General features: G+C 45.5%; 3 protein-coding genes and 1 non-coding gene across 8 annotated transcripts in view; 3 read left to right on the plus strand and 1 right to left on the minus strand.

Annotated features, from left to right (window-relative positions):
* Positions 1-6,887: 6,887 nt before the first annotated feature.
* Positions 6,888-15,774, plus strand: GRHPR (glyoxylate and hydroxypyruvate reductase). The gene is made up of 9 exons (XM_043890825.1): positions 6,888-7,018; positions 8,907-9,037; positions 9,398-9,470; positions 10,022-10,138; positions 11,167-11,255; positions 12,300-12,404; positions 13,185-13,320; positions 13,843-13,973; positions 15,436-15,774. Exons 1-9 carry the CDS (start codon positions 6,936-6,938, stop codon positions 15,555-15,557), a joined length of 987 nt encoding a protein of 328 aa, XP_043746760.1. The 5' UTR covers positions 6,888-6,935; the 3' UTR covers positions 15,558-15,774.
* An 815-nt stretch (positions 15,775-16,589) lies between these two features.
* On the minus strand, positions 16,590-49,900 carry ZBTB5 (zinc finger and BTB domain containing 5). 5 transcript variants are annotated; one of them, XM_043890820.1, is made up of 3 exons: positions 49,681-49,895; positions 43,690-43,914; positions 16,590-20,989 (listed from the first exon to the last, which is right to left on the minus strand). In XM_043890820.1, the coding sequence occupies exon 3, from the start codon at positions 20,983-20,985 to the stop codon at positions 18,955-18,957; it is 2,031 nt and encodes a 676-aa protein (XP_043746755.1). In that variant the 5' UTR covers positions 20,986-20,989; positions 43,690-43,914; positions 49,681-49,895; the 3' UTR covers positions 16,590-18,954. The 5 variants fall into 5 exon arrangements, with proteins under 5 accessions (XP_043746755.1, XP_043746757.1, XP_043746754.1 ...); XM_043890822.1 differs by lacking the exon at positions 49,681-49,895 and adding an exon at positions 48,291-49,288; XM_043890819.1 differs by lacking the exon at positions 43,690-43,914 and having other exon boundaries at positions 49,681-49,900.
* On the plus strand, positions 36,251-36,355 carry LOC122686340. Its single transcript, XR_006338712.1, has one exon. It is a non-coding gene; the product is annotated as a U6 spliceosomal RNA (small nuclear RNA).
* A 14,317-nt stretch (positions 49,901-64,217) lies between the features above and the next one.
* Positions 64,218-70,823, plus strand: part of POLR1E (RNA polymerase I subunit E) — a 15,390-nt gene continuing 8,784 nt past the window's right edge. Inside the window, exons 1-5 of the mRNA XM_043890826.1 lie at positions 64,218-64,398; positions 64,999-65,102; positions 66,497-66,573; positions 67,869-67,954; positions 70,175-70,233. Of these exons, the coding sequence (XP_043746761.1) occupies positions 64,323-64,398; positions 64,999-65,102; positions 66,497-66,573; positions 67,869-67,954; positions 70,175-70,233 (402 nt within the window). The 5' untranslated portion in view covers positions 64,218-64,322. The remainder of the gene's footprint in view (positions 64,399-64,998; positions 65,103-66,496; positions 66,574-67,868; positions 67,955-70,174; positions 70,234-70,823) is intronic.

Here is a 70,823-nt window from a genome sequence, read left to right on the forward strand (position 1 = left end):
TTGGGCAGTTGAATTGCCTTTGTCTTTTCTGGATTTGGAGTGATAACCTCACTGGAAAAGGTTCATGATTGATTTATGATATAATAAAGACATTTCAATGAAATTTCCGTTTCAGAGGAAGCTGGTTTGGAGCCCAGAATGAGATGCGGGTACGCATGGAAAGTGGGTTCTTTTTAGTAGAGTGTGCATGGCTGATATGAGCCTTTTGTTGAGAAGGGCGGGAACCCTGGGCTCTTGAGAAAAGGAGAGGGCTTCAGAGGCCAGCACGGGGAGCTGGAGGGAGACTTTCCTGGCCATAACCCACCTGCAGAGTGAGGGGTCCTGACCCTGTGGGGTGCTCTCAGGCTTTGGGACGGGCCAGCAGTTGAGACTTATCTCACGTCACCAAGTACTTGCCTGCTGCGTCTCCAGTAGGAGTTTAGGGGTCTTGCAAGGGTGTGGGTACCAATAGGGCACAGCAGAGAGGACCGTGGTCCAGGTCTGGACTCTGGGAAAGGAAGCAGCTCTCCCCGACTCTGCTGCATCCATGATCCCACTGTCCTTGTGCTTGAGGGCAAAGCTCAGCCTGCCACAGCCCCCACCTAGTTGACCAGCTGCCCAGAGCAGCTCGCAGCCCCGCTTTGGGGCCTGTGCTTTCCCTGTCAGGACCTTTGCTCCTGCTAGAGCCGGCCAATGACCGCAGTGGCCTCCCTCTGTCCCCAGCTGCCTCTCCAAATCCTCCCCGTGATTCAGGGCCCTGCTCAACGTCTGCTCCTAAAAAAGACTTTCTGGTTTCTCCCCAGTTAGTTTCTCTGCCCCCTTCAGCACCTTGAACCTTTCTCAAAATTAGGAACACCATTGCTCTATCTCTTCTCAGCTGCTGGTTGGGGAACAGAGGGAATAAGAGCACAAAGTCATCCATACTTAGATTTAAACATCATCTCATCCACTTATTAGTTGTGAATGCTTGGGCAAGTTTCTTAACATTTCTGAAACTGTTTCCTCATCTGCAAAATGTGAATTTTGCACCACAGAGGGTTGCTGTGAAGGTGAAATGAGATAACACATGTAAAGGACAGCGTGGACACATAGCTGGCACTCAGTAAATGTCAGCTCTCATAGCATGTTGGAATAATATTACTACTAGTTGTTTGTTGAATAAACAGCTGAGTGGCATCAATTCTGAATCAGAGATCTGATCAGCACCCATGGACACCTGTACTGGTGGGCACTTTTCTACACGGCGCCTCTTGCAGCCCTTCGCTGTGGCCTCCGAGGCAGCCGCACTCTCCCTGCCTCCCAGCCTGCAGCTGTCCCCGCGCTGTTTGATATTCAGGTGTCTCTGGGATGCATGCTGGGCTGTGTTACTCTGTGCCTGGAGTGGGTGTGGGGAGGGCTAGGTCACAAGGTCAGCCCTGGGGAGCCACAATGGGACTCCATCCCAGAGGACCAAGGCTGGACTCTAACCATGGCTGGGGGGAACAGTGGAGGACAAAGGGAGGCATGCCCCCAGGTCAGCTGGGCAGGGCTCAGGAGGGCTACTGGGTTGGCTCAGGCCCTTAAAGTTCCAGGTTTCAGAAGGCAGGAATAGGGAGCAGCCTCAGAAACTGGGCAGAAGCCAGATGACCAGAACAGAGTCCCAAGGGCCAAGTAGACCCCTCAGCCAGGCTGACCTGAGCTCTCTGCATCCCCTGACCAAGGGTAGGAGGGGTCCAGGGCTGGAGCAGGAGAAGGGGCTGCAGGGGGCACGTGCCCTAGCTGTGGGGAGTGGAGCCCCTGAGGACAGGCAGGCAGACAGTGGACATAAACGTGGCTGGGGCCCGTTTTCTTCCGCTGGCCAAGGAGTGAGGATGAACTTTGGTCCAATTTATCAGCATTTCCTGCGCACCTCCGAGGCCCTGGCCCTGGATTCAGCACATACCAGCCACCATGACAGGGAATGACTGACCCATTCTGTGGGTTGGGAACCAAGGATCAGACAGAAGCGCTTTGCCTGATGCCACCCGGCCAGTATGCGGCCAAGGCAGATCTTATGAGCCAGCCTTGTTCTCACAGCGCCTCACACACAGGCCTGACTCTCAGCTTCGAGGCCCTCAGGGGTGTCCTCACCCACCCTTGGGTACGAGGCTGCATAACATGACCACAAACCTAGTGGTTTCCAGAACAACACCCCTTGACTGTCTCACAGATGACCAGTCACATACAACTAGATAGAAAGTTCCAGAGCAGGAGATCCAATTTAGGAATAGATCCTAAAAGACCCACATTTAGTATATGATAGAAAAGATGGTTTATTTCATAAAAGGTGTTGAACAATTCGCTAGCTATCTGAAAAAAAAAATCAAAATTTCAGTAAAAAATTAAACTGCAAAGGTACCAAGCCTAGAAAGTGTGTGTATATGTGTGTGTATATATATATATATAACCCCATGTGAAAAAGATTTTTTTGTGAAAAGGTAACTTTAAAACATAGCCCCCGAGTCTTCCATACTCTTCCCATCAAGAGATGGGGTCTCTGTCACCCCCTGATTCTGGGCTCAGCGACCGTGCGGCCAAGAGAACGTGGCAGAAGCGAGGCAGTGCCGTTTCCGGGCTCGGGCCCTAAGTGCCTGAGAGCTCCCTGTTCTGTCTCCTGGACTGGCCCAGGCTCCAGGCTGTGAGAACGTGCAGGCCACAGGCCGGGCGCCCTGCAGAGGCCCAGCTGATGGCCAGCCTCGGCAGCCAGACACTTCAGCTGCCTGCGGCCCAGCCACCATCTGACTTCTCAGCAAAAAGAAGCCTGAGCCAGACTCTCTTACTGAGACCAGCCAACCTCCAAAACAATCAGAGATAATAAGAGAATGACTGTTGTTGCTTTAAGCCACTATGTTTTGAGATAATTTATCTCAAATAGATACAATAGATACACTGTGGTACACAGTATGTGACAAAACCTAAAAGCCACAAGAATAAAAATGTCTTCATTAAAAATAATGAACAAAATCATATGACAAAAAAAAAAAAAAAAAAAAAAAACCTGGGGGAAAGACCATATTTGCAACTCATTATAGACAAAGGGCTAATTTCCTAATGTACAAATAGTACCTACACATCACTAAGGCAAAGATGCCCAGCTCACCTGAGTAGGCAGAGACTATCCATAGATAGTTTATGGAAAAGGAAATGGCTCTTAAATGTATGAAAAGTGCTTAACTTGGCTCAAAAGAGAACTGTAAATTAAAATTACAATAAGATATCATTAAAAATAATAATACGCTGAAGAAATAGGTGCTTTCATATGTTACCGATAGGAGCGTAAACTGAACAACTCTGAAAAGCATGTTATCAGTATCTATCAGAATTTACAGCGCACATGTTTTTGGACCCAGCACTTCTCCTTCTAGCAATTTATCTTACAGATGTATTTACCCATCCGCAAAATGACATTTGTGAAAGGCTTGTTGTGGTGGCACTGTAACAGTAAAGATGGAAGCGCCCTAAATGTCCATTAGGGGAGGACTGTTCATGGCGGTTCACTCCTACAGTGAAACAGTCCACATCCATAAAAAGAACGAAGTGCCTCTGTGTGTCCGGATCCGCAACACTCTCTAGGATAGGCTGCTCAGTGAAAACAAATGGGGTGAGGCAGAGGGTATTTGCTACCATTTACCTGAAAACTATATGCATATTCCTGTATGCATTAAACATCTCTGGAAAGGTGTGACTGCCTCTCTGGGGATGATCTGAGTGGTGGGGGCAGGCCAGGAATAGGCAGTTTTCACATTATACCCTGTATACCTTTGGGGATGTGTATCTTGCATTTATTGGGTTGGCCAAAATGTTTGTTTGGGTTTTCCTGTAAGATGTTATGGAAAAACCCCAACGAAATTTTTGGTCAACCCAGTATTCTCTATTCCAAAACTAAAGAAAAATACTCATTTAAAAATAGTACTTGAATAATTGGCTGATCCTTTGGAAAAACATTAAGGAGAACCCCCCTCAAACTGTAAACACAAAATACTCCAAATGTATTCAAGATGCAAATGCAAAAGTGAATTTATAAAAGCTCTGCAAAAACTTCCTTTCTGTCATTTTGAAGTTTTGCATGTCCCAAACTTCCATCCCCCTGCTGGAGTTGTGGCCCTGACCCCCAGACCCTCAGGCCCTGAAACCCCACCCAGGTATCTCCCAGGCTGCTGGAACTTACTAAGGGCTCCATGAATCTTAGCTGCCTGTTAGTTTGTTTCACCCTTGAAGCCTGGGAGAGACAGAGCAGTGCAGAGTGAGCTCAGTCAGTGAAGGCTCTGCTTGCCAGAATGCCTTCCTGAACCCTGAAGGATGGAGGAGGGGTTAACAGCTGAAGTTGGTACACTAGGTGAAGAGGACAGACAGGGGTGCAGGGAAACTTGACTCTGAGGAGTGAGTTCACCACCTCCATGGTCCCCAGGGGCTTCCCCAGTGGCTCAATGTAAAGAATCCATCTGCCAATGCAGGAGACCTGGGTTCGATCCTGGGCGGAGAAGATCCCCTGGAGAAGGAAATGGCATCCCACTCCAGTGTTCCTGCCTGGGAGACCCCATGGACAGGGGAGCCTGATGAGCTGTGGTCCACGGGGTCAGAAAAGAGTGGGACACGACTGAGCGACTAAACAAGAACAGCAACCCATGAAGCTCAGGTCAGGTAACCCCGGATCCCCCTCCAGTTCGGATCCGTCCTCTCCCAATTGCTTCATCTCCTGGGCCCTCAGTTGGCCCCATTCCCTGGCTCCCTAGCCACCATCCGGTAACCCGTACCGAGCACCTGCTGGGTGCTTTGCCTTGGAGGAGGGGCCCACTGACATGTCACAGCCCCTCCTGCCTCTGGTGGCCAGACTTGCCCAGTGTCCTTGCCTGTCCCAGTGTGAGGGAGGAGCTGGACCCGGGTATCACCACTGATTAACGGATGCTAGAGCCACAAGGCCAGAAGCCCTGGCCTGAGGAAAGAAAAACACCATGTTTCAGTGTTTGAGGTATTTCACAAATTGTCCTCGAGGTGGCCTAGCACCGCAGATCGCAGTCTGCGGGTAAGACATTGATATGTTACGTACAGGGGGAGATGGCAGGACAGAGCACGGTCCAGGGACCCAGGTGACCCCAGGATCCAGCTCTGGCCCCTTCAGCGGCTTCTGTGTGAACTCAGGCTGGAGATGTCACCTCTCTGGGCCTGTCTCTCCTTCCTATGTGGGCCTTGAGGAGGCAGATTGGATTCAGATTAACATCCACAGAGAAGAGACCAACAGGTAGGGCTTTTGCCTTCTAGAAGCTCCCAAGCCTGGGAGCAAGTACGTGAACAGCCTGTGGTAGAGATGAAGCCGGCAGAGCTGAGGGACAGGTCTGGGCCCCGCTCACTTGTTTACTCAGCATTTGCACCTCTGGCCAGCAGCTATCGCTGGGGTACGGGGTTCCTTGAATGTGTTGCTATTTATTAAGCACCCGTGACATGTGTTACCTTGTATGGTTAGGCCATTCACGGTGGCTATTCTCTTGTTCTTTGTATAGCTGCTGCTTGACTGGTCCCTGCTTCACTCACATGACTATCCAGTCTCTTAATTAGAGGGCTTAATTAGCCCTCGGTAACCGATGAGCCCACCTGATGCCAATTCCCTCCTGTAAATGTAGCCTTCTCCCTCGGGTAGTAAAGACTGTTGCAATATCCTGCCAGCATCTGTTTGGCAAGGTGTGGCTCCAGGACCCTCTGTGTATGATCCCCTGTCAATAAGCCACTGATATCTCTGTCTCCAGGCTCTTTCTTCAGTTTCAAAGCTGGACAACTACAAGGCTTGTAGGCCTGAGGGGTGCAGCCCAACAGACCTGCTGCTTGTGAGGACTGTACATAGTTAGCCTCTCAACAAGCCATGAGGGAGGTAAGTACTATTACACCTATTTTACAGATGAGGAAACTGAGGCACGTAGAAGGTGAAGACTTGTCCTTAGTGGGTCACAGAGCTGCGATTTAAACCCAGGCGATCTGGCTCCGGAGCCTGAACTCCTCACCTCTCTCGTGGCCTCGGTGCTTGGTGACTATCAAACATGGCCCAGGGCCCACGCAAGTGCTGCCTGCTTAATGATCACGGTAACACTCAGGTAAGTGCTCATCCCCCCATCTTGAAGCTGAAGAAGCAGCCTTAGGAGGAGGCTGTGAACCGACCAAGACTACAGTGCTGGTAACTGACGGAGCTGGGAGTCAGACCCTGTCCACCTGACTGGGACCCCAGGCTCTGCCCATGACCCCATGACCCCGCAAGGCTCCAGCATTCTTGGCCCTGGCCCTATGCCTGACCTGCTTCCGGCCAGTCAGCAGGTGTCCACCAAACTAGGTGGCTTTCAACTGCGGGCTTCCTATGGGAAATTGCACCAAGTATTAAGGAGGTCACTCTGGGATTCAGACTGCCCTGGTCCAGGCGCCTGTGTTTGCACAACAGGCCGGGCTCAGAGTCCAGTCTGTGTGACCAAAGACCGCTGCCTGGAACACTGTGACCATGATGGAACAGACCTAGAGAAGATGGTCAAGGCGCAGCAGACCCTGGGAACGGGGATGACCCCTGACCACACCCTTCTCCCCCAGCGCAGGCAGCATCCTCACGGCTGTCGGCACCTTTACGGGCACCCACGCACATTCACACAGGACTCTCCCGTGGCTGCCGCTTTACCCATCCCAACCCCCTAAGACCGACCGGAGGCTCTGGGGCAGTGAGCACTCAGAGGTAGGCCCTGGGAGCCAAGGGCACGAGCCTGCCATCAGCTCCAGAGCCAGTCTGTTTCATTAAGGTTTGATCACACGAACAGAAATGCACAAGGCGCACACTCGGAGCCGGAGTCCCCCCGGCTCCGGAGCCAATCCACACCCTCGCCCCGCCTGCTCCGGCTCCGCCCCTCCCGGGGCCCGCCCCCTTTCCGGCCCGCCCCGTCCGGGCCCAATATCCGGCGGCTGCGGGGTCAATGAGGCCAGTGAGAGTCATGAAGGTGTTCATCACGCGCAGGATTCCCCCCGAGGGCAGCGCCGCGCTCGCCCGGGCCGCAGAGTAAGAGCCCGGCGCCCCCGGACCGCTCCGCGCGCCGTCCCCTCCCTCCGGGCGCGCGTTCCGCGGGTGGCGTCGCGGGAAGGGGTTGCGGAGCCCGGGGCACCGCTCCGAGACCTCGGGCAGCCTGCACGCGGGGTGACTCAGCGTCTCCGGGCGGGCCGGGGGGCGGCCTCCCGCCACCCACTTCTTTTTGGTGGGGAGGACACAGCGGTCCGGGGGGCCAGAGAGAACCGGCATCCTGCTCTCGGGCCTCCGCCGAACTTTCGAACCCGTGCCTGGCTGGAACGGTCTTGGAGTCTGGGGAACCTTAGAGAAAGTCCTCAGGGGCCAGGCTTTCTCCAGGCCCGTTGCTGTGCCGCTGGGACCCGCAGTTCCCGTGGCACTTGCAGTGGGGGTGGGGTGAAGGCTGGAGGCTTCCCCAGTCATGGGCGTGGGGAGAGGGGAGACTGCCCATGTCTCAAGGCCCAGGCTGTTAATCCTTTACCCTCTGAGGTCACTTGGACGGGTCAGGGGCCTTGCCAGTCACTGAACTGGTCCCTTTGGACGGTTAGCAGTGGGCCTCTGGTAGCACTTCTTAAACTGAACTCTGCACCTTGCCGAGTGCTTCTCATGAGTAAACTCTTAATTCTTCAACACTGTGAAATCAGTGCTGTGATTCCCACTTGACCGAGAAACTGGGAGAGGTCAGGTACCTTCGCCAGCCTCTATTGGTGGCACAGCTGGGGTTAGAAATCTGCCCTGCCGCAGTCTGAGCACTGCAGTATGCAGGTTTTCACGTCCCAGGTCAGGCGAGGAGAAGGTGGACCCAGCCTTAGAAACAAGTGCCAGGGGGAAATGAGATTTGTTTCTTTTGCTCAGTGCAATAAAACTTTCACTGAAGACTTGCCGTGTACTAGGCATCGAGGGGCAGAGGGCAGGGCAAAGACAAGAACTCTAGGAGCAGCGCTCACACTGCCGCAGCGCTGGGCCACTGTCCAGGGAAGGAGGCCGAGAGGAGGCCAGTGCCTGGGCAGGGAGTTTTGGAAAGTGCCAGCAGCTCTGTGTCCTGCGCATGTAGATTTTCCAGACGTTTTGGCTGCACTGAATTAAATGTCAAGGGCCGGAGGCTGGGCAGCACTGCTGGGAAACATGCCTGGGGCCCACCTGCCCCTCCGGAAGCGCCCCCTGAAACTCCTCCATGTTGAACTGCTTTGGTCTTGTCCATGGCTCAGATGGTAAAGAATCCACCTGCAATGCGGGAGACCTGGGTTTGATCCCTGGGTTGGGAAGATCCCCTGGAGGAGGGCATGGCAACCCACTCCAGTATTCTTGTGTGGAGAATCCCCACGGACAGAAAAGCCTGGTGGGCTACAGTCCCTGGGGTCGCAGAGTCGGACACGACTGAGCGACTGAGCAGAGCGCAGCACATGTACAAAGTCAAAAACAGTAGTTGCTCCCTTCATGACTCAGAGGAGAGGATGTACAACTGGACGAGGGATCCGAGCCCGGCGGTGCCAGCACCCCCCCACTTGGCCTTGCCAATAGGCAGCCTGGCCCGGGAGCTCGTTGCCTGTGAGGCCTCCTGTGGGGGAGAAAGAAGAAAGCTCTTCTTGTGTTGAGCTGAGAATGGTCCCCGTGACTTTCTCCTTTCAGCTTAGGCCCTTTTCAGTCCTTGTTGGAGAGCTCTGCTCCGTGACCGCCTTCACCCTTCAGCCACCCTCTGAGGACAGTTCTGAGGCCGCCCACACCTGACCTTGACTCCCCTCAGCCAGCCCCAGGCAGCTTGAGGCCAGGGCAAGCAGAAAACAGTTTCCCACTGACAGGGTCTGTGGTGTGGTCCGAGGGCTTTGGGGGCTGGTGGGCACCTGTGGGCTCCCCCACTTCTGAGCGGTCTCTCGTTTGTCTGCAGCTGTGAGGTGGAGCAGTGGGATTCTGACGAGCCCATCCCCAGAGAGGCCCTGGAGCGGGGGGTGGCCGGGGCCCACGGCCTGCTCTGTCTCCTCTCGGACCGCGTGGACAAGGAGCTCCTGGCCGCTGCGGGTGCGTCCGCTGGGCAGGCGGGGAGGTCCCCGGGTGTCTTGGGCTGCTGCTGCTGGTTCCCAAGCAGGTCTTCAGTGGGCTCTGTGGGCTCTGAGGGCGTTCACTGTGGTCCTAGACCACAGCTCCACGTGGCACACACTTTGCCCCTCTCTGCTGGCTGTGAGTCCCCGGAGGGAGGCCTTAAGAGAGCAAAGACCATGGTGTGGAGGAGAGCCAGGGCCCTGGGCCCTTGTCCAGCTCTGTTCAGGCTTGGTTTACGACCTTTAGCAGGGCCCTCCCTTTTCTGCACCCGTCTGTGTATGTGCGAAGGCCTTGAATCCCATGATGAGAGATATAAATAAGGCTTTTTCTGCCCAACAGGAGCTAATCTCAAAGTCATTAGCACAATGTCTGTGGGTGTCGACCACTTGGCTTTGGATGAAATCAAGAAGCGGTAAGTGCAACCTGGGCTCTGGAGTGAAGGGTGACTACCAGAGAGGGAAAAAGAGGAGCTGAGTATCTATTTGTTTTTTCTTCATATCCCTTGACCATTTGTTGAAAATGTAAGGTAGCCAGTGATAAAATCTGCCCATGTGTGCACAGGTCAGTTAAGAAGCAGTCAGAAACAGTGGGTAACAATGTCCAGGTAATATCCTTTCTCATTCACTCTTTTTTTTTTTTTTTTGATCCTCACATCAACCCCTTCAGGTAGAAAAGGCAAGTATTATTATTTCCCTCTTTAGATGAGGAAATTCAGAAAGATTAGGTAATCATAGTTACTGGAGCGCCACCCATTGGAGCCTGATCTTCCATCTTATATCCTTCTCAAAACGGGAGATGGTCAAGAGGGGACTGAGGGCTGGCTGTTCCTGGGGGCCCACTTACAGCTCTGAGCTTCCCAACAGGCAGCGCAGAAGGCGCAGAGCCGCATCACAGCAGTGTCCCAGCAGTAGAAATTGGGAGGGTGCTTGAAGCCATTGTTACCACCACCTCTTTGGTTCACAGTGGGATCCGTGTGGGCTACACTCCGGGTGTCCTGACTGACGCCACGGCCGAGCTTGCCGTCTCCCTGCTGCTTACCACGTGTCGCCGGCTGCCGGAGGCCATCGAGGAGGTGAAGAAGTGAGTGAACGCCCGGGGCGGGATGTTGGCTCAGCTCGGCACTTGAGCACTCAGAGCCACCCCTGGCCCAGAGCTGATCCAACCCCCAGCCGTGCCCCAGCTAATGAGGGAGACAGATCCAGGCGAGATACTAAAGTGCAGAGCAGAGCTGAGACAGGGCATGAAGGGAAATTGCAGGGGTGCAGTGTGGCTCAGGGAAGGCTTTGCAGAAGAAGTGGCCGGTGGGCATCCTCAGAGGGCCCTGTCTGCCGTCATGTGGACCCAAAAGGCTCTGAAGACTGAAGGTTGTTCATGTTGCTGCAGATACACCGACGGGCTTGATACAGGTGCCTCCCCAGATGTTGTCGAGTGTTTTATGTGGAGTACAGCATATATACTTGACCCCGTTTCTAAAATCTGAAAATTTAAAAAATTTGACCTGGGAGTTTCGGATCGAGATGTGGGCTGTACATCCAGAATCGGGGAAAGCACCCAAGGTGGAGGGGACTGACCCGAGCCGAGGCCAGGAGGCGTGCGGGTGCAGGCGCTCAGAGAGCGTGGACCGGGAGAGGGGCTTCGTGGTGTGGCAGGGCCGAGGCTGCGTGGGGCTGGGTAGACACAGTGCTGAGTGTCCCTCCCACCCTCCTGCCCAGGGAGTTGGCCCCTTCATCGGAGGTGACTCAAGATAGGCTGTGTTTCGTCAGTCCAGGGCAGCGGGGTGGGCCTGTGTTTTCCCTGGAGCACTGAGAACATTGGTTTGGGAATCCCACATTCCAGGTTTGCAACCTGCTGCTCTGCCCTGGCTGTGTGACCTCACACAAGTCGCCCTTTCTGATCTCAGCTTCCCTGTCTGCAGAAAGGGAGGAGAACCCCTAAGCAGCTTTCCAGCCCTCAGATTCTGTGTCCCCAGTGGTGTCCTCCATCCTTAACTGAAGGGTGGGGCCTGCCCTTGGACCATAGCCCCTGCCTGGGAATGTGGGGTCTGTGCAGCAGCCCTCATCTTTGCCCAGAACCAGGGCCTCTCACCCGCCCCCCCTCCCTCCCTGCAGCGGTGGCTGGACCTCATGGAAACCCCTGTGGATGTGTGGCCACGGCCTCTCACAGAGCACCGTCGGCATCGTTGGCCTGGGGCGCATAGGTGAGGCTCCGTCTACCCGTTTGTCTTCCTGGCTCACATGTCTTGGTTAGAATCTCCAGCACCCTGTGTCTGGATGTTGACAATCCTTTGGGAAGGATACCTGTGTGCAGTAGGGATATCTTCAGTGAGAAGAGACAGCATCGTAAAAGATAGGCCAAAAAATAAAATGAGTTCCTTAAGAAGTCACTAGGTGATAGATGCGAGTCATTATTGCCAGGGTCCTTTATGATTATAGCTCCGTACAGAGCAGATGAAGCAGTGATGGCTGAGGGGTTGGGGAGCCCTGCTCCCCAAGGCCTGCTTTCTAGAAGGCATTTGACTCCTGAAGCCTTAACACAGAAACCAGAGGGTCCAGTGGACAGAGCTTACCTGTGATTCTGAGGCAGGGCAGAGCTATTTTTCTTCCAGTGGCCCCAGCACTGGAGAAGTCTGGCATCCTGCCTGGAGCAGAGGCGAGGGTGAGGGTGGGAAGTGGGCATAACTTGTCTGGCTAGCTGCTAGCCCTGCCTCCCACACTAGGGAGTTGCTTAGAGGAACCCAGCAGCTTTGGGGCATGTTCTGAGTCAGAAAATCCAGCTGCCCAAGCCCGTCTTGGCAGCAGCGTATGTGGAAAGGTGTTAGAGGTGGGGCGAGTTGGCAGTGCCATCAAAAAGTCATCTGGGGCCTGTGGCTGCATTAACAGAAGCAGAGGGTCCAGAGGAGGCAGGGGGCCGGGTGGTCAGACCTCTCTTGGGCTGCCAGGTCCGTCCAGTGCTCAGGGAAGGTTAGAAGTGGCCCTCAAGATGGCCAGACCACTGAGGACAGCACAGGCCAGTCACAGCCGCACAGGAGCTGTGGTCGCTGAAGGACGGACCCCTGAGCTGAGGGCAGTGTGGGGTGGTGCGGCTGGGTGCCCTGTGGCAGGATTAGCTAACGGAGGAAAGGACCTTGCCCCCCAGCCCTCCCCCCAGGGGCTCCCCCTCCCTGGAGCCACTGGGCGCTGTTCCCGCCCTCGCCCTCTGAGGGCTTGGGAACAAGCGCTGACTCTTGACTCCTTGCCACCAGGCCAGGCCATAGCTCGGCGTCTGAAACCATTTGGTGTCCAGAGATTTCTCTACACAGGGCGCCAGCCCAGGCCTCAGGAAGCAGCGGAATTCCAGGCAGAGTTTGGTAAGTAAAACCTGGATTTCCGCAGGGCCCTTGTGCTTGGCCAGGCGGTTCTCCGTGTTCGCTGTGATGGCAGCACTTTGGGGCAGAGTGCAGGCGCTCTACAAGGCCTGTGATGTCCCTTAGGCTTTGTCTGACTTCCCTGCCCTGCATGCAGAGGCCTGTTCGGGGAGCGCAGGGACTCAGCCTGGCCACACCGAGTCCCCTCGTGTCAGATACTCCGGGTCTCCCGTCCTGCCAGGTCCCTCCTCACTGTGGTCCACGTACCTAGAGCGGTAGAGATGGTGACACCGTGTAAGGAATTGGTGCATGTAAGGATGATACGTGTAAGGAACTGCTGGGAACCTTCGCTCATAGTTTCCGTAGTAAACTGGTGAGCGCTGACCCTCAGCCTTGCGTCTGGGTGAATCCAGCCCCCTGGCAGGCGCACAGTGGGGTGAGCAGAAGGCAAGCCAGATTTCAGCCACTCCAGCCTGTTGGCACATTGGGCCTTGAAAGAGGTGAAAGCAGTGTGGCCTGGATCCCCGCTGTGTGACCCTGAATAAGCTTCTGCTCCTCTCTGGCCTCAGTTTCCCCACCTTTCGAGCAGGGGGCTGACTGAAGGATGTGACACATTGGGACCCCGTGAGTGGCCATTGACTTGAGTTGTCCAGGTGGAGACGCCGCCGTCAGGAAGCATCTTGGGAGTCTCACTGTGGGGGGAGGGAGGGAGGGGTCAGGTTCCCCAGCCCCTTGCTGTTCTTACCCGGGCACAGCATCTGATGGAGCCCCGCGCTCCCCCAGTGTCCACCCCCGAGCTGGCCGCCGAGTCCGATTTCATCGTCGTGGCCTGCTCCTTGACGCCGGCGACCAGGGGGCTCTGCAACAAGGACTTCTTCCAGTGGATGAAGAAGACAGCCGTGTTTATCAACATCAGCAGGTATCGGGTCACCGGGCGAGCCTGGAGAGGGGCTGCCCCTGCTGTTGTGATCCCCATGGGCTGTCGATGAGACTCAGGCTGAGTCTACTGCTCTCCATAAACCAATCAACCACTCACCTCAGAAGGACAGTGAGCGCCCCAGAGCAAGTCCCAGCTGCTCAGAGCAGGGCCTGGTCTGGTTCCCAGCAGTACCTTGACCTTGCTCAGGAAGTGAAGGCACCATAGCAGCAAATTAGGTAACTTGGTTCCTCTAACCCCAAATGGTTGGACTTAACAGACTTTACAGCCCGTTAGAGGCCAGCCTTCACGGCCCTGGGCCTGGGTTTGTCAGTGAGTCAGTGAGCTTGGACTCACACACTTCTGGACAGACAGACCCAAACCCCAGGTTGTCTTGGGTCCTCCAAATGTGCACAGGGTGCCTCTAGTCCACTAAGTGTGTTATGGGGGCAGACCTCCCCTCTCAGCCACTCCAGTCCCTTCCTAGTATTAACAGTGCCTCAGGACACCCACCGTCATCCCCAGGGGAGAAGTGGTAGACCAGGATGACCTCTACCAGGCCCTGGCCAGCGGCCAGATCGCAGCTGCCGGACTGGACGTGACGACCCCGGAACCACTGCCTACTAACCACCCTCTCCTGAGCCTGAAGAACTGTGGTAAGAACCGCCCTTGGCCAGCAACACTTCTCCCAGCGGTGGTTCTTTCCCACCGCGGCTGATGAAGCCAGTGGCAGTTCTCCCAAACACTCGGGTTAGGCACCGTGCCCCTCAGAGCCACAAGCCACAGTCATCAGAGGCAGAGGCACTGCTCCGCAGGGCCCCCCTCAGTCTTCTAAGTTCTAACCACCCCAACCCCTCTAGCTCAGTTGGTAAAGAATCGCCTGCAATGCAGGAGACCCTGGTTCTATGCCTGGGTCGGGAAGATCCACTGGAGAAAGGGATAGGCTACCCACTCCAGTATTGTTGGGCTTCCCTTTCGGCTCAGCTAGTAAAGAATCCTCCTGCAATGCAGGAGACCTGGGTTGGGAAGATCCTCTGGAGAAGTTAAAGGGTCCCCACTCCAGGATTCTGGCCTGGAGAATTCCATGGACTGTATAGTCCATGGGGTCGTAGAGAGTCGGACACGACTGAGCGACTTTCACTTCACTCCTCTCCCCCATTCCCTAGCCCCGGGGGAGGTTTGGCATCGCCACCGCGGTGATACCTCAGTGCCCCTGGAGGGACTGACCAAATGCATGGTTCCGGCCCCACAGGCATCTGCCTCAGTAGGTCCCAGGTGGGGCCTGATGGTGTGTCTGACATCTCGCACGTGGCTGCTACTCGGCCCGGGAGCACTGTGAGAACCACGTACTTAGAGTTCCTCTTTAGCTTCCTCAGTTACTGTTAACAATTCTGTGCTGAGTTGACAATTCTTTATATTACGTTCTCTCTATTCAGGTAGCTGGTCTGGTTTCCGTCTCCAGACTAATACATAACTGTTAGGGCCGCGGGCCGTCTGGGCCAGTCCTGCCCTTTGCTCACCCTCTGGAATGGAAAACCAAAGAGAAGGCCTGTGGCTGCCTCCCCTCGGTGACTGCTCCTGTTACCACAGCCCTTGGAGGCACTACCGTCCCCACCCTGTGCCTGTGTGAAGGGGGCGCTGGCTGTGACCGCCAGGCTGTTGCCCAGAGCTGGGAAAACTCCCATTCCCGAGGCCTGGCGCTCAGCGCCGTGCCCTGGGGACTGCTTTCAAAAGGCACTGTCTGGGGACCACTGACCCCACTTGCTCTGCAGTCCAGCCTCTCATCTGCTTGTTTCGGGAGATCAGGGGCCTGGGGCCTTCAGGGAGGGGCCCACGGTGTGGATGAGCAGGTAAAGGGGCACCTGGTGTCACTGCCTGCTGTTTGAAGGGCGGCCTGGAGAGGCTCCGGGGCCTCCTGACCCTGACACTCGCGCTCAGGCCGCACATCTGTCACCCTCGCACCTGGCGGCCCGGGGAGAGGAGAGCTTTGAGACAGGAAGGAAGGCAAATAGCGAGCAGTGAGGGGGGTCCTCCTTGTTCTTTTTCCTGGCAGACCCTAGACCGACATAAGGCTCTGGAACTGCCCTTCTCATTTCCCGTCCTTCCTCTCCTCTCCAGTGATCCTGCCGCACATCGGCAGTGCCACCCACAGAACCCGAAACGTCATGTCTGTGTTGGCGGCTGACAATCTGCTGGCTGGCCTGCGAGGGGAGCCGATGCCCAGTGAGCTCAAGCTGTAGCCACACGGGGACTCTGGGGGCCAGAAAGCAAGTGGCTCTGGGATTCTGTCAGACGCGCCCTGGCTGGTTGGACCCACAGGCTGGGAGCCAGAGGAGAAAGTCTGATCTGCACCCTCTCTGCAGAGGGAAGACTGGTGCTAACACATGTGCTGCACTTTTGTGGTTGGAAGCCTCCGAGCCCCGACTGTGTAATTCTATTAAATAATTCTCGGAGAGACGTCTGGGCATGTTAACGGGGAGAAACCAACAAGAGCGTCTGCTTGGCCTTCCCGAGCCAGGGCCTCTAGTGACTCCAGGTTCTGCTTCCAACCTCTGTCCCCACCCCCGAGCATTTGAATTCCTAGAACCTGCCCAAGCCACTTTAACCTCAGCCAAAAGGCCTCCAAGTTTCCCTCACTGAGGACAGGACAATCACAGCCTAGTGATGACCACAGAAATGGGACCTGCTACCTAGACCGTCAGGCAAATTAAATTCATGTGGCGAAGTGAACTAGGTAAGGTCACAACACTCACTTTTTGGTCAAAAATAATCAGGGTAGGTAGGTTTCTTTCATTTTTATTTTAAAATTGGTTTCAGCACCTTCACACGTTGTTCCTCGTGTCCCTCTCCTCCTCCACTCCCGTCCCAGGTGGATGCCCTTTACTAAGCACCTCCTCACTCCTAAGGCCTGGCTACCAGCACTGCCGAAGCCCCGCGCCTGCTAAGGGACTCGGCTCTGGCTTTTCCCCGCAGCCAAGCCAGACTGAAGAATGGGGTTTCTCCCCTAGGAGGCAGGAGAGGGAGCAGCAGGAAGTACACCATTTGGCAGGCCCTCTAGGAGGACACGGCCTCACCCCGTCCACAGTGCAGAGGCAAAAAGCGCAAGGGTCTAACGACCAATGCTTGTTACTGACAGCATGAGAGTGTTATTTTCTAAGATGCCTGGTTTAAAACAAAGTACTGGTAACAGCAGGTTAGCAGAAAAAGCAATACTACTTCACTCTTTGTCTCAACCTTAATAACCTAAGGTGAAGAAAAAGAACACATAATTAGTTAGAGGCATTAATATGACAAAGCTTTTATTTCAAAGTCTCAAATTTTGACCAGCATAGCACCACTGACACAGGTGCCCTGATAGAACTTTATGATTTGGTCACCAGAAATGATTATGCCAAGCTATAATTAAGGCTAACCAATCAAAATCCAGGTACCCAATACCACTTGAAATTCAGGTAGAAACTACCAGTTGTAGGAATCCTGGGACTGGTCTTCCAGGGAACCTCTGAATTATTTAAGTGCTACAGCATGTACAAGGACACTGGCCCACAGCCTTGCTTCTCACACATGGAAACTGATTGACTAAGAGGTAGATGAGAGATTCCAGGCTCCACCGGGCAGTGGAGAGGCAGGGCTTCAGCCACTGTGTCAGTCCCCGAGGCAAGTCCACTGAAGCCTGAGCTCAGGTGGGGGGCCACTTTCCGGCACCTCTTCCTCAAGGTGGAAGGGGAGGAGAGCGACTGCTGTTCTGTGCCGCCAACTCCTCTTCCCAGGCCAGGCAGGGCCTCTCTCCCTCCACGCTGACCCACCTGCCTCCCAGGGTTGATCTCACAAGTCACTGGTTCCCCAGAGGGGTGGATGTAGAGCCTCATCACATCGTCAGAGCATGACGACTAACAATTTTCCACACACACCGAGCTTCACAGGTGATCCCACGGCCTCCGCCTGCCTCCCCAACTCTCCCCTCCCCTGTCAGGAGAGGGACCAGAGGCTTCCCTTTTGGGAAGGAAGCCTTCCCTTTCCTCCCTGGGAATCAGGTCATAGGAGACGCTAAATCTGACAGTGAGCATTATGAGTTTATCCACAAGACAGACGTGTAACTGCATATGCTAGATTAAGAGAAGGTGCATGCTGACTACTTTCCTAAACACAAGAACTGAAGGATTTTGCTCAGTTATGCACAGTGGTTTGGGGTGTCTCAAATAAGCTGTATAAAAAATGAACTCATGTACGAATTAAACTGACTTCATGAGCTCTACAGAGACACATTAACCTGTGCTGTTCCCCTGGAAGTTCTCAAGCAGGGCTCAGCCTAACTGATGCTGCCCAAAGGGTGGGAAGGCCACAGGGGTGGCCCAGAGAAGGCCAGGCCAGTCACCCAGAGGTCTCCTCAGACTGTCTCAGATGCTGCCTGGTGGCTTCTATGTTCTGGGCTGCCCAGTCCTCTTACAGAGATGGGAATATTTACCCATGACCACTGCTGTGTCTGGATTTTAAACCTTCAGTATTGGGCTGGGGCAACAACCGAAGCTCAGGGTCTGTACTTTAAAACCATAGAACAGAACAGTAACAAAGCCCACGATGGAGGGGGGTTGACTTCACTTTTGGTTAGTTTTTTACCTGAAAACAGTAATCTAGGCCCAGGAAAGATGCTGTAAGTGGCATGAGTGTGTGAAGAAGCGAAGCAGAGAATGGGCTTGTCGTTGGGTGAGATGTGTCAGGCTGGACCGGCCCCCGAAATCTGCACGGAACAAAGGGTAAATGCGCCGTAAAAGATCCCACTAAACAGGACTCCACATCATCAGAACAAAGACGAACATTAGGTCTTCTGGCTTCCAGACCGTAACGTGTGTGATACAAGTCGGCTACAACACCGCTAAACAGCACATACAGAAACAACACCTTACTTGTCGCTCCCTATTAATAAGTACACACTCCTTTTACAACTTTGTCTTTAAAACTGGGGAAAACTGTTAAAACGTCTATCTAACGATGTTTTTTCAAAAGTATATACACACCTGTTAGTCCAGAGAATGCTCGCTCTGGACCCAGTGTCAGCACCATCAAAGTGCAGCATCTGTGACTGCAAATCAGACCAAAAAAAAAAAATACAGTACTTTCTAAAGCCTAGAACTAGCTCATGATAAACTTTAAAGCATTTCTGGCAGACAGGCGTGTCCTCAAGGGTATTCCTTTTAGACAGGCACAAAGTTGCCACTGGTTACACATAAGTGCGTTTTGCATCACTGTATACAAGTATATAATATTCTCATCAGAAGGTATATAGGAAATTTAATTAAATGCTTCAGTTTTACAAAAATTGCTAAAAAATGTTTTTGCACTTCAATTTTTAATTGTTCAATGTGCCACTTCTAACATCAATTAGAGACTACTTTCCAACTGCATTACTCAACCCTAAGGAAGAACGTGGTTTCAGGGACTGGATCCCTTCTCTGAAATGTGTACCTTGTACTCAGAAACGCGGCAGCACAAGCACTACACGTGTTAACTCTCCACTTATTAGTCTTCGACATTTGCATGAGCCGCTCACAGCCTGAAGTCTTAAGCCCCACGGCGTTAACCACCAACCAACCAGAGATCCGGTCCTGCTTCTGGCATCCGCATTATCTCGAGGTCGGGCTAGAGCAGAGTGCTGGGGAGGTTGCTGCTCTGCCAGCGCAGGCAGGTGGTCTTCGAGTGTTTGTACAGGTGGCTGGACTGACTGAACCTCTTGCCGCACTTCAGGCAGGCATAGGGTTTTTCACCGGTGTGAACACGAATGTGCTTCTTGCAATCTGTTAAGGTCAAGAAAGTCTTGCAGCAGATTTTGCAGGCGTACTTGCGAGCCCCCTCTACAACCAAGACGTTGTGCTCCGATAAGGCCTTCTTGCACTTTGACAAGACATCAGCAGATGCCCTGGTCAGCTGTGGGGGACCGGGCTGCGAAGGGTGGCCGTTTTCAAATGACGATGTGGCCGCGTTCATCATCAGCTGGGAACTGGCAGAATTCTCTGGGATCTGTGAGCTCCTGACAGAAGTTACCACTGGCATTTTGGGAGCTATGCGGCGATAGTATGGAAAGTTACTGGCTCCTCCTCGAGGGGAACCCATCATTACCCTGGAGAAGGAGGAGTGCAACCCCAAACCGGACCTGGAAAAATCCATCCCAAACTGTTCTCCTCCTTGGTAGCCTGAGGTTTGCACACACGGGAGGCCCATCACATCCTGCATGGGCCTGACGAAGTGGGAGTCTGCAGGCTCGCTGAAGGGGTTCTCCACATGGGCACCAGGGGCCGAGGAGGGCCCGCTCGCAGGCCCGGCCTCCGGACTCAACAAATAAGGGGCCTCCCCCTCCAGCCTGCAATCACTAGTTGTGTTTGGGAGATTATCGTCATTGTTCTGATTGGTACTAAAGTTACTTCCTCTGCTCTTGTTCAGAAAATTTGAAATACTGAAGGTGGATTTATGTTCAAGGTTATTGGTGACTTCCAAAATGTGGATGTCCCCTACCCGGTCAGTGCTAGACTGGGGGTCTGAAAAACTCCGGTCGCTGCTCTCTGGGCTGAGGTCTATCTTCTCGGCACTGACCACCACCCCCTCCACCTCCACCGACTCGCTGCCTTCCGCTTGGGAGGTCACGTCGCTGACTTCGTCCTGCGGCTCCGGGGAGCTCAGGGGCTCAGATTTCACCACAACTCTCATGTGCTCCTTCTCACCAAGGCCCACCTCCCCGTTTTCACACTGGAAGCCACTCTTCTCGGTTGTGGCTTCCTGCTCAAAGCCAGTCTCCACCTGAGTGGCACGGGAGGCCATGGAGAGCTGGGCTATGTTGCCGGCACTGTTGTCGGACTGGCTGGGCACCTGGGCATCTTCCTGAGTGCTGAAAGACTGGTCAAACATGATGGTGCTGTCGTCCGGGTTGTCGGCCATCCCATCGGCCTTAGGGTTGTCCACGATTTTGAGAGAATCTGGAGAAAAGAACTCCTCCCGGGAATGAACCCCCGGCCCATTCTCTGGCGTCACGTCGGAAATGGCAGACTCGTCCAGGGTGGGTCGGAGGCGCTGTCTGGCCCGCTCCTCCGCAGACTGCTTGCGCTTATGCAGGCGGCGCATGGGGAAGGGCGTCCGCTGGTCCAGGTTACCGCGCATCGAGGAGCTCATGGGGGCTGGCTGCTCCTCGCCGCTCTGGCTGGAACTGAGGGCGGAGCTCACGATGCTCAGTCCCAGCTGCTGCAGCATAAAGGAGCGCTGCATGCGGGCGCTCTGCTCCTGAACACGCTCGCTGGGGGGAGACATGGGCAGCGTCCGTGTCGTCAGGTAATGTTTACATGCCTTAACAACAGAGTTCAGGTGCAGGTGAGAGGCTGCCAGTAAGACATCCATGACATTGCTCTCCCCCAGCATGAGCGTGGAGGTGTACATCATGTCAATCAGCGCGGCGAAGGCCTCTGCCGTCACCACTTCGCTATCCAGCTGGATCATGTTCATGGTCTGATCTCCCTCTGCCACTGAGAACAGGGCTCGGAAATGCGTGCTGCACGCTGCTAGTACTGAGCGGTGGGCTTTGAAATGTCTATTCCCCACTACAATGACACAGTCACAGAGCTGGCCGTGAAGTCTCTGATAGTTCAGCTGCTGGAAGATCTGTTCAAAGTGACCAGGAAAATCCATGATCCTACAATACAAAGAAAGAATGAATTAACATGCAAAACAGCTTAAGTCAAAGTCAGAGCACAGAGCGGGCACTGACCCGAGAGGCAGGAATGGCCAAGCCTGGACCTTTCAAAGCTTGTGGTGTTTCTGACGGGGCACACGGATGAAACACCTGTCCAATAAGGAACAAATGGTGACTCAGCTAACAGCCTCAGAAATCTACATGGACACACACAGATCAGCAACTGGCTGTTTACAGGCTTCCCTTCACTCTTAAATGACCCACTTTCAACACTTGGGGCCATTCTTAGAAAAGACCAACATGTGGGTGATGCAACATCTATACCTGAGAAGTCGAGAGTTCTGCATTCCTGAGAACAACAAACTCCAAGAAACTCTAAACTGATACTTTTGGCAACCTTAAATGATGAAAAATGCAAATCGACATTACTGGGAAGATGTCCAGTTCTAGATGGCAGTAGACTGACACGTGCGTTTGCCCGCTCCACCCCATACACACTCCCGAAACCCCGTTAAAAAGACACCAGTGTTTCTTGGTTTGTTGTTTTAAAGGTAAAAACCCACAAGGGAAAAAAGAATGGGAAAGAGGTATCAAGGCCATTTTGGAAACTGGTGAGCAGGTAAACAAATGTGTGCTGACTTAGTGCACCCAGAAAACTGAACCCCAAGTTACAGTCCATGGAGTCGCAAAAGAGTCGGACATGACTTAGAGACTAAACAACAACAAATAAAACTGGCAGTGGTTAAAACAATCTGACTTATATATAAGTCCCCATCCACCCAGAGGCTCAGAACTGGCTGCCAGGGTGCCAGAGGAAGTGGAGCAAAGATGATGCCAAGATAAAAGGACTGGCTGGAAGTCTACTCAAAAAAACAAACAAAAAAAACGGAGGTTCCACACTTGTGACACAGAAAACGTAAACCTATAGAGACAGAGAACAGATTAATGGCTCTCTGGGGCTGGGCTCAGGGCAAGACTGCAATAAGGGACTTTCAGGGACATGATGGAAATGTTCTAATATGATGATTACTCATTAAATTTTCTAAAAATACTTCATCTGTACACTTAAAATGAGGAATTTTATGGTATGTACATTATACCAAAGTAAAACTCAATTAATTAAACTTCAAAAAAAGGGGTGGGGGGAGAAAAACAGGAGATGAGCAAACTCTAAAACCACCATTTCAGACTACATTTTGAACTTTAGGGCTTCTATAAAACCAACCAGGGGCTTCCTTGGTGGTCCAGGTGGTCTGTGCTCCCAATATAGGAGGCCTGGGTTCACCCTCAGGTCAGGGAACTAGATCCCACATGCCACAACTAAGACCCAGTGCAGCCAAATAAATATATATATATGTATTTTAAAAAGACAAAAATAAAACCAAACAGACTGCTTAGAACATCACATATATCTTCGATAATACTATGGAATTACACCCAGAAAACTGTAAAAACCCAGTGTTTGGGTGTTTTTTTTTACCCCTTATATGTGATAATGGCATTCTGATTTTTTCCCCTGAAGGAACAGTTTTTAAAACGAAAACACTAGAATATTTACAGATGAAATGACATGATGTCTGGCATTTGTTTCAAAGTTTATTTTTCGTACATTGGAAACTTTCCATAAACGTTAAAAAAGGGAAAAAAGAGATCACATCACCAAGTAGAAAAATTTCCAGAGCTGAGTTTGGAATCATTAAATATCTGGACATTTTCATCTCCTGGACTCATTAGAAATAAGAATTTGCTTCCTCTCCTAAGAAACTGCTGTACTTCCCAGGAACTACATGTCTGCTGATTCAAAGTCTGTGTCCCTGACTAGTGCTCAGGACACACACTCGTGTGGTTAGAAAACAGGGTCAAGTGGCATGGCTCTGTGCCCTCTGCCCACAGACTCTGTAGAAGCTGAAGGAGCCACAAAGTTTAAAACCCTGTTTCACAAGTATACTATCAAGGGTGAAACAGATCACCAGCCCAGGTTGGAGGCATGAGACAAGTGCTCAGGGCTGGTACACTGGGAAGACCCAGAGGGATGGGATGGAGAGGGAGGTGGGAGGGGGGATCGGGATGGGGAACACATGTAAATCCATGGCTGATTCATGTCAGTGTATGGCAAAAACCACTACAATATTGTAAAGTAATTAGCCTCCAACTAATAAAAATAAATGGAAAAAAAATAAAAATAAAACCCTGTTTCATCCTCTCCAAAGAAGGACCCTCTGGTCTTCTGGGAGGGGGTGAAGCAGAATCTAGTGGTTAAACTCCAGGTTACAAACACACACAGACAGAGCATCTAGTGTGCCTGGTACTAGAGATAAAATGATCAACAAAACAGATCGGATCTCTACCCTCAGGGGGGAACAGACTAATCAACGTTCAAATACAATAAAGTACTGCAAGTGCTAAGGTAGAAAGGATGAAGAGGCCCCTGCCTCTGATAGGGGGTGTGGGAAGGCATCGGCAGGGAAGAAGCCTGCAGACTCCTGCTGGGCTTGGGTGGCTGAACCACGGAAACTGTACTCAGGACAAAGTGTGCTTGTGAGGCTGGGACGAGCTGGTACACCCGCAAGTGGAGCGTGAAGTTAAAGTCAGCATCAGAAGGCGAGCCGCTTCCCCTCACCCCACTCCCCACCAACAGAAGACTAGCAGCTGGGTTCATATGCCTGGGAAGTCCCTCCAATAGAAGAACACTTGGGACCCCATCAAACTTCTCCACAGTGAAGCCCCCAGTCCTCAAGGCCTATTAACTCAGCTTCCAGTTACTCAAGAACACCACAAACTGGAGGGGGAAAGCTTCTAACATGAACAACAAAGTTCTAAACAAACAAATGCATTTGGAAGAAACAGAACTAAGAAAGAAAAGCACCTATAATTAACATCCTCAGAGAGCTAAGATACCATATCCACAAAACAAGAAGAGAAAGTTTTTAATTTTTTAAAAAACATTTATTTAGCTGTGCTGGGTCTTAGTTGTGGGATCTTTAATTATGGCATGTGGGATCGAGTTTCCTGACCAGGGATCAAAACCGGCCCCCCTTCATTGGGAATATGGAGTCCTAGCCATTGGACCACCAGGGAAGCCCCTGTTTTTACTTTTTTTTTTTAAGAAATATTCCAGAAACAAAATTATTGGAAATTTAAAGTTGCAAAAAAAATTTTTGTTGTTACTAGAAGGGCTGGAAGATTATATGGCTGGAGAAACGTGGCAGACAAGGCAAAGGAGAAATAAAAGTGAATGAACAAGGGAAAAAAAAGAATTAATGAAGTCCAATGTCTGAATACAAAAAGGGAAAAGACAGAATGTGAGGAGAATGATAACAATAAAGAATAGTTCCCAGAACTGAGTAAGTTACTTATTCAAACTAGAAAGTTCCACCAGGTACTCAGCAATATGAGCACAATGGACAAATCCCCACGTTTGGTGCATCACAGTGACATTTTAAAACACTTGGGATAAAGATCTGGAAAGTTTGGAGTGGGGGAATTAACAAAGAATCAGGAATAAAACTGGCATTAGACTTTTCAAAAGCAATGTTGGAAAGTAAAACGTGACAGTTCCATTGAAATTCTCCAAGAAAATTATTTCCAACTTAGACCATACCCAGTCAAACTATCAATCAATTATGAAGGTAGGCTAAGGCATACTCAGACAAACAGGAACCCAAAAAAGTTTACCTCCAAAAAAAAAAAAAAAAAGTTTACCTCCCACATACCTTTTCTCCAGAAGCTATTAAAGGTTGTGCTTAAGGAAGCTGAGAATAAACCAAGAAAAGGAAGACAATACAGAAAGTTGAGACCTATCCTAGAAAATAGGCAAAGAGAATTTTTAAAGATGCTGCTGAAGCCCAAGGGGACAGCTAGGCAGCGGGGCAGGGGAGCAGACTGGAGCAGGGAGCTGAGGGCCTGACTCCACAGAGTCCCCGGAGAGGGAAGAAGGAACAGGCAGACCACATCACATGGCTGAGAGCGCTAACAAGTGAACAGTTCTGCGAAAAGGTGATGGCATCATGTAAAACAAGAATTTCAAATGGGACAATTTAAAACCTTAATGGTTGTCTAGTTGCAATGTCCTGTGTGGTCTATTTACAGAGTCATAACGATGTGAACACAGAGCCACATGTGAGATACTGGAAGCACGAGAGGAGGCCAGTGTGCACTGTGGGGCAGGGCAGAGGAGAGGCGTAAGAACATTAAACTGCCACCTTCCCTGTCAGTCAAGAAATAATACCTGAAATACTACCTCAAGAAACAGTAATATGAGAATGTTATTTGGAAATAAGTAAGTCAGTAGTGGAAAAACAAACTAAAACAAGTGAAAGTGGTTGCCTCTGAGGAGGGGGAATTTGGAGGGGAAAAGGAAGGGATGGAAGACTGCTATTTTTAGCTCTAAACTTTATGGAACTATGTGCCTTTTAAAATATAAATACACACACACATTAACTTTTATAAAATGCATTCTTTTTTTTTTTTTTGGCCAACCAAGGATTGAACCTGGGCCCTTGGCAGCAAAAGTGTGGAGTCCTGTCTACTGGACCACCCAGGAATTCCCAATATAAAATGAAATTTTAAAAAACATGGTAGATCCTTGACATTCTAAAGGCACACACCCTGAGATCTTTGCGTATCTCCAAATTCACAGATACCGCTATGGCACTTTGCAAGGATTACGGCATGGATGCCATGCTGCACACCAGGCTTGCCCACCTGCTCTCGTGGCCCAGCACCCCAGAGCAGGCCAAGCCTTGACTGAGTGAAATGACCAGTAACAGAGAACACACACCTTCAGATCCTGGGAAGTAACAAAAACGACAAACGCTAAATCCAGCAAAACCAAGCATCTACAGTGCCATGAGGGTGTTAAGCCACAGGCCTTTGCTGTACCTTGAAAGTTGCAGATGGTAAAATGCCTCAAAGCAGTGGCCATGTGTTGGCCATATTCATTGTTGAGTGAAGGGTCAACGATGGCAAGCAGCAGCACACGTGCCCGGACCCCTACTCAATCAATGAGGACCAAAGAGCTCAAGGCTTTGGGGAGATTAGTTAGACAAAAGGCAATCACTGCTCACAAGTCGACAGCCCCCTGACTTGGAAAGTAAACACATATAAGTGTCAAGTTCCAAGGAGGTGATTATTTTATAGAAGTAACAGGGAAGAAACATTCTGGTTCAAGTTTATTCAAAAGAAATAAAACAGGGAGTTGTCTTAGGAAGCTGTGCTGGCCTCAGAGTCACTCTGAGAGACCATGTCGACTGGGGCCTGTTAGGTGAGAGCAGGCAGCACCAGACACTGAGCTTATTGCTTTCTCTCCTAACGTGGAGACCAATGCTGAGGTAACTGCTTAAGTGCCATCTTAAGTACTTTTCACTTATTTATCTCTAATCTTCAAAACCACCCTACCAGGTACAGCTTATTAATCTGACTTAACAGATGAGCGGAACATAAAAGACTAATTCCCCAAGTAAGTGGTATTTAGATACAACATATCAGTTTGAAATAATAATGATATTCTGTTCAATGCCTTTCTTTTCAACAAGCAGCAGAAATATGACTATCTGAGGAAAAATAGCCTCCTTATTTTTTGAAATGTCAGTTATCTTGAGTATAAGAAACCACCACTCTTTTCCACAAAAGGTCATTCACTAAAATGTCAAACACTTAATGTTCAACCCCATTTCTATAGAAATGGCATAAGTAGGAAGGAAATTGTAGTCTCAAAAGTACCATTCTGAGGAAATTCCCAGGGCTCAGAAACCTATGACTACTGAGGTGGCTAAACATGCCCTGGAAAAAAACCAAGAGATTTAAATAATGTTGGAAAATAGGTAAACAGTCCATATAACTTGATATCACTTAGAGATTGTCAGCCCTACACTAGATGCCCCAACAAACAGTCCTTGAAATCAACTTGAGCACTCCAGGCTCTTCTCGAAGCACCTTAGGGACAGAACTATAATGTTCTGCTGTGCCTGACTGTCAGGGCAGTACAGGATTCCTTTCTTCCTCCTCCTCTTCTTCAAATTAAGATTTTTTTTTTTATGTGAACCATTTTTAAAGTCTTTATTGAATTTGTTACAATATTGCTTCTGTTTCATTTTTTGGTCAAGAGGCATGTGGAATCTTAGCTCCCCAACCAAGGATTGAACCTGCAACCCCTGCACTGGAAGGCAGTGTCTTAACCACCAGACCACCAGGGAAGTCCCAGGACTCCTATCTTCTTAAGGGGCTCTAGAAGTTGTGAAACTAAATTGTGACATTACAGATGATCAAAACCTGGAGAAACACTTATTCTCTATAAATTAATAACTGTGTTGAATTACCCATTTAGAGATAACTCCAAACTAATTTCTCCTTAATGATAATATTCTTTTATCTCAATATCATGTAATCAGTCAATTTATGATCATTTAGATTAGCAATAGAAATCAAATCCACTACAATAAAAGCTAATTTTAGTCATAAAACTGGCCAACTAGATTATTCAACTATTCTTTCCAATATCTAGAGTGTCAGAAAGCACTTCAGGATAACTCAGAGCTCTTAACTGAATACAAGAAGTTCATTCAACTGATTTAAGGAGAAGGGGATTTATGATTAAAGGATGTCAGGAAGCTCACAAAATCTCCAGGAGGGTGCAAAAGCGATACTGGAATGAAGCAGAGCATCTCATCATTGCCACGGCCACTGAACTTTGCATGGACCCTGCTCTGGATTAGCCGCTCAGAAGAGTAGCCGTCACTGCACTGTCTAGACTAGCACTATCCAACAGAACTTTCTACAGGGACGGAAACCACCAGCATAGTCGCTGTGCTGTCCACTAGGCACTGGCAGCTACAGAGCGCTTGAAATGTGGCTAGTGTGACTGAGGAAATGAGCTTTTAATTTTATTTAACTAATCAAATGCCTACTGGATTGGCCAGAGTAATTCTAAATGCTCAAATCATTCCATATGGCTCACATCTGCATCCAGACCCCACTCAGGTACCTGTGACCAAGGGAACCCACTTCTCCTATCTGCACTGTAGCTATTCTTCTACCTTGAAAAATGGTGCTCACAGTTTACAGCCTATCCAGATGTAAAGGTTGGTGTGTTCAAAAGACTCTGGACAGCTGCAACTGACAAACAGCTACACTGTATCATTCCTCTGACAATCTGAGCCCCTATCCCTGTGTGTCGCGTGCAGATGACTTTGAAATACACTGCTGTACATGCAGTGGGGTGAGAGCGGATCAGCCTGAAAACGAGAGAGAAGAAAAGTAACAGAAAGTCAAAGAGCTGGTGTCACAGCACTCATGCACAGACAGTGCAGACACCTTTAACTAGCATTATCTTTTTATATTTTTTGCTGCCCTGGGTATTAGTTGCAGCATTCGGGATCTAGATCCCCAGCTAGGGGTCAAAGCCCCTGGGAGCACAGAGACCCAAACACTGGGCCACCAGCATAGTCCAACCAGCATTTCCTGAGCCATTCCACAGGCCATGATGAGGAAATAAAGCTCTAGGGAATTTAAAACTGAGACCACTTAAAAACACGTATTTATAAATTAAATTAACAGTATATAATTCATACTAATTTATGAAAAATAGTATCTCCCACCAAAAAAATAAGAGAGGAACTGCTTTACATTTTTGCATTAACAGAAGACAGCTGGATGGATTCTCATATTTGCTTTTGCATTCAGGCTTTTGCAATATCACACACAAGTGTACACTCACGAAAGCTGTTACACTGCAGCCTGGATGAGAGGGGGGTTTGGGGAGAATGGATACCAGTATATGTATGGCTGAGTTCCTTCGCACCGTTCACCTGAAACTATCACAATATTGTTATCAGCTATACCCCAATACCAAATATAAAGTTTTAAAAGATAAAATACCTAGTAAATTAAATAATAATGATAAGAGAGGCATTGTTTTACATTTTTGCATTAACTGAAGACAGCTGGATTCTCATATTGCTTCTGCAATCAGGCTTTTGCAGTATCACACACAAGTGTACATTCATGAAAGAATGACAGTGAAAAAAGTAAGTTTTTGTATCATTATGAAAATAGTTTTAACCTCACAGACTCCTTGAAAAACTCTCAGGGGCCCCTATTGGTCCTTGGACTATACTTTGGGAACTACTGATCTAATGAAAATTCTAAGTATATTGGGGGATGGAGGAATGGGGAGTGAGCACTGAAATGCACAGGGCAAAACTAGTAGAATTATAAGGAGAAATTAACAGACTCTAAAAAATTCTTATCTCTAACCAGGGGAAGTCAATAGACTATGTTTAAACTGAAAAATTAAGTATCTCCAAGCATAGCTTTTCATACATGTATGTAAATATCAAAAGAATTAACTAAGAGTTGAAAGTGGGAGTCTTGAGGAAGAGGAGATGGGAAGCAGGGGAGCCAGGGCTTATCTTAACAAATCTTGTTGGATTACTTGACTTCTTAAGTGTGTGTACTTAGCAAATTACTGAGACATTTATGTATCTATGGTAAAATTTATTTTTAAAACTATAAAAAGAGCCTGAAGAGACCATAATCACCCCCACCCTAAAACACACAATTAGAAAAAGTTGCAAAAGAATTCAGTTCAGTTCAGTCACTCAGTCGAGTTCAACTCTTTGCGACCCCATGGACTGCAGCACGTCAGGACTCCCTGTCCATCACCAACTCCTGGAGCTTACTCAAACTCATGTTCATTGAGTCAGTGATACCATCCAACCATCTCATCCCCTGTTGTCCCCTTTGCCTCCTGCCTTCAATCTTTCCCAGCATCAGGGTCTTTTCAAATGAGTCATTTCTTCCCATCAGGTGGCGTAACTATTGGAGTTTCGGCTTCAACATCAGTCCTTCCAATGAACACCCAGGACTGATTTCCTTTAGGATGGACTGGTTGGATCTCCTTGCAGTCCCAACGGACTCTCCAGTCTTCTCCAACACCACAGTTCATAAGCACCAATTCTTCAGCACTCAGCTTTCTTTACAGTCCAACTCTCACATCCATACATGACCACTGGAAAAACCATAGCTTTGACTAGACGGACCTTTCTTGGCAAAGTAATGTCTCTGCTTTTTAAACTGCTGTCTATGTTGGTCATAACTTTTCTTCCAAGGAGTAAGCATATTTTAATTTCATGGCTGCAATCACCATCTGCAGTGATTTTGGAGCGCCCCAAAATAGTCTCTCACTGTTTCCATTGTTTCCCCATCTATTTGCCATGAAGTGATGGGACCAGATGCCATCATCTTCGTTTTCTGAATGTTGAGTTGTAAGCCAACTTTTTCACTCTCCTCTTTCACTTTCATCAAGAGGCTCTTTAGTTCTTCACTTTCTGCCATAAGGGTGGTGTCATCTGCATATCTGAGGTTACTGATATTTCTCCCAGCAACCTTCATTCCAGCTTGTGCTTCCTCCAGCCCAGCGTTTCTCATGATGAACTCTGCATATAAGTTAAATAAGCAGGGTGACAAGATACAGCCTTGACATACTCCTTTCCTGATTTGGAACCAGTCTGTTGTTCCATGTCCAGTGCTAACTGCTGTTTCCTGACCTGCACACAGATTTCTCAGGAGTCAGGTCAGGTGGTCTGGTATTCCCATCTCTTTCAGAATTTTCCACAGTTTGTTGTGGTCCACACAGTCAAAGGCTTTGGCGTAGTCAATAAAGCAGAAGTAGATGTTTTTCTGGAACTCTCTTGCTTTTTTGATGATCCAGCGGATGTCGGCAATTTGATGTCTGGTTCCTCTGCCTTTTCTAAATCCAGCTTGAACATCTGCAAGTTCACGGTTCACATACTGTTGAAGCCTGGCTTGGAGAATTTTGAGCATTACTCAAAATGAGATGAGTGCAATCGTGCAGTAGTTAGAGCTTTCTTTGGGACTGGAATGAAAACTGACCTTTTCCAGTCCTGTGGCCACTGCTGAGTTTTCCAAATTTGCTGGCATACTGAGTGCAGCACTTTCACAGCATCATCTTTTAGGATTTGAAATAGCTCAACTGGAATTCCATCACCTCTACTAGCTTTGTTTGTAGTGATGCTTCCTAAGGCCCATTTGACTTCGCATTCCAGGATGTCTGGCTCTAGTGATCTTTTTTGTATAGCTCTTCTGTGTATTCTTGCCACCTCTTAATATCTTCTCCTTCTGTTTAGGTCCATACCATTTCTGTCCTTTATTTATGGACACCTTTATTGTGTCCATCTCTGCATGAAATGTTCCCTTCGTATCTCAAATTTTCTTGAAGAGATCTCTATAGTTTTTCCCATTCTATTGTTTTCCTCTATTTCTTTGCACTGACCACTGAGGAAGGCCTTCTTATCTCTCATTGCTATTCTTTGGATTAGAATCATCTGCATTCAAATATCTTTCCTTTTCTCCTTTGCCTTTTGCTTCTCTTCTTTTCTCAGCTATTTGTAAGGCCTCCTCAGACAACCATTTTGCCTTTTTGCATTTCTTTTTCTTGGGGATGGTTCATAACATTGTACAGGGGGCAGTGATCAAGACCATCCCCAAGAAAAAGAAATGCAAAAAAATTACTTCCCCCTAAAAAAGCATTACCACCAAGTAATTTTATAGGAACTATCTATTGAATGCTATGGAAAAGATAATTCCTACATTATTTAAACTGTTTTAGGACAGAAAGCTTCCTATGATGCAATTATAAATTAAACAGCTAATATATCACATGCCAGGCAATGCAATTAAATATAGTAAATACTGACCAATCTTTCTGGATGGATTGGTGAGGATGAGCTACATATAGTAAAGGGTAACCTACCACTGTAAGTGTACTGACTTTAAGTTATTTAATATCCAGTAACACATGTATAACTCAATTAAGGTACAAATGGAGCCATGAGTTAAAACAAAATGAGAACTACAGCTGGCTCACTAATGTCATTGTTAGTTTATGTTCTGGCCATTCCAAAGTGCAACAAGTCAGTATTCCAAGAAAGAGCTGGAAATACCAGGGCATTACCATGATGCCCCAAAGTGATTCCAAAGACTATGAGTATGAAGAAGACTTACAGTCTTACTGTCTCAGGTAGGGTTTCCCACAGGTAGACCCTAAGAGAAGGATTCAAATGCAAGTGACTTACCAAGAGAAATGGGAATGGGAAGCAATAAAGAGAAGCAGCAGCAGCCAAGGAAGGAAACAATTTGCTTAGTCCAGCAGAGGAACTCTGGAGTATAAGTAACTGAGTTTGAGCCATCTCAAGGCAAGGAAACTGGTCTCTCATAGCCCCTCATTAGTCAGTCAACAGCTAAGAGCTTCTTTAGGGAAAAGGAAACAGCCAGGCACTTCAGGTTCTCCGGGCCTATGCACAGAGTGAAGCCAGTCATTCAAAGATGTTCCTCAAAAGAGTCACAGACACAAGCCATTAAGAAGCAAAGCTTCACTCAAAGCTGCATAACTGGTGCACAGAATTGGTAACACGGATCAAGATGATCTGATTAGAGCACAGACAGCATATGTTACACCTGATGATGATACTAAAGAATAAAGTGATGTGAAACCATATGGATAAACAGATCATACTGTCTGTTAGTAAAGGATATTATTGTAAATATACTTAATATGTTTTATTCTTAATCCCCCACTGCTGTCCCCAAACTATTATTAAGTAAACAAGAAATCCCAATTCCTTTCTTTGATTCTAAGAGGCCACTTAGCATTAGGAGACCCTACTGTAGTAAAAGTTAGTAATCACTGTTTTAACAAAAATCATTAACAAAATAATTTATCATTTGTACTTTCTCAACTGAGCTTTTCAGGACAACTAAAAAAATTTAATTAATTTGAGTATTAAAACAAAACTAGGACTTACCTGGTGGTCTACTCGTTAAGAATCTGCCCTTTCATCACAGGGGACACAGGTTCAATCCCTGGTCAGGGAACTAAGATCCCACATGCCACACGGGGGCAAAAAAAAAAAAAAACACCAAAAAACCATAGCTAATTGTAGTTATGATGGCCTATCAGTTTTAAGGCCCTATATATAACCAACAGAACCCAATTCTGGTTTATTGAGTGAAAGCCATCTGAGAGCTCAAAGACTTGGGAGTCTGAAGAACCAGAGAGTGAGCTTGTAAAGGCTAAGAAGCAAAATCCACAATCACATTGGTACAGAAGAAAGAGTGGCCTTGGGCTACTGCCCCTGCAATAAATGGACTCCCAACAGTTCCCTCAGTATGGACCATCACAGGCTCAAGATTCAAAGTTCCACATAGCTGAGCTTAGGGACCCACCCATCCCAACAGTGACTGTGCTGGGGGAAGCAAAGAGGAAGATCTTTCTAGTTTTCCTTCTGTAACAGAAAGCTGGCTGCTGATTTATCCAGCTAACAAGATTACACGTGAAGCTGACAGAAATAATTCACAACTAGGAAATCCAAGTGCTATTAGGAAGGGAGAAAGAATGCTGGTGAGCTTCTTAATGATACTGTATGATACACTAGGCCACAAAGAAACTGGTCAGCATAAGGACAATCCAAACAATCCAAGAACTGGTACAGCCTACTTTATATTACATGTTCTTTATAAAAGACAATATGAATAGTAGATTGCATTTTCCCAGTTGGCTGGCCACATAAAGATTTCTCATTCTGCATGCTTTCTTACAATCTGACATCAACAATATGCCTACTCTCCTTGGAGCCAGACAAGTCTATGATCATGGCAACTGTTACACCATGTGGCTACCTGTGAGCTAGGTCATAAAAGGTGACACAGCTTTTACCTGGTCTTTTTGGTTTGCTCCTAGAACCCAACCACCATCCTGTGACAAAGCACAGCTGAAATCTAGTTGACAGTCAATACCTGCCTCCAGACATGAGTATGACTTCAGCCTCAGTTACAACACAACCACAACCCCGTAACAGACTCCAAGAGAGAATTAGCTAACTGAGGCCTAGTCAACCCCGAGAACTCAGATGTTTTTTTTGTTGTTGTTTTAAGCTATTAAGCTTTCAAGTGATTTGTTCAGTTCAGTTCAGTTCACTCAGTCGTGTCTGACTCTTTGCGACCCCATGAATCGCAGCACACCAGGCCTCCCTGTTCATCACCAACTCCCGGAGTTTATCCAAACTCATGTCCATTGAGCCAGTGATGCCATCCAACCATCTCATCCTCTGTCGTCCCCTTCTCCTCCTGCCCTCAATATTTCCCAGCATCAGGGCCTTTTCAATGAGTCATTTCTTTGCATCAGGTGGTCAAAGTACTGGAGTTTCAGCTTCAACATCAGTCCTTTCAATGAACACCCAGGACTGATCTCCTTTAGGATGGACTGGTTGGATCTCCTTGCAGTCCAACGGACTCTCAAGAGTCTTCTCCAAAACCACGTTCAAAAAGCATCAATTCTTCAGCACTCAGCTTTCTTTATAGTCCAACTCTCACATCCATATAGGACCATAGCCTGGAAAAACCATAGCCTTGACTAAACGGACCTTTCTTGGCAAAGTAATGTCTCTGCTTTTTAATATGCTATCTAGGTTGGTCAAAACTTTCCTTCCAAGGAGCGTCTTTTAATTTCATGGCTGCAGTCACCATCTGCAGTGATTTTGGAGCCCCCCCCCCCCCCCAAATAAAGTCAGCCACTGTTTCCACTCTTTCCCCACTTATTTGCCATGAAGTGATGGGACCAGATGCCATCATCTTCGTTTTCTGAATGTTGAGTTGTAAGCCAACTTTTTCACTCTCCTCTTTCACTTTCATCAAGAGGCTTTTTAGTTCTTCACTTTCTGCCATAAGGGTGGTGTCATCTGCATATCTGAGGTTATTGATATTTCTCCTGGCAATCTTGATTCCAGCTTGTGCTTCCTCCAGCCCAGCGTTTCTCATGATGAACTCTGCATGTAAGTTAAATAAGCAGGGTGACAATATACAGCCTTGACATACTCCTTTTCCTATTTGGAACCAGTCTGTTGTTCCATGTCCAGTGCTAACTGTTGCTTCCTGACCTGCATACAGGTTTCTCAAGAGGCAGCTCAGGTGGTCTGGTATTCCCATATCTTTCAGAATTTTCCACAGTTTATTGTGATCCACACAGTCGAAGGCTTTGGCACAGTCAATAAAGCAGATGTTTTTCTGGAACTCTCTTGCTTTTTTGATGATCCAGCGGATGTTGGCAATTTGATGTCTGGTTCCTCTGCCTTTTCTAAAACCAGCTTGAACATCTGGAAGTTCACGGTTCACGTATTGCTGAAGCCTGGCTTGGAGAATTTGAGCATTACTTTACTAGCGTGTGAGATGAGTGCAATTGTGTGGTAGGTTGAGCATTCTTTGGCATTACCTTTCTTTGGGATTGGAATGAAAACTGACCTTTTCCAGTCCTGTGGCCACTGCTGAGTTTTCCAAATTTGCTGGCATACTGAGTGCAGCACTTTCACAGCATCCTCTTTTAGGATCTGAAACAGCTCAACTGGAATTCCATCACCTCCACTAGCTTTGTTCATAGTGATGCTTCTTAAGGCCCACTTGACTTCACATTCCAGGATGTCTGGCTCTAGGTGAGTGATCACACCATTGTGATTATCTGGGTCGTGAAGATCTTTTTTGTACAGTTCTGTGTATTCTTGCCACCTCTTCTTTGTAGCTTCTGCTTCTGTCAGGTCCATACCATTTCTGTCCTTTACTGAGCCCATCATTGCATGAAATGTTCCCTTGGTCTCTCTAACTTTCTTGAAGAGATCTCTAGTCTTTCCCATTCTATTGTTTACCTCTATGTCTTTGCATTGATAGCTGAGGAAGGCTTTCTAGTGATCCTGGCTATTCTTTGGAACTCTGCATTCAAATGGGCATATCTTCCCTTTTATCCTTTGCTTTTCACTTCTCTTCTTTTCACAGCTATTTGTAAGGCTTCCTCAGACAGCCATTTGCCTTTTTGCATTTCTTTTTCTTGGGATGGTCTTTGTTACACAGTAATAAATAACTGAAACAATGTGAAACTTTGCATCTCCCAACAAATCAATATTCAAATACAATCCCCAAGGGATACTTTTATTTTTTTATTAATATTTGGGGGGAGGGGTGTCTGTCTATTAATATCTTTGGGGAAAATCACTTTTAAACCATTCTTAGTCCACATGGAACAGATGAATACCCCCAAACCTCTGAGTTCCAGAAGATCCAGGGAGGCCTGGCTAATTTGGTAACCACTTCCCTTGATTACAGTGATTGTTTCAGAGATGGATATGTGACCCAAGCCATACCAGAATCGGAGTCTGCCCTGGGGACTTCTGCTGGTACCATTAAAAAAGAGATATTCTTGTGCTTGCTTCAGCAGCACACATACTAAAACTGCACCCATACAGAGAAGATTAGCATGGGCCCTGTGCAAGGATGACACAGATTCATAAAGCGTTTCATATCTTTCACTCACTGGGATCCTTTTTTGGGGGGGCTGTGCTGCATGGCATTCAGGATCTTAGTTCTCAAACAAGGGGTCAAACCCACACTCCCTGCTCTCAGAGTGGGTTAACCACTGGATCTCCGGGGAAGTCCCTCACCGAGATCCTTACCAATGCCAATGTTCAGCTCAGTCGCTCAGTCGTGTCCAACTCTTTGCGACCCCATGAATCACAGCTTGCCAGGCCTCCCTGTCCATCACCAACTCCCAGAGTTCACTCAAACTCATGTCCATCGAGTCAGTGATGCCATCTGGCCATCTCATCCTCTGTCGTCCCCTTCTCCTCCTGCCCCCAATCCCTCCCAGCATCAGGGTCTTCTCCAATGAGTCAACTCTTCACATGAGGTGGCCAAAGTATTGGAGTTTCAGTTTCACCATCAGTCCTTCCAATGAACACCCAGGACTGATCTCCTTTAGGATGGACTGGTTGGGTCTCCTTGCAGTCCAAGGGACTCTCAAGAGTCTTCTCCAACACCATAGTTCAAAAGCATCAATTCTTCGGCACTCAGCTTTCTTTACAGTCCAACTCTCACATCCATACATGACCACTGGAAAAACCATAGCCTTGACTAGACAGACCTTTGTTGGCAAAGTAATGTCTCTGCTTTTTAATATGCTATCTAGGTTGGTCAAAACTTTCCTTCCAAGGAGTAAGCGTCTTTTAATTTCATGGCTGCAATCACCATCTTCAGTGATTTTGGAGCCCAAAAAAATAAAGTCTGACACTGTTTCCACTGTTTCCCCATCTATTTGCCATGAAGTGATGGGACCAGATGCCAAGATGTCAGTTTTCTGAATGTTAAGCTTTAAGCCAACTTTTTCACTCTCCTCTTTCACTTTCATCAAGAGGCTTTTTAGTTCCTCTTCACTTTCTGGCGTAAGAGTGGTGTCTTCTGCATATCTGAGGTTATTGATATTTCTCCCAGCAACCTTGATTCCAGCTTGTGCTTCCTCCAGCCCAGCGTTTCTCATGATGTACTCTGCACATAAGTTAAATAAGCAGGGTGACAATATACAGCCTTGACGTATTCCTTTTCCTGTTTGGAACCAATGTTAGAGAAGAGAAAAAGGAAGGACTATGTAAAAAAAAAAAAAAAAACGAGTGAGAAAGAGAAAGGAAAAGAAAGAGATCTTCTCTTCACTCAGATTGCAAGCTGTGAGGGAGATGTAAGTCTGACACTGAGGGTGTCGAGTTTTGCCTGTTGAGAGTGAAGCCCACACAGGAGGAAACAGTTGCAAAGGCAACGCGCTGACGACACCGAGACCCTGGGACCAGCCGTGACTCGTTGGCATGATCCGGGGACTTTCTGTTTCATGAGCCAACAAACTCCCCTTTTACCTTCACCAGGTTCACGTTGGATCTCTGTCACACAGTAAAGCTCAAATCATAATCTTGATAAAAAAATATAAATAACATGGCTATCTTGAAACATTTTGGGATCTAAAAAGAGTATTTTAAAACTTCAGTCACTTTGGGAGGTAGGAAATGTGATGGAAGGGAGTCATGAATCAAGATCATGCTTATTCAAAACTCACAAGCATCTCTAGCAAACTCAGAGATCCAGTCTAAAAGCTATAAAAGAGCTCATGCTAAGAAGATAAGTGTTCTATGAAAAAATGCCTGTCTGAAGCCTTCCAACCAAGGAAAAAAGCTTCATGTCTTTTTAAAAGATTTCAAAATGTGACTATATGGCAGGAGATACCGCAAATAATTTACCAATTTCTAAGACTGAAGGAGGGAGGAGAAGGGGACAACAGAGGATGGGATGGTTGGATGACATCACCGACTCGATGGACATGAGTTTGAGTAAACCCCAGGAGTTGGTGATGGACAGGGAAATCTGGCGTGCTGCAGTCCATGGGGTTGCAAAGAGTCGGACACAACTGAGCGACTGAACTGAACTGTGTTTGACCCGAAGCAAGTGTACACTACAATATTTATCTGTAGGAACAGACTGTTAGTAACCTCCAAACTAAATATAATTAAGAAAATACACTTATACCTCTGCTTATTACATTAACATGATCAAGAGCTAACTGTTTTTCACTTTCCTAATAGTGCTTTACTTAGACTAATAAAAAAAGTTCATTTGTGTTCTAGGAGAACAAGCCAGTTAATAGCACATTTTAAACTGATATATACTGACCTACCCACATGCTTTTCAACAATATACTTAGTTGGTAAAGAAAAGTAAACCCATACTCAAACATCATCTACCACATAGCAAGCGATCTGCTGCCCATCTGCCAGGGAGGACCTGCAAGGCTACACCACTAAGAAGCATCTTAACATTCTAAGAACTCTTATGTTCAATATCCCTAATCTAGATAAAACCCTAGCAGAAATACAAACAGAACTTTCCCTCTACTTGTAGAGATGACAAAAGTGAAAATAAATATATAAGAGTACAAAACTAGGCAAGGTCCCAGTCAAGCAGGCTAGGATTTTGATGGGGTTCCAAGTCCTGGAATCCTAAAATTCATCCATATTCTGATCTGACCAACTAAGTGAGACTAGCTAGGCACACAGGTGCCCAGGGTTAGCTTCAGACACCACATCCATCAGCCTTATTTCTTTCTTTCCTTTTGGCTGTGCTGGGTCTTTGTTGCTGGGCATGGGTTTTCTCTAGTTGCAGCAATCAAATTTCTCATTGTGGTGTCTTCTCTTGTTGCAGAGCACGAACTCTAGGCATGCAGGATTCTCTAGCCTGCACGCAGGCTTCAGGCGTGCAGCCCAGCATGTTGGCTCAGCAGTCATGTTGCAAGGGCTCAATTGTGCCACAGCATGTGGGATCTCCCTGGATCAGGGATCAAACCCATGTCTCCTGCATTAGCAGGCTGGTTCTTAACCACTGGATATGACTAATTTCACGGTATCTCTGGTTCTGTTGTGTCAGGGCTCGTTCAGAAATTGGACTTGTGTACTAAGACTTTTCAGTCATGTCTGACTCTTTGTGACCCTATGGATTGTAGCCTGCCAGGCTCCTCTGTCTATGGGATGCTCTAGGCAAGAATATTGGAATGGGTTGCCATGCCCTCAACCAGGGTATCTTTCCAACCCAAACCTGCGTCTCTTATGTCTCCTGCATTGGCAGGTGGATTCTTCACCACTAGCACCACCTGGGAAGCCGAAATTGGACAGATTAAGTCTATTAAAATGGAAGTCCATCAATGACTGAACATGAGCATGACTGGGGATGTCCAGCTAATGCCAGAAGCCCTGACCATCTCACCCTACTCTTCAGTGCTCCCACTTCACCACCTTGCTTTCCAGTGAAAAATCCTTAGGGACTAGCTGACCTAGAACTTTATAATTCAGTCTGAATAAGTTATTAGCACCCTACTCCAGTGCAAAGTCAAAATGCTTCTACTAAAACCTCCTGTTGAGGCCAGGGACTATATTTCCTCTCTCTCTCTCCCAAAGTACCTGATATAAACTCAAGGAAGTATTTGTAAAGTAATTTTAGATATTTTATTGGCCACTAGGGCAGCATGTGGGATCTTACTTCCCCGACTAGGGATCAAACCTGTGCCCCCTGCATTGGACGCAAGGCATTTTAACCACTGGAATTTTGTATATAGATGAAATATAACACCATATTACCCAACAAGTCATTTTCCTGAGAGTCACAACTATCCCTAAAATCAGCCAGAAGTCAGAAAGAAGAAATCTCAGAAATCCAAAACAAAGATCAAAGCCTACACACATATGAAAGATTTCCTCATAGGAAAGTCCCTGAAGCCCCTCAACAGTCTTTTGTTTCAAACAAACAAAATTCAAGTTTTTCTAGTTTTCTAATTAACTGAAGACGGGCACAAGCAATTCTAGAATGAGGAGCAGAGGCGGCTGCATGCTGACAGCTGCAAAAAGGGACAGCTGCCCCACTAAGGGGGAAAGGGGCCCCGCAGCAGGTACTGGAGGGGCTGTTAAACCTGAAGATCTTAAAAGCCAAGGAAGGTGCTTGTGAATATGATTTACAGATTCATTCATCTAACATTTTAAAACTCCTACTTTAAGATTAAGCACTGTGGAACAGACAATTTCTAAGGCATAGTCAGTCTTTTCTGTCACAGGGGCTTACTGGCAACAAGACATACACAGATAACCATGGCTCAAAGAGAAAAGCATTAAGTGCCACCTAAGAGATGATGGTACTCAGTAGCTCAGAGAAGGCAAAGGGTATTTTCAGTTTCATGGTGATACTGAAAACAGAGCTAGGAATTACTGGTTTGGATTTGGATAAACTGTAGATGTAAAGTACATTCTAGACAGAGGTAAAGGCAGGGAGAGGTTTGAGGTGGGGGAAGCAATGTATTCACTCTGGCTGGAAACTAGGTAAGGCTAGAAAGATAGGTACTGGAGAGTGAATGCTCATAACTGATATTAATGATTACTGTGAGTCATCAGAAAAGTGAACCATGAGAGGCATACAATTTTGAACTGAAGACTATCATCATTTTTTTTTCAGATAACTTTTTTAAAAAGCACTTTACTAATTTTTTTTATGTACTGTTCACAGTATGTCAGGTTCTGGGTTGCAGCATAAGGGTAAGTTGCTGAGAGGTTACTGGTTTGCTCACAGAACTGATGGGAAGGCTGGGCGTCTAAGCTTGAACTGGGCAGCAGGAACCATCTGGCCAGAATGCAGTCTCTGTGCTGGACAAGCCACCAGTGCAAGGAAGCTGACTCTACAGGGTATCTGATCTCCCTTTCCCTTCGTTATCACTAATTTTTATTCTTGAACAGGTTTTTTGTAAGAATACATGAGATGAAATGTGAAGTGCACTTTAAGTAATTGTACTGCATACTGAAATATGTTGTCTCAAGGAAAACTACTTGCGTAATTTTTGAGTCATAAGCTGAACTATTTTCATCAAACACCATTTTTACTTGGAAGAACAAACAATAGACAGACTATGGTTATTCAGGCTCGAGTATCTGCCAGACATTTTCTTGAAATGAAATGCGCCTGTCATTTCAGCTAAAACCATCTGCTGCCTATGATAAAATTTGAGCTTTCAGGTGAATACAAACCTTTTGGAAAATTTGTGTTTGCCACCATAGGCTTCAAAGCATCCCAAAACTCAAAGTCTTCTGACAAGACCATTGGTAATGTTAATGTCATGTGATTTTTAAAATACTGTATAAAAAATAAAATAAAATAAAATACCATATAATAAGTGTGTCAACATTTGAAAGATCTGCATAACTCAGTGAAACAATATTTTCCAAACATTCAATGTTGTAATCATATTACAAAATAACATATGGGTAAAAAAATTCAAAGTGCAAGATATAAACTAATATATTTTAATGCAACAATATGATATGGCTTCACATCCCACAGCAACTAACCACTTAAGAAAATTACATCTGTCAAGTTTGCTACAGTATCATAAAAGAATATCCAAATTTATCTGAAAAAGCTACTAAAATACTCTTCCTTCCAACTACACATTTTGAGATGCTGGATTTTTCTTTTAGGCTTTAATCAACAGCATAACACAAGGGACTTCCTTGACAGTCCAGTGGTAAACACTCTGCACTCCCAAGGCAGGGGGCACAAGTTTGATCCCTAACTGGGGAACTAAGATCCTGCATGCCGCACAGTGCAGCCAAAAATAAAAATAAAAAAGAATATATCATAACAAATAGAATATTAGAAGCAAGTATGAGAATCCACCTGTCTTCTATTAGACCTTAAAGAGATTTGCAAAAAATGTAAAACGCTGCCATTCCAAGCATTCTTGGTGCCTACAACTTGGTTTCAAATACAATTCTCTAAAAAAAGAAACCAGGGCTCCTTGAAGAAGTGGATAGTTCTAGGACTGGGGCAGGAAATACACAAAATAGGCCTGTAGCATCTCACAGTTCTAGTGTAAGAAAGTGCTTCAAACAAACAAACATGATAATGGAAGTAGGTGAAAGCTCTTACCCAATAGGAGTAAGAGCTCTCAAAGACCAAAGTTGGAACAATTGAACACAAAGATAAATAGTACTGGATTATAACCCAAAATATAAATATCCATAGGTCAATATTGATATAAATGATTAAACAAATGAGAGAGAAGAGACAAATCTGCTGTGCAGACAAATTACAAATAATTTATGTAGCTACTCTGCCCTTAAAGCGGCTGGAACATAACTCTCCACTCCTTAGTGTGAGCAGGTCATAGTGACTTCCTCCCAGGGTAAGGGATGGGAAGGGAGGGGAGGGGAAGGGAGTAACGTTAACAGTGGAGAAATCTGACCAACACTGTCTCAGCCAGGTGACCAAAGGCAACATCAACGGTGATAAATCATGCTGATAGTCTGCATCTTGGTATGTACCATATGTTCCATGATGAGGATGGTCTTCCCCGAAGACACCCATAACCTCCGTCTTAATTGTGAGAAAAATCAGACAAATCCCAACTGAGGGATATCCTACAAAGTATCTGACTGGTACTCCTCAAAACTATTAGAGTCACTGAAAACAAAGAAAGTATGAGAAACTGTCCCAGCCAGAAGCTTAAGGTGACAAAATAACTAAATGTAATGTCATTATATTTAGTAAACAGATCTTGTAACAGAAAATTGACAGGAGGTAAACAACTAAGAAAGCTTGAATGAAGAATGGACTTTAATTAATAATAATGTATTGATAGTGGTTCATTAATTATAACCAATGTACCATACTAATGTCAGATGTTAATAATAGGGAAACAGGGTGTGGGTTTATATTTATGGGGACTCTGCACTATCTTCACATTCTATACATCAAAAACTGTTCTAAAAAATAAAATTTATTTTTTTTTTAAATGCCACTCTTTTCACTAGATATTTGTTTTGGAAAATAGTTTTCATAAAAATATGTTATTTATGTTAACATGTAATGGGTTTATTATTTTTAATGAATACTTAAAATTTCCCCTCAATATTACTTTCTACTATGTTAAATATCATAGCTATAACTCACAAACACTTTGGAGTCATCAACACTTTTTAAACGCGTAGAGGAATTCTAAGGAATTCAAAAAGTTTGAAATATCACTGAAAAAGGTTAAGTTTCACATATATGGAAAATGCATGTATGTGGAATCTCACTTTAAAAAATAGGATAAATGGAACTTTAGTGTAAAGGTAGCCTTCAATTTATACATACAGTGTGCTACTCAAATTTACAAAATAAATCACTTAGCATTTTCTCAGCAATATTACCTTCCAAGATCACTCATGAAGTATGCCTTTTAACCTGTTACGATGGTAGCAAACAGTCAAAGCACCTGTGCAAATTAAGTAACACTGCACCACACTTACCACTACACTTCAGTCAGCTGGATGAAAGGGCAGAATGCCTACTAAGAGCAGGTCCTGGAGGTACTTCACATATATTCTCTCTTATGAATGGGTGGTCAAGCAGTGACTGTCATCCCCATGTCTAGGGCCAACATCACCTGACTAGTGCAGTAAGTGAAGGAAAAGAGGTATGAACCTCGGTCCAACCACAAAACTTCAGCCCCCAGGAAGACACGGGCCCAGTGCCTGATAAGAGAATATCCAGAGAGAGAGTACAAAATTATTAATACTAGTGTGACACACTAGTAAAGTAATGCTCAAAATTCTCCAAGCCAGGCTTCAACAGTACGTGAACCGTGAACTTCCAGATGTTCAAGCTGGTTTTAGAAAAGGCAGAGGAACCAGACATCAAATTGCCAACAACTGCTGAATCATCGAAAAAGCAAGAGAGTTCCAGAAAAACATCTACTTCTGCTTTATTGACTATGCTAAATCCTTTGACTGCCTGGATCACCACAAACTATGGAAAATTCTGAAAGAGATGGGAATACCAGACCACCTGAGCTGCCTCTTGAGAAACCTATATGCAGGTCAGGAAGCAACAGTTAGAACTGGACATGGAACAACAGACTGGTTCCAAATCAGGAAAGGAGTATGTCAAGGTTGTATATTTTCACCCTGCTTATTTAACTTATATGCAGAGTACACCATGAGAAATGCTGGGCTGGATGAAGCACAAGCTGGAACCAAGATTGCCAAGAGATATATCAATAACCCCAGATACTCAGATGACACCACCCTTACAGCAGAAAGCAAAGAAGAACTAAAGAGCCTCTTAATGAAAGTGCTGGAGTAGAGTGAAAAAGTTGGCTTAATGCTCAATGTTCACAAAACTAAGATCACAGCATCTGGTCCCATCACTTCATTGCAAATACATGGGGAAATAGTGGAACAGTAACAGCCTTTATTTTTTTGGGCTCCAAAATCACTGTAGATGGTGACTGCAGCCATGAAATGAAAAGATACTTGCTCCTTGGAAGAAAAGTTATGACCAACCTAGACAGCATATTAAAAAGCAGAGACATTACTTTGCCAACAAAGGTCCATCTAGTCAAGGTTATGGTTTTTCAGTACTCATGTATGGATGTGAGAGTTGGATTGTAAAGAAAGCTAAGTGCTGAAGAATTAATGCTTTTGAATTGCAGCACTGGAGAAGACTCTTGAGAGTCCCCTGGACTGCAAGGAGATCCAACCAGTCCATCCTAAAGGAAATCAGTACTGGGTGTTCACTGGAAGGACTGATGTTGCAGCTGAAACTCCAATACCTTGGCCACCTGATGCGGAGAAATGACTTATTTGAAAAGACTCTGATGCTGGGAAAGACTGAAGGTGGGAGGAGAAGGGGACGACAGAGGATGAGATGGTTGGATGGCATCACCGACCAAATGGACATGAGTTTGAGTAGACTCTGGGAGTTGGTGATGGACAGGGAGGTCTAGCGTGCTGCAGTTCATGGGGTCGCAAAGAGTTGAACGCAACTGAGCAACTGAACTGAACTGAATTGACTGTGAGCAAAGTCTAGGAATAAGGATTAGGAGATTGGAGGGATGAAGCTGAAAAGCAAGGTCAGAGTCAAGAATTGGAAGTTGAGTGAAAAGAAAGGTGTGTAAAATAACAGCTAAGGAGTGAAAATTAGAGTAAGGGTTCTGAAAGAGCTGGGAGCCTGGGCTGCTCTTCTTTTCCTCAAATCCTCCTTTACTGCCAATACTACACACTGCCAGCACCAAAGACCACAGTGCCAAGCCTTCACCACTGCCAACAGACCCTCGTCTGGAAGGTCAGCGGGATGCAAGACAAGCTTTTTCTTCTCCTTCCACTGCTCCTTGCCTCTGGCTCCTCCCAACCCTGCCCTCCAAGAGGCTGGTGCCAAACAAGAATCAGAGAGCATTAGCTTTGGGGGGAAGGGGGGCTGAGTGATAGAATGCATTCCTCGTGGCAGGAACACCTGCTAAAAGGGGAAGATCTTGATCTGCCTAAACCTGTCAGGGAGATGGTCAGCCAAGATGGTGGCCCACCAGCAGGATGTTGTCTGATAGACGGGCATGCCCAAGACAGGACAGAGTCTGATAGTATTGCACTTCAACTTCAAAATAATTTACAACAAACTTCGCTGCTTTATCCTGTTCAGAACTTTACACCTGCACTGTATTGTCCCAGAAATGTTCCTTTCTCAGATGCTACATTTTCCTAAAACTTACAATGACTAGCCAGCCAACTGATTATCCAGATAAAAGAACATCTATAGCCACTTAACACTCAAACGATGGTACAAACTTCACAAAGGTATGCAAATATCTATAGAAACCATTCATCAGTGGCTTCTTTTAGCTGCTTGTATATTTGAGACTATATTTTAACATTTTTAAGAAGTCTAAACATATTTTCTATTATTTAGAAAATGTTGCCTGACGCCCATTTGAGTTGCCCTTGCCACACACACCTTTTCAGCAATTTTTATAAACAGCCTTTATTGCCTTTTACCCCTGACAGATCAAGATACATATTTCTTAAGAAAAAAAACTAAACTTTTATCAAGAAGAAAGCCATTCTGAAGCACTAGAGACACTATTATTGATGGTGCCTTTTCAGGAAGAAGATGAAAAATGGATTTAATTCATTTCTTATACCAAGTTTACTTTCAAAGCAGTATATCCCTTCACTTCTGAATTATTTATCAAATCAAGAGTATTCAGCAAGCAACTGATACTTCACCTGCTGAGCTGCTTTTAACATTCTATTCAAAATAAAATACGTATGTTACTAAATGTGCTTAGATTTTTGTATTATCTGTGATTCTTCTCAAAACTGAACCCCAAACAGTGCGTTTTCTTCTCCCGTATTCCTTTCGCAGATCCTCTCTGCAGTAGAGATGAAAATGGAAGGACTACAAAATTGAAGGTCTTGCATTTTTAAAGAAAGACAGCTGAGTGGATTTTAAATTATAACTCACTAATTAAGATGTATTGAAAAATCAATTACACCAAATTAACAACATCTTGTACAGAAGAAAGGGGGAGCGATTCATCCTGATTATTTTAAACTTTTAAGCAGGAAATAAAGCATTTGTAAACTTTATCAAGTACACAAAGTAACAAAGCACCAAGCATAGTATCCAAAGAGCAGACCCAGCACTCAATCATCCTTTAAAATGTGTCTAAGAAACAATCAGTTTGCTAATTTCCATCTATATAAGGAAAAATATTACTTCCAATGGGATTCTTTTCAGTAACAAACTTTCTTCTAAGTGCTAAGGCAGATTTGGAAAATTAATTGGTTACAATTAACATGGAATTAATTGGATACAAAAGTCTTTTAATAGTACCATGTTTCATTAAATCTAGGAGGCCAGTGCTTATAAAGGGCAACACTATTTCATGTAACACTGGGGGGGAAAGCACTGCCAATTAAACTATGGCATAATGCTCACTTATGGCACCCCACCCCCACCCCCTGGGTCATCAATATTAAAATGTGAACAGAATGTGGTTTAGAATCAAGGAAATACTGGAACCTTAAACATATCATTCAGATATGTTAGAATATCACAAGGAAAATTATCTACAGATAAAATAATCTTAGATACTAAAACAGTAATCTATCTATATTACAATAAAATGTCAGTACTCTAACACAATTCCTAATCCATTTGAGCTGTCAGAAAGGTAACTCAAAGCTTTTAATAGATGTATAATTAGTCAAATGCAAGGCACCTCCTAAAATTGGAATCTGGAGATTAAAAGCTACTATTCAGTGATGGAAATGATGCAAACAACTGTAAGAGCAATAGTTAACTCAGAAACAGCTGGTCTTTTAGCCTGAGTTCACTTTATATTTAGACAAAAGGTGCCTTGTAGAGTTACATTCCATCCCACCTGCCACACTCATAAAATCTGGCTCTACTGGACAGCATCCATATTTGAGAAATGTTAAATACGGTTAAAAAAAAAAAAAAAGGAACTCATGTTCTTAAAAGTGACAGGAAAAGTATTTGTTTACAATAGATTTATATTTTAAAAAACAAAGCCTGAAGACTAACATGGAATCAATACCTTGGGCTTTTCTTTCCCCATTCCAAAGAGAATCTGAGGCAGATTCAAGATTCTGTACAGCACTAGAGCAAATTTTGTCATTTCTCACTGTACATAAGATATTTTTAAGTCTTGCCCATACTAAAGAACTCCAATTCAACATAATTCATGCTAAGTACTTTAAATACTAAGCATGCATTCTGTACCCAAGTATTTTTTTAACGACTTCAAGGTCTCGTGGTAGTCTTAAGACAAAGCCTCTTTTGAGAGCACTGACCCCCTAAGTTTAGCAAAACACCCCACTCTAAAATGCTTTTCTTCCAAATCTGATCACTTTCAGAATTTTGCTAGACACCTTAAATAGCCAGAATACAGCTTGCCAGTATCCCCAGCTAACCATGTTTTGACACAAATTTTAGGAGTGAAAAAGGAAAGCAAGAAAACATGTTGATTTCAGGACTCTAAAAGTCCTGGTTCGTTTTATTTAGCAAAACACAAGAGCCCAGAAGAAGCCCTCAACCAGTTAAGTCTTACCTGGCAGGTCACCAAGCCAACAGTGGTGGCAAAGCCAGTCTTCCCAAATTTCCTGGGATTTCCAGACCAGACTAAAGCAGTAGGAGGCGACCTTCCCTTGGTTTAGGGGCTTTTTTCTAAAATCCTCTCTCTCTCCTCTCTCCACCTGGTCTCTTTCTCTCTCTGCTAATCTTTTAGCTTACCACGCTCACCACGGAAATCACAAAAACAGAATGCAGTTTCTCCAGAAAACAATGAGACACCTAACCCACCTTCTTTAAATTAATCTAAATCACAACAGACAGTACAAGGATAACAAATCATCAGTGATGTCTAAGGCACAGCATTCTCTTCAATCTCTAAAGAAAGATCCCAATGTACGTAATATCTTCTACCTACTACAACTGAAAGGTATATGGACATATTTTGGACATATTTTTGCTTCAATTCTTGAAGGTGAGGGGTTTCTTACTTCCACTCATTAAAACTAACCAGAACTCAAGCATACTACTTAGTACTCAAGACTTTGCTGCGCCTTTACCTATATTTTTTCCTCCAAATTATTTAGAATTTGGGTCCTATTCAGAAATTAGCTTCCACAGTACCCTCCACGATGCCAGAAGGCAGACTGACTTAATGACAAAGGACTTTCTCTCGAAGGAATAAACCTAACCTTCGACCCCCCCCCCCCTTTAATTTACTGCCTAATGTTAGTCTCTAAGTAGTATAAATCTTTATGTCCTCCAAACGAGGGGAGGAGGAGGGCAAGGCTGTTCTTGCCACTGAATTCCCCACAGCTCCTAGCACGAAGCCTGGAAGCAGAGGCCGTCCAATAAATGCCTATAAACACTTTAGTCCTCTGATAAGTTGGGGCATTCCAAAACACTAACTCCACCCGTGCAGGGTCAGCCTCCGGTTCCCGATTCCAGACCGCCTTGGCCTTGCTCTGATGAAATGAAACCTCGTCGCTCAAACAGACCCAGGATGGGGGCAAGGGAGCCACCCTATCCCATCCCGCAGATCTATTCACCTCGCCAGGCTGTTGGTCGCAAGCCGGTCCCACCCGAGCCCAGTAACCAACGTCGCCCGCCGGCAGATGCAAGTGGGCAAGAACCCCCGCCCCACCCTGCGGACAGACAGTCTGGCGTCGGGACACCGGGGACGCCTGCGCAGAACACGCCTCCCACTAGCCTGGCCCCTCCGTTCCGAGGGTTAACAATACTCCCTCAGAAAGACAGACAGGGTGGGCGGGGGTGGGGTGTGGAGGGCAACCAGTACGCGTCTGCGCGCGTCTGGACGCCAGGACGAGACCCCGCTCGCGCCGCCCACCCAGCACCCCTAGAGATCAACCGTCTCCACGTGAGCGCGCCCACGCGCGCCACCACAGCTCGCGTTGACAGGGTCGCCTCACCTGAGCCGGGCTCCGCCCCCCTTCTTGAAGGAGGAGGCGGTGACCCTTCTCCGATCCCTCCCGACAGTGTCGGAGGAGGTGGAAACGTCCAGGCTGGCGCCTCCGTGATGGGATTCCTCCCTTTTCCGCCCACCCCGCCTCTAGTCCCTCAGCTCCTTCAGCCCGTTCGCCACCGCACTCTGAGAATGCCGCGGCGGCTGCCCACAGCAAACGGAAGTGACGCAACACGACTCGCTTACTCCGCGGCTTTCCTCCGCCTCTCCGCCCGAGCTGCAACCAATCAGAAGGGGAGAGGGCGGGGCAGCGGCAGAAGTGCAGCCAGTCGATGCTCCGAATCCGGAGGAATTTACTCTGGAACGCTGACCAATCCCGGGTCCCAGGAGCCTCGCTGTGTTTACTACAGACCGAATCCGTGAGCCCTGCGACCAATAACCGTTTGCCTTACAACACGTAGAACTGTTATCAAACGCCTTTTAAGGCGGTATTTATCACCAAGCGGCTCTAGGTTTGGACTACAGAAAAGCGACTGTGTGCCGAAGCCAATCGAGAACCGTTGTGGTGGAGGCCAGCAGGTTTTCCGCCGAATCCCACCAATCACAACCACTACTGCCTGAGATCTGAGCCAGGTGTGAGCGGAGCCCGCGAGGTAATGGGTCCCCCACCGCTGCCTGGACCCGAAGGATTCCTCCATCCTCACGGCGCCCGGCTCTCTCTTTGGTGATCCCGGGCTCCCTCTCTGCTGCGAATTCCCTTCGCGGGGCTCACACAGTCACCAGGTCCGAGGTTGAGATCCCATCTCGTAGATTTTGGAATAAAATAAGTTCCAAGAAACTGTTTAGGTTGAACTAAGCCAAAATCCAGGCTAAAGACGTTGAACTGAAAATGGGATGGATCCATCTGACCGCAGTTGAGTCCGACACAGTCCCACAGGCAATCCCGGTGGCGACGTCGCGAAGCGCTGGCGCCTAAGTAGTCTGGCACTTTGCGCCGCATTCCGTGTGTGTGTCGCTCAGTCGTGTCCAACTCCTTGCCACCCCATGGACTGTAGCCCGCTAGGCTCCTCTGTCCATGGGATTCTCCAAGCAAGAATACTGGAGTGGGTTGCCATTTCCTTCTCAAGGGGATCTTCCCGACCCAGGGATCGAACCCTGGTCTCCTGCATTACAGGCAGATTCTTTACTGTGCAGGTCAAATAAGCCTGCAGGCTCCAGAACCAAGCCTCAAGAGAACAGAATTGGAAACGGGGAAGGGTTGCGGACTTCGCTGGGATTTTGTCAGAAAAGAGCTAGCTCCGGGCGGCCTGATGGAGGGCCCGGGCCCAGACGGACACCGGCCCAGGCGCTTCCGAAGGCGCGGGGCCCTGGGGCAGAAAGAAACTTCCTCCGCGGGAGCGCGCCGTGTCTCCCGAGACAAAGGCAGGCTGGGGAACGCAGTTCTTTTTTTTTTTTTTGGGTGGCACAGTAAATTTATTTGTCTTTATGATTTATACATAGTAATTAAACACACAAAAGAACAAACGCTGTCAAGATGGCCATATGTAGTTTAGGAAATGACTGGTCCCGGTTCAATCATGCAAATGGGGAACGCAGTTCTTTTGGTTTTTTTTTTGGGGGGGGGAGCGGGGGTGTATTATTTTTAAAAGGGAACATCCCACTTCAGCACTTAACATCCAGTTATCATTACATCTGATCCATCCCTTCTGACCATATGCGTTTTTAATGTTGCTTTTGGTCTTTGTTTGTTTGTTTTCCCCTTTGAGGCCTCAAATGAAATCTGATGGTAAATTGTATTCGTTAAGATTCTCTGACATTTTATAACCCTTGCATGTATTTTACTGCCAGATTTGGCAGCTTCAGGGAAAAGAAGGGGCTGGGGGGCGGATGCTGACAATAAGCCAGTCCTTTCACATGTGTGATCCTTAGAGACATATTATCAGCTAGATGTTGTTTCAAACTTACAGACTGGCAAAAAATTTAAAAGATTCGTATGTTCAATTCTCAGAAGAGTGTGAGAAAAAAGTCCCATCCTATATTGCAGTTGGGAGTATCATTGCTACTTCCTGAAGATAACGTGGTATCTTCAAATTTTAAATTGTATGTTCATTCCCTTCTAGCTGGCAATTCCTTTCTAGAAATTCTCCTTAAATAAACAAATGTGGAAAAGTATGTACGAGATTGTTGAGCACAGCTTTATTAGTGGCAGACACAAGAAAACGTGAATGTGCATCTATAGAGGATTATAATACATGGATATACACTGTACATGTAAACTGACTCCTTTATCACTAATGACCTCATATACATACAAAACAAAACCAGTAAAAACCTGTGTGTGGATGTACACATAAAAGCTGGTAAATGTATGGATGAGTATGAAAACATACCATCAAACTGTTCATAAAAATTACCTCAAGGTAATGAAATGAAAGGAAGTTGGGAAGGTGATAAGGAAATATTTTAAGAAGGCCTTATTAATTTTTTGCCTTTGCATACATCTGTATCAATTTAATGTTTAAACGAGCTTTATTATTTTAATAGTACTTACGAAAACCAGGAATTTTAGATTGAGTTTTCAACTCATTGACAAAATTATTCCTAAATTAAGCTGTAAATTTCCCAAGAAAAGTATAATTAAGATACTTTTGGAAGCTAGACATTGATTCTAAATTCATAAGAGATGCTAATACTACAAGAATAGCCAAAAAAAATCTGGGGGAAATTAACAAGGCAGCCATTGTTGTTGTTTAGCCACTTAGTCTGTCCAACTCATGGAAACCCCATGGACTGCAGCACACCAGGCTTCCCTGTCCTTCACCATCTCCCGGAGTTTCCTCAAACTCATGTCCATTGAGTCGGTGATGCCATCTAACCACTGTCTCCCCCTTCTTCTCTGTCTCCCCTGCTGTCCCCCCTTCTCCTGCCCTCAATCTTTCCCAGCATCAGGGTCTTTTCCAATGAGTCAGCTCATTGAATCAGGTGGCCAAAGGATTGGAGCTTCAGCATCAATCTTTCCAATAAATAGTCAGGGTTGGTTTCCTTTAGGATTGACTGGTTTGATCTCTTTGCTATCCAAGGGACTTTTAGAAGTCTTCTCCAGCACCACAGTTTGAAAGCATTAACTCTTTGGCACTCAGCCTTTATGGTCTAACTTTAACATCCGTACATGACTACTGGAAAAACCATAGTTTTGACTATACGGACCGTGGTCAGCAAAGTGATGTCTCTGCTTTTTATTAAGCTATCTAGGTTTGTCGTAGCTTTTCTTCCAAGGAGCAAGTATCTTTTAATTTTGTGGCTGCAGTCACTGTCCACAGTGATTTTGGAGCCCAAAAAATAAGATATGCCACTCTTTCCAGTTTTTCCTCATCTATTTGCCATGAAGTGATGGGACTGTATGTCATGATCTTAGTTCTTTGAATGTTGGGCTTTAAGTCAGCTTTTTCACTCTCCCTTTTCACCCTCATCAAGAGGCTTTTTAGTTCCTCTTCACTTTCTGCCATTAAAGTGGTATATCATCAGCATATCTGAGGTTGTTGGTATTTCTCCCAGCAATCTTGATTCCAGCTTGTGATTCATCTAGCCCAGCATTTCACATGATGTAGTTTAATATAAGTTAAATAAACAGGGTGACAATATACAGCCTTAATGTACTCCTTTCCCAATTTTGAACCGGTTGGTTGTTCCATGTCTGGTTCTAACAGTTGCTTCTTGACCTGCATACAGGTTTCTCAGGGGACAGGTTAGGTGGTCTGGTATTCCCACAGTTACAAGTGTATTTCATAATTCTTTATTATGTTTTTTTTTTTTTTAAAGATGGGAGGTGGAGATTCTGGGAAGATGGGAGAGTAGAAAGCACCAAGAATCTGTCTTTCTACCCAGATCATAACTACACTGGCAGAATCTGTTTGGTTTAACTATTTTGGAGCTCTGAAGTCTATTGAAGGTTTGTGACTTTGAGGGGAAGGCTTGGATGGCAAATTGCAGTTGATTTTGGCCAAGTCAGCTCTCCATTGAGTAGGAGATGCTGATTCCCTGCCTCTCAGTAGTGTGGCAGGCAGCTGTGCACGGATGCCTGGAGGAACCTGCACCCGCTTCTAGAGCCAGGACGGGCAGAAAGGACCCCGTCCTCCAAATATGAGGGTTCACTGACTGCTGCTTTTGATCTTAGAGGTACAGATGAAGAGGTAGACATCTATTATCCACCTTATCCACCGTTGTTTCAAACTCCCCTCGTCATCACCACCTGAAGTGACTTTTGGGGATTTTCAAGCAAAAACTGACAGAATTGAAGCGAGAAATAGAGACTTCTATAATAATAGTTGGAGGTTTCAATATTGCATTCTCAATAATGGTTAGAACAACCAGGCAGAAGGAAAGTAAGGAAATAGAGGACTTAACACAACCAACTAGACCTAAGAGACATATACAAAACACTCTATCAAATAAAAACAGTATACATATACCTTTTAAGTGCACCTGGTACACCAGGATAGATCACACCTTAGGCCACAAATTCAGTCTCAAAAGATTTTAAAAGATATTGTACAAATTAAAAAGCAGTAACAGAAGCAAAAGTGGAAAATTCACAAAGTTGTATAAATTAAACAATAGGCCCTTAAAAACACCAACGGATCAAATTACAAGTTACAGAGGAAATCAGAGAATACTTAGAGATTATTGAAAATGAAAACACAGCAGACCAAAATTTATGGGACACAGCAAAGCCGTGCTAAGGGGGAAATTTATAGTTATAAATGCTTACATTAAAAAATAAGAAAGATCTCAAATCAACAGACTAACTTTACAACTTAAATACTAGGGAAAAACCAAATTAGACTCAAAGCTGCAGAAGGAAAAAAATAGTAAAAGAGCAGACACAGGTAAAATAGAGAATAGAGAAACAATAAAGTTAATGAAACTGAAAGTTGGCTTTTTGAAAAGATAAACAAAATTGACCATCCATCAGCTAGATGGACTAAGAAATAAAAAACAGAAGATGCAAATTACTAAAATCAGAAATGAAAATGAGGACTACCAGTTCTGTAGAAATAAAAATAATTACAAGAATATTCTGAACAAGTATGTCAACACACAAAAATCAGTTACATTTCTATATACCAACAGCGAACAATCTCAAAAGGAAATTATGAAAATTCCATTTACAGTGGCATCTGAAAGAATAAAATACTCCGGGATTAACCAAAAGTGAAAGACTTGTACAAAGAAAATTATAAAATATTACTGAAAGAAAGAATTCATGGAAATACATTCCATGTTCATGGATTGGAAGACTTAATTTTATTAGGATGTCAATGCTATCCAAAGCAATCTATAGATTCAATGCAATCACTATGAAGAATCTCAATGGTGTTTTGCCAAAATAGAAAAACCCATCCTAAAATTTACATGAAATCTTTCCCAAACAGACAAAACTATCTTGAAAAAGAACAAAGCTACAGGACTCACATTGCCTGATTTCAAAATTTACTAGAAAGCCACAGGAATCAAAACTGTGGTACCAGCATAAACATGGAGCCCAGAAAGAAACCTTTGTATATACATGGTCCTTTGCATATACAATGAGTTTTGAAAAGGGTGCCAAGACCATTCAATGGGAAAAGAACCGTCTGTTCAACAATTGGTGCTGGGAAAACTGGATTTCCACAAGCAAAATAATGAAACTGGACCCTTATATAACATCTCATACAAAAATTAACTCAAAATGGATCAAATACTTGAATATGAGATCTAAAACTATAAAACTCTTAGAAGAAAACAGGACAAAAGCTTTGTAAAAATTGGCAATAATTTCTTGGCTATGACACCAAAGGCAGAGATAACAAAAGAAAAAATAGAAAAATTGGACTTGAAAATTTTAAAGACAAAATCAACTGAGTGAAGTCAACCCATAGGATGGGAGAAAATATTTGCAAATCATATATCTGATAAAAGATTAATATCTAAAATATATAGAGAACTAAAACTCAACAATCAAAAAACCAAAAGACATAACTCAATAGTGGGCAAAGAACCTGAATGGATATTCCTCCAAAGATGATATACAAATTGCCAATAAACACATGAAAAGATGCTCAAAACCTCTGATCATTAGGAAAATGCAAAGCAAAACTTTGAGATACCACTTCATACCCATTAGGATGGCTTTTGTCAATAAAATTAAACATAACAAGTGTTGGCAAGAATATGGAGAAATTGGAACGCTTGTCCACTGTTGTTAGTAATATAATATGGTACAGCTGCTATGGAAAAAACTGTACAGTGGTTCTGGAAAAAATTAAAAATGGAATTACCATATGATCCAGCAAGTCCACATCTGGATATATACTAAAATGATTGAAGTGGTGTCTCAAAGAGAGATTTGTACAACGAACAATAGCACCGTTGTGCATAATGGCTAAAACATGATTGACCCAAGTGTCTATCAATGGATGAATGGCTAAGTAAAATGTGGTTATAATCACAATGAAATATCATTCAGCCTTTAAAAGGAAGGTAATTCTGACATATGTTACAACAAGGATGAACCTCGAAAACATTATACTAAGTGAAATCAGCCAGTCACAAGAAGACAAATACTGTATAATTCCACCTGTATGAGGTGCTTAGAGTGGTCAAATTCATCTGAGACAGAAAACAGAATGGTGGTTGCCAAGGCTTGGGTGAGTTGTGAGTGGAGTTATTATTTAACAGGTACAGAGTGTCAGTTTTACAAGATGAAAAGGACTACGGAGATGGATGGTGGGGACGGTTGCACAGCATTGTGAATGTATTTAATGCCACTGAACCTGTACACTTAAAAACAGTTTAAATGATAAATTTTTATATAATGTGTATTTTACCACGATAAAACAAACTATTTGGTACTGAATGACAGACCAATCAGTGGTTCAAAACAAGAGGGTCCAGAATAGACCTAAATATAAAAGAGAATTTAAAGTATGAAGAAGTTGTCATTTAAAATCAATGGAAGAAATAGAATTTTGGTTTTGTTTTTTTTTTAAGAGATGGTGAAACTAGGAACTCTTTTGGGAAAAATATTATGTTGAATACCTTGCCAACTTCTTACCACAAATGTACTATCAAATAAATCAAATAACATATTTTAAAAACTAAACTATAAAAGAAGAAAACATAGGACAGGCTATCCATTAGAAACCTATTTAAGTATAAAGACACAAATAGGTTAAGAGTGAAAAATGTAGACACTTGCTTCCTGGAAGGAAAGCTGTGACAAACCTAAATAGCATATTAAAAGCCAGAGACATCACTTTGTCAACAACGGTCTGTATAGTCAAAGCTATGGTTTTTTTAGTAGTCATGTATTGATGTGAGAGTTGGACCATGAAGAAGACTGAGCACTGAAGAATTGATGCTTTCGAACTGTGGTGTTGGAGAAGACTCTTGAGAGTCCCTTGATCGCAAGGAGTCAAACCAGTTAATCCTAAAGGAAATCAACCCTGAATATGCATTGAAAGGCCTGATGCTGAAGCTGTAGCTCCAATATTTTGGCTACCTGACTCAAGGAGCTGACTCATTTGGAAAGACCCTGATGCTGGAAAAGATTGAAGGTGGGAGGAGAAGGGGACGACAGAGGATGAGATGGTTGGATAGCATCACCAACTCAATGGACATGAGTTTGAGCAAACTGCGGAAGATAGTGAAGGACAGGGGAGCCTTGTGTGCTACAGTCCATAGGGTCGCAAAGAGTTGGACACGACTGAGCAAATGAGCAACAATAATAAATACAGAGAAAGATGTATCATGCAAACACCAACCAATAGAAAGCCAGAGTGACTATCAGCTAAGGTGGGCTTCACGACAAGTTCTATTATAAGAGATAGAGGACAATTCTAATGATAAAAGAGTAGAAACTCTAGAGACTTAACAGTACCCTTGACTGTGCTTTTTTACATTTTTGTGTTCCTTATAGGAAGTTAATTTCTAGGATAGGTTAAATTCTGGTATAGCATATTTTCATTCTTACTTCTTCCAAAGTGCCTTGGGTAGTGTCAGATGACAGAGACAGGATTTTTAAAACATCTAAAAATCTTTTAGAGAAAAATTTGTGTATTAGCAATCTTTTTTATTTATTTTTTATAGGGCAAAACAATCATAGAATTTAATGTTGAATTAAGCAGTAAGCTGAATGTCTGGGTCTCCAAATGGGCTTTGAACCCAAGAAATCTTTTTTTAAACATTCATGTTCTTTCGTTCATTAATGCAAGTCTGAAAACTCTATCCAAAGGAATCCATCCAAAAGAGGAGTTTTATGCTTGAAAATTCCCTGAAATGTTCTAGATAAGAGTGAAAAACGGGGGAGGGGGGTGGTTCCCTGGGAGTCCAGTGGTTAAAAAGCCACCTGCCAGTGCAGGGGACATGGGTTTGATCCCTGCTCCAGGAAGATCCCACCTGCTGAAGGGCAGCTAAGCCCAGGAACCACAACTACTGAATCTGTGCTCTAAAGCTTAGTAGCCGCAACTACTGAAGCCCTTGTGCCTGGAGCCTGGGCTCTGCAACAAGAGAAGCCACTGCAAGGAAAAGGAGCCTCCACTCGCTGCAACTAGAGAAAGCCCACACGCAGCAATGAGGATCCAGTGTAGCCAAAACAAAACCAACAAAGTTTAAAAAAAAAAGTGAAAAATTGGGAACAGCCCAAGTGTTCATCTAGAGGATTGTATATATAAACTCTGTGAGAACATTCAATGTAATATCATGAGAGATTTGAGAAAATGCTTACAAGATAATGCTAAATTTTTCTAAAAGGAGGATACAAAATTGGATACAATATTGTATCAGTTATATAAATATATATATGCACAGAGAAAATGTAGAAAAAAATAAAACAAAGCTAACAATATTACCCTAGGTGGGCAAGGGACCATGGGTCACTATAATTGTATTCTTTATATTTTTTTGTGTTTTCCTCAACACTGGACATCAAATATATATTGGTTTGATAATTTGTTTAAAATCTCACAAATGTTATTGGGGAAAATTACTTCCCAGGTGGCTGGCTCAATGGTGAAGAATCCGCCTGCTAAGCACATGTGGGCTCTATCGCTGGGTCAAGAAGGTCCCCTGGAGAAAGAAATGGCAACTCACTCCAGTATTCTTGCCTGGGAAATTCCATGGACAGAGGAGCCTGGTGGGCTACAGTCCATGGGGTGACAAGGAGTTGGACACGACTTAGCGACTAAACAACAAAAATGAACAGACTGAATCTTTTTTTTTTTTTTTTTAAAATGAACAGACTGAATCTTAACACAATTAAATTTAACAGTCCTTCATTCAAGGTCTGAATCTTTGTTTTTAAAAAATCGCAGGGATGATGTGACTTAGCAGAAGCAAAGTCAAGAATTTTTGTTTATTGTTAACCCTACATAAGTTAACTGAATAGTACAGATGCTTTGAACAAAAAACACATATTGGTTTCATTAGGAGAGGCATGGTAAGGAGCACAAAGGAAGTGATGGGTCCTTTCTGTTCAGTGTTACCCAGCCCAGAGCTAAAGTATTGATCTGTGTGGGGCCCCACAGTGTGATCGATACGGAGATATTGGTGTGTCCAGCAGTGGTGACCAGGATGAGGAGAGAAACTCTGGTATGGGAAATAGCTGAGGGGCTGGAAGGAGTTGCTGAGAAGTGGAGTGGCATCACTGATGCAATGAACATGAATTTGGGCAAACTCCACGGGATGGTGAGGGACGGGAGGCCTGGTTTGCTGCAGTCCACAGGGTCACAGGAGTCGGACGCAACTGGGCAACCGAACAACAGCGACAACGAGAGGCACAGACGAGCAGAAAGCATGATTAGAGTATTCAGGCTTTGGAAGAGTTCAGGGCAGAGGAGTTGGTGATGTTCTGTGTGGCCTTGGAGAGCAGAAAAGAACTACAGGAGAAGCTACAGAAGATTCAGCTCTAGTGTAAGGAAAAATCTGTCCCAGATGAGTCTTCTTCATAAGAAATGAGTCGTCTATGTCTATAGGTATACAAGTAGTCTGCAACAGGAATATTAAGGAAAGGAAACAAAGAACAGGAGAGGAAGACAAACACAAAAAGGAAGGCAGAGAGGCAGAAGATACACTTTTGAGACCTCAAGGCCAGTTGCAACAAATGATCTGACCTGCCCTGTTCACATCTTGCTAGTGATATCCTGAATCGCCAGCAGATGGAGATATTACCCCAGGAAAGGAGGTCTCTGCCTGCTTCCTCCCCCAATCCTCCAATTCCTTACTTGGAAAGAAGCAAATTTTCCTTTTCTGAAAAATAATGCTAAGAGAATCCCAGAAGTCTCTGAATTTCCAAACTAAATTTATAAACAAACATTTTGTGGCAAATCCTGACTGTGATTTCCCCTGACTCTAATTTAGAAGAGGTCACTATAGCTTTTGGCATTTTGGTCACTGACTGAGTAGGTCAGTGAAAAAGAGGAGAGTGAAAAAGTTGGCTTAAAACTCAACATTGAGAAAACTAAGATGATGGCATCTGGTTACATCACCTCATGGCAAATAGATGGAGAAAGAGTGGAAACAGTGACAGACTTTATTTTTTGGGGCTACAAAATCACTGCAGATGCTGACTGCAGCCATGAAATTAAAAGATGCTTGCTCTTTGGAAGGAAAGTTATGACCAACCTAGACAGCATATAAAAAGCAGAGACATTGCTTTGCCAACAAAGGATCGTCTAGTCAAAGCTATGGTTTTTCCAGTGGTCATGTATGGATGTGAGAGTTGGACTGTAAAGAAAGCTGAGCACTAAAGAATTGATGCTTTTGAACTGTGGTGTTGGAGAAGACTCTTGAGAGTCCCTTGGACTGCAAGGAGATCCAACCAGTCCATCCTAAAGGAGATCAGTCCTGAATATTCATCGGAAGGACTGATGCTGAAGCTGAAACTACAATACTTTGGCCACCTGATGTGAAGAAATGACTCATTTGAAAAGACTCTGATGCTGGGAAAGATTGAGGTGGGAGAAGGGGACGACAGAGGATGAGATGGTTGGATGGCATCACTGACTCGATGGACATGAGTTTGAACAAGATTCAGGAGTTGGTGATGGACAGGGAGGACTGGCGTGCTGCAGTCCATGGGTCTCAAAGAGTTGGACATGACTGAGCATCTGAACTGAACTGAGTAGGTCATCTTGCCCCATTTCAGTTCCATATGCATGAGTATGTATATATATATATATGTGTGTATGTGTGTGTGTGTGTATGTGTATATATATCCCATATATATATATGTATACATATATCCCATATATATATATATGGGATCTGCGTGTTTAGAATCATTGTTAAATAATTAAACAATATAGGTGTATACTACAGTCCCCTTCCCATTAATATTTTCCTTTTGATAGAATCTCTGTCACTTTGAACTCTTGCCTGTGGGAATTCTGGGAGTCTTTGCTCTCAAGCAATGTGGCATATTCTTCACTCTTCCACTCAGCTATAAAGCAGCCAATTCTTAGGGCTTTCACAGACTTTGACTGGTAAAGATGTACCTTAAAAGGGAAAGTCTTGGACTTTCCTGGTGGTCCAATGGTTAAGACTCCCAACTTCCACTGCAGAGGGTCATGGGTTTGATCCCTGGATCCCTGGTTGGGGAAATTCCACATGCCTTGCTGTGGCCAGCGGCGGGGGGGGGGGGGGGGGGGGGGGGGGGGGGGGGGGGGGGGAGTGAAACAAGGAAAATACTTTTGTACAACAGTGCTCCACAAACTTAAAGGGCAAATGAGTTACCTAGTGATCCTGTTGTTGTTGATGCTCTTGGCCCAAAGATCACAGTGAAACAAGGAAAATACTTTTGTACAACAGTGCTCCACAAACTTAAAGGGCAAATGAGTTACCTAGTGATCCTGTTGTTGTTGATGCTCTTGGCCCAAAGATCACAGTGAAACAAGGAAAATACTTTTGTACAACAGTGCTCCACAAACTTAAAGGGCAAATGAGTTACCTAGTGATCCTGTTGTTGTTGATGCTCTTGGCCCAAAGATCACAGTGAAACAAGGAAAATACTTTTGTACAACAGTGCTCCACAAACTTAAAGGGCAAATGAGTTACCTAGTGATCCTGTTGTTGTTGATGCTCTTGGCCCAAAGATCACAGTGAAACAAGGAAAATACTTTTGTACAACAGTGCTCCACAAACTTAAAGGGCAAATGAGTTACCTAGTGATCCTGTTGTTGTTGATGCTCTTGGCCCAAAGATCACACACTTTAAGTAGCAAGGCCATATAATATGTCCCTATATGAGGAGGGGCAAGACACTTTTCTTAAGAACTATAATTGATTCCTTGTATCCACTGCTGTCTTCTTTGTCACTCGTTAACTATGATTTAAGTCTTCATGTTTTATTCAACCATCCCACATTTACAGAGAATCTGCTGTCTGTAAACCAAATGTCAGTTAAATTTAAGCAAATTTAGTGTTTTTAAGCTCCAGTCCCTATGCTAGGCTCCTAGGATTTGTGATGATTCAGACTTATTCCTTGGCTTGTCACTGATTTCATTCAACCTTTATCGAGGGTCTACTATGTTCCAGGCACTGCTCCAGGAGCTAAAGATTCAGCAGTGAACAAAACAAACAAATCTGTTCATTTTCAAATCTGCAAATATTTGAAAGAAAAACTAAATGATGATAGTAGCAGATTCTAATCTAGTGAATAAAATATGAATCCACAAGTCCACACTGATGTAACTAAATAAATAGGAAGTGTGATGAACAGGATATTTACTTAGTCTATATGTACCTGCCCACAAAATACCTATTAATTACAAAGGGAAAACAATACTGTGGAGAAGCCTGGCTGATACCACTTCAGTTAAGTGATCAAAGTTACTATCAGCAGTAATGGGACAAATTGAAATTGTGTACCAGCTAACATGATATAATAAGAATAGCATCATATCTGTAATATTCCTGCCAAAGATGCATAAACTGAGACTCATAAGTTGGAAACATTAGACAAACCCAGATTGAGAGACATTCTACAAAATAAGTGCCCTATAACTGGCTTTTTAAATTTAAAATTCAAAGTCAAAATAAGAGTGAAGAACTATTCTGGGCTGAAGAAGACTACAGAGCTATGATAGCTAAATGCAACATGTGGTTCTGGGTAAGAACTTTTGCTATAAAAACATTACTGGGACAGTAAATGAACTTAAATGGGGCATGATGATTATATAGTAGTAATGCAACAATGTTAGTTTCCTGATTTTGACATCTGGGTTGTAGTTATTTCTGGTGGCTCAGAGGTAAAGAACCTGCCTGCCAATGCAGGTGATGTGGGTTTGGTCTCTAGGTTGGGAAGATCCCCTGGAAAAGGAAATGGCAACCCATTCTAGTATTCTTGCCTGGGAAATCCTGTGAACAGAGGAGGCTCTTGGGCTACAGTCCGCCGGGGTTGCGAAAGAGTCAGATGCAACTTAGCAACTAAACAATTGTAGCTACTTAGGGATTGTTGTGGTCTATAGGAACTATTACATGGTCTTCAGGGTGATGGACATCAGGTTAATAACGTAGTCTGAAAAGATCAGGGCAAAAATAAGATTCTTTGCACTATGCCTGTAGTGCTTCAGAAAGTGTGATTGGGTAATTAGAAGAGTGACATGTGCTCAGGCAAAGGGAAGCTAGGATGTTAAAGGTGATTTGGATCATCTTGGAGGTATGTGTCGGGGGGAAAGAGGATGAGTCTGGGAAGAAGGCAATTTGGAGAACAGAGATAATCTGGTTCTTTCCCTTCAACAGTATTTTCCTTTGGGCAAAAGGGGCCTTGGCCCGGGTCATGCTCAAAGCTCCGTAGGCCATACTTTGACTCTCATTTTGGTCTAATAACTCCAAATAAGGGATGGAGGGAGAGTTTAATCCATAGGAACAAAGGGACATGCCCATAAGATTGGGTTCCTTCTTCCAGTCCACCCCAGAATCCTTGAGCTTTCTGGGCTTCTCCCCTGGTCCATCCTTGCTGGGTTGATTGACCACAGGTGTATGCACGCCTAGGCCCAAGAACTGATCATAGCTGTTTACAGGCTTGTGGACCAAGCATAGGGGTTTAAGGACTGATATCCAGGTGTGTGGATGGAGGACTTGGAGAAATGCTACTCTCCGCAAGTCACCACATTTAGCTGGAACTCAAGGATTGTCTATTAGTGAATTCTAAATTTGAACTCGGGCTTTCAGATCCTAGTATTAATAAGACATATTTACACAGTAGTAGAGATAGACAATACCCTACCCAGATTGTGCAGAGGAAGACATCCCACACAACGCAAGGCTTGTAGACGCGAGCACCCTACCAGCACACAAGGTGTAACGCGCTTGCTGAGTGCTGGGCCAATCAGGTTCTGCGCCTTGGAGAAGCCGGCAGGGCAAGGTGAGGACGGAGGCCACGCCCCTTGGGGGTGGGGCGAGGGTGGGCGGGGCAGGCGCGCCTAAGAGCTCAGGAAAAGGGCGCTTAGGGGGCGATGTCCTGTGGGGCGGAGCCACGCGTCTTCGCGTGCGCGGGGCGGTGCCCGGAGAGACCACGCCTCTTCCGGCCCGCCGCGCTTCCTCCGCGTGTACCTTAAAATCACTGCCGGCTGCAGCTGTTTTAACTCCGGGGATTCGGGGCTGGCGAGGTCAGATGGCTGCGGAGGTGTTTCCAAGTGCGAGGTGGCAGTACTGTGGAGAGCCCGACGACAGCCAGAGCGCTCTACTGGGTAAATACTGCGAAGCTGAAGCAGGTTTTCCTGTGACTTCCTCCCCTTCCGTCCCGGTACCGCTACAGCCCTCCACGTCCAACGTCCGTCCAGCCGCATTCCCAGCTGGGCCAGGGCCCCTTACAGACTCCATTACTCCTTGGGGCTCGGCCAGGGCTCTCCTGTCATCCTGTCTGTCTGTTACTACCTCCCAGGTGGATGAGGACATGCCAGTTACGTCCTCCCCAGGGCTGGGGCTGTGTGTATCCAGGACCCCGTCAACCCCTCACCTACCAGGTCTCACACCTGCTCCATTTCCTTCTCTCCACTGGCCGGGAATTCCCTCAGCCTTTCTAGGTTTGGCCGAGGTCTCCTTAGTCAGCCCCACTCCCCTAGTTATTCCTTCCCGTGGAGGCCCGTCCCCAGGGATCCCCTCACGGCTCCAACCCCTCCCCAGCCCCTCTTCCCACCTGGACCAGGACAGATTTGGGTTAGAACCCGGGCTTCCTTGCTATCCCCATTCCCGGAGTCGGTCACTTCCTCCCATTGACGATTCATTTCCTCCCCACCATACTCTGGATTTTTCTGCTCTCATCTCATTCTTATGCTGTAATCTTACAGTCCAGTTCTCCAATGGGAGGCTGCAGAATCCAGGCAACATGCGCTTTACCTTGTACAAGAACAACGACTCCACAAACCCCAGAAAGAGGAGTCAGCGGATCCTGGTAAGTGCTGCTGTGGCCAGTCACCGCCCCTCTGCAGACCTCAGGAGGCCCTCTGGGTGTGGGCTGATGTAGGAAGGAGTGAGAGGAGAAAAGAGGGGGAATAGCAGGTGAACCTTTGGAGAACGTTGTGCCCCAGCAGGCTGGGGTGTGGAGACAGGCCCCATTCAGTGCACACTTGTGGTGAAGTGATGGCTTTTTATTAATTTGTTCAATCAACAAGCATTTATTGAGTCCCCAGTGTGTCCCTGGACTGTAAGCTGCTAGGGAAATAGCTAAGTCAGACCTGGCCCCACTCTGAGGGAGCTCATACTATAGAGCAGTGTTTCTCCGCCTCGGCACTATTGACATTCTGATCCAGATATGTCATTCTTTGTTGTGGGGGCTGTCTTGTGCATCACTGGATATTTAGTAGCTTCCCTGGCTTCTGCCCACTAGTAGCGCTTCCTAGTTGTGGCCAACAGAATGTCAGAAATTCCCAGATATCTGCAGTCCCTGCTCTCGAGAGGTGAGAACTGGATGTGAGGAACTCATACATAAGTAAACAACGCTCAGGGTCCCAGGGAGAGAGAGTACAGAGCAGGGCAGAGTGAGCTGAGTCAGTGAAGGCTCTGCTTGCCAGAATGTCTTCCTGGGGGAGGGTGTATGGGAGCTGAATCCTGAAGCATGGAGGAGGGTTTAACAGCTGAAGTTAGTACTGCAGGTGAAGAGGACAAACATGGGGAGAGGGCAGGGCAACTTGGCTCTGATTGAGGGATGAATTCAGCACCTCCATGGCCCTGAGGGGCTTCCTTGGTGACTGACTCAGTGGTAAAGAATCCACCTGCCAATGCCGGAGACGTGGGTTTAATCCCTGGGTCAGGAAGATCTAGAGAAGGAAATGGCAACCCAATCCAGTATTCTTGCCTGGAAAATTCCATGAGCCTAGTGGGCTACAGTCCATGGGGTTGCAAAAGAGTCGGATCCAACTTACTGACTGAACAACAGTAGCAGTGATCCTCAGAGCAAATGAGGAGCAGCCATGATAGAGGTGGGCAGAGAGGTTCCGGAAAGGCGTGGGCTTTGGTGTTGCCTGCAGAGTCGTTTTGTCGCCTGCCTCTAGCTGTGGAAGCCCAGGGCCCATCTCCGAGTCCTGAGGCCCAGCTCCACCAAGAGCTTTTCAGACTAGCTAGAAGCCAGTACTACCTGGGACTTTTCAAAAGTCCTCTTGCCTTTCCACCAGGGACACCCCAGACTCACTTAGAGATAGTGGAACTGGATCATCTCAAAGAGGCTCTCTTGTCTCATCCACTGCAGTTTGGAATCTGAAGCTTCTGCAAACTCAGAAAAGGGCATCAAGATGTTTACTGTCTTTCAACATTGGTTGTAATGGAGCCCTTCCTTCCTCTACATTTCAGGCAGCTGAAACAGACAGACTTTCCTACGTGGGAAACAATTTTGGTACTGGAGCTCTCAAATGCAATACTCTGTGCAGGTAGGGGTAGGGGAAAGTGACTGTGGGAAGCGGGGATGGTGGTGGTGGCTGCGGCCCTGGTACCGCTCTCCTCTGACTTTATTTTAGCTGCAGCGGGGAAATCTAGAGAGGCTTACCATGTTTCTGTGTTCCCAGACTCAGGGACCTTCACATCAGCATGTAGTCATTCTTGAAATTGAAGAGTGACTTACATTTATTTAATTTCCTAAAACCTGATTCATTTGTAGTTTTTGAATTTTTTTTAAAGTTGAGATGTAATTGACATATAGCATTAGTGTCAGATGTATGATAAAATGATTCAGTGTATGTAACACTGCAAAATGGTCACAACAGTGTCTGGTTAACATCCATACAGTTAAAATATTTTTTCCTGGGATGAGAACTTTAGAGGCTTACTTTCTTAACATCTTTCAAATATACAATGCAGTATTATAGTCACTATGCTGAACATTATACCTCCAGGACTTACTTTATTTTATAACTGGAAGTTTGTGCCTTTTGACCTTCGTTAGTTTTGACCACATCATTAACTTGGAATATTCTTTGTTTATAATAATCTTGTTCCTAAAAGGCAGCCGTCACCATTATTTTGGGATGTGTGATCAACACACCAAAGTTTTCCAGGAGTCTGCCTTGGAAGTAACTACAAGACAAGGGTTTGGTAGTGTCCAAGGCTCCAGAATTTCTGTCTAGTTCTGGAAAGATTACTGACTTTGGGCAACTCCGCCGTTTACTGACCTCTGGTTTACCTCTCGGTACGATGAAGATTGTTCAGCCCGAACAGTCTCACGGTCAGGCGTTGCCTAATGCAGTGTCCCTGTGAAGATACCCGTCCGTGAGCCACAGCCAAGGCCCTGTCAGAGTCATCTCCCCCCTCCCCCGCCCCAGCAGCTGATAGAGCTCCGATGACTGTGTTTGTGCTTGAAGCTTTTATCATCTCTTTACAAAGATTTTCAGGTTTAAACTGGTCTTCTTGTAATTACCGAAGTTTTGTCTTTGCCTCCATAGAATTTACACATGGGGTAAATTCTAGTGTAGTTCTAGATTGTTATATCCCAAAAGGTTTTACCACTACATCAGTGACCCCAAATGTGATTGGCTGTAAGAATCACCTGGTGACTTCGCTGCTACCCTCCCCCTTTCTCCCTTCATTTCCCTCTGCTTGCAGAGAATATCTGCTGTGGGGGATTATTGTTACTCATAAGTAAGTGGTGCCTTTTAGGCAGAAACAAGGAGATTGTATTAACAATACCTTTTGAATGATCCATTGTCACTGATATTCCTTCTTTATTCAGGCACTTTGTGGGAATTTTGAACAAGACTTCTGGCCAGATGGAAGTATATGATGCTGAATTGTTCAACATGCAGCCACTGTTTTCAGGTAGGTTCTAGTTATGAAGGCTCAAGGAAAGGCTGAATATTTTAGGTTTGCTGGATATATCAGTTTGACTTGTAAGCTACATTTTGTAGCTGTTTTTTAAAGGTTTTCTTTTTTTTCATTTGACAAAGTTTTAAAAGTGCTTTTACTCAGCAAATATTTATTGATGACCTACTATGCCCCAAGCACAAGTTAGGGGCTGTGAATATAGCAAAACAGACACAGATTCTGTCCCTGCAATATTTACAAACTGAAGATCAAAATCTAATCTTAGTTTAAGCAAGTTGAGCAATGATCAGAGCAGAGTAATGGAGGGCATGTCTGATACTCTTTTTCATCGAGGGCCTTTCTTAATTCTTAATGGTTCTAGTTGGGGTAGAGGTTTTAGAATCACTGGTAGGTTGTAGAAGTTGCTTATAGGTTGGACAATAACATTCAGGTTGATGCAAAGTCTCTATACTTTGTTTTGTTTTTTTTTAATTTTTTAATTAAAAAAAAAAATTTTTTTTCCTACACTTTGTAATTTGGGAAGAGATCTATTTTTTCTCTAACCCACTGGGAGAAGTTGCAATACCTCTCTCCTCTGGCATTTTAGAATGTATTGGGCTAGAGTGGGATCTTTGAAAATGATAGATAAGATGGTCAAACTCAAGGGGCTCCTGTTTCTAAATCTTAAATACTGAGAACCATGATTGGGGAGGGAATTAAATAAGGATACCTTCAGAGGCATTAGTTCTAATAACTTCATTCTGGCAAAGCAGTGGTCTCAGCCTTTCTGAGAATCTTGTGAAGAACCAGAAGTACTTCTGAGAAACATACATAATATACAAAAAATACGAGATTTTGCATATAATTTTAAAGGTCATCTGTGAGTTTCCTAGGGGTCCATAGTCTCTAGGTGAAGAATTCCCTGCTTTGCAAACAAAACAACATATATTATCCTCCAAATGCTCTTCTTTTTTTTTTTTTTCAAATGCTCTTCTAACTTCCAATGAACAAAGAAAATTGTTCATTAATTTGTTATTTAAACACATTTGTAAATATTGGTTAATTCTAACCAGCATATATAAAAAATACACACACATTTATTGGGTTCTTACTATGCTCTGGGCACTGTTCTAAGCACTTTCAATGCATTATATCGCTTACTTCACTTTTTTTTTTTAAATCAATGATGAACCTGGGACAGAAGTTAAATGACTTTGGCAGGAACATACTGCTGTTATATGTAAGAGAGTTGGGATTTAAATGCAAGCAAGGTCACTTCAGAGCTTATGTTCCTATCCACTAGATTATTGCTCCTTATATGAATACTCTGTGGGAGATCAGAGAGCTTCATGTAAAATAATATATACCTCATGTTTATGCCTGCTTTTAGGTCTTAAAATTAAAAAAAAAATTTTTTTATTGAAGCATAGTTGATTTCTAGTATTTTGTTAGTTTCAGGTGTATGGCATATGATTTTTTTTTTTTGGCAGATGGCATTCCAGTATAGATTATTACAAGCTATTGGGTACAATTCTCTGTGCTATCCAGTAAATACATGTTGCTTATCTATCTTATGTATAGGAGTTTATATCTATTAATCCCGTACTCCTAATTTGTACCTCCCCCACATCCAGGGGCTGGTTGGCTCAGATCATGTGCCAGGCTGTGGTGTGGAGAGCCCATGCAAACCTTCCTTTCCTTTCACATCCCTTTGGGGGGGGGGGGCAGTGGTGGGGGTCCCAACCCTATTACCTGGTTACCTGGAAATTGTTCTTCTGCCCGTCTCCAGTTAGTTTTCCATGAGAACTGTTCCACTTATAGATGTATTTTTGATGTATTTGTCAACAGGAGGTGAGCCCCATGTCCTCCTCCTCCTTGGCCTTCCTGATCCCTCCTCCTTATCTCTTTTACAAGAAGGGCAAAACTATATACTGGAAAGAGCACGGGACTTAGTTTCCAATCCCATCTCTGCATTGCCTGGGGCAAGTCATTTCACCTGGAGGCCTCATGTTTCCCTGGATCCCTTCACTTGATTCCGTAGTTTATTCTCCAGATCCTCTATCTGTATACTGAAATATTGAATGTTCACAGTACCCATGCATGTTAAGCTCTGGGAAGTCCTGTAATAGAGAAATCTGGTTTTCTTAGATTAACTGTTCACCAAATATTAAACACTCTTACTGTCTGCAGGCACACTTAACAATTTGCTTTTTCTCTTTGCTTTATGTTTTGTAGATGAATCAGTTGAGAGTGAATCAACACTGGAGAGTCAAGCCAAATCGTTCAGAGAAAAGGTAAGTGTGACGGAGCTAAGATGTGAGGCTAAAGTGAGTTCCTTCCAGGCCTTGAATTTCTCCAGCAGTAATATAAAAGCGCACGGTTCTCCCTGGGCACTCCCAGTTCGTTCAGTCTGTGGCTCTCTGGACAGCCCCTACCTGCAGAGGCCGCTGTGGCCTCACAGAGAGCAGATGCCCTGTCTGGGGCAGCTGTGCATGGCTCTGTGCCAGCCTCTCGGACTGGTTCTCTGCTGGGCTGTCACTGCAGGTGTAGCATAGCACTTATTCTCAGGATTTAATCCAAGTTTCAGAAAACACTGGTTGTAGCCTGGAAACTTCACATCAAGACAAAGTAAACTTTAGGATTGTCAGTGTAGTAGCTTCCTACAGGCTCATCTCATCCTAGGATGGCAGACTGATCAGATCTTTAGACTGCCTGCAGCACTGTATTGAGAAAGGTGTGGGGCTGTCTGCAGGCTCAGAGGGGGAATGAGTGATCTGTTAGCAGTGTCTGTTGTGGGTGTAGGATCGGAAAACGGTGAGCCATGTGCCCCAGACTTACTGACCCTAATTCTAGTCAAGTCTTTTCATTTTACAGGTGGAAACAC

This window comes from Cervus elaphus, chromosome 29, assembly GCF_910594005.1.
Source record: "Cervus elaphus chromosome 29, mCerEla1.1, whole genome shotgun sequence".
In the NCBI taxonomy this organism is placed as follows: domain Eukaryota; kingdom Metazoa; phylum Chordata; class Mammalia; order Artiodactyla; family Cervidae; genus Cervus; species Cervus elaphus.

What these genes read in the sequence shown, in the direction of transcription:
- ZBTB5 (XM_043890819.1), bottom strand. Translation starts at nt 20,985, where the DNA reads ATGGATTTTCCTGGTCACTTTGAACAGATCTTCCAGCAGCTGAACTAT.
- GRHPR (XM_043890825.1), top strand. Translation starts at nt 6,936, where the DNA reads ATGAGGCCAGTGAGAGTCATGAAGGTGTTCATCACGCGCAGGATTCCC. An exon ending in GGAGCTCCTGGCCGCTGCGG is followed by an intron (nt 9,038 to 9,397) that starts GTGCGTCCGCTG and finishes TCTGCCCAACAG; the next exon opens with GAGCTAATCTCAAAGTCATT. An exon ending in CGTTGGCCTGGGGCGCATAG is followed by an intron (nt 11,256 to 12,299) that starts GTGAGGCTCCGT and finishes CCTTGCCACCAG; the next exon opens with GCCAGGCCATAGCTCGGCGT.